The sequence below is a fragment of the Brassica napus genome, chromosome C2 (assembly GCF_020379485.1).
Source record: "Brassica napus cultivar Da-Ae chromosome C2, Da-Ae, whole genome shotgun sequence".
In the NCBI taxonomy this organism is placed as follows: Eukaryota; Viridiplantae; Streptophyta; class Magnoliopsida; order Brassicales; family Brassicaceae; genus Brassica; species Brassica napus.
The window spans coordinates 22,878,274-22,950,362 of NC_063445.1; the positions used below are offsets into that span (position 1 = coordinate 22,878,274).

At 30.8% G+C, this 72,089-nt stretch overlaps 5 protein-coding genes and 2 pseudogenes across 11 annotated transcripts; 5 read left to right on the forward strand and 2 right to left on the reverse strand.

Moving 5' to 3' along the window:
- Window positions 1-7,732: 7,732 nt before the first annotated feature.
- On the reverse strand, window positions 7,733-8,353 carry LOC106416906. The gene has a single exon (XM_013857785.1). It carries the CDS (start codon window positions 8,351-8,353, stop codon window positions 7,733-7,735), a length of 621 nt encoding a protein of 206 aa, XP_013713239.1.
- Window positions 8,354-10,195: 1,842 nt separating this feature from the next.
- Window positions 10,196-15,659, forward strand: LOC106418585 (kinesin-like protein KIN-14Q). 5 transcript variants are annotated; one of them, XM_048747385.1, is made up of 19 exons: window positions 10,196-10,467; window positions 10,558-10,620; window positions 10,691-10,825; window positions 10,910-11,457; window positions 11,557-11,728; window positions 11,802-11,869; window positions 11,955-12,165; window positions 12,247-12,323; window positions 12,401-12,500; window positions 12,605-12,703; window positions 12,795-12,971; window positions 13,052-13,337; window positions 13,508-13,669; window positions 13,749-13,964; window positions 14,070-14,107; window positions 14,222-14,385; window positions 14,472-14,597; window positions 14,677-15,448; window positions 15,494-15,659. In XM_048747385.1, exons 1-18 carry the CDS (start codon window positions 10,404-10,406, stop codon window positions 15,430-15,432), a joined length of 3,462 nt encoding a protein of 1,153 aa, XP_048603342.1. In that variant the 5' UTR covers window positions 10,196-10,403; the 3' UTR covers window positions 15,433-15,448; window positions 15,494-15,659. The 5 variants fall into 5 exon arrangements, with proteins under 5 accessions (XP_048603342.1, XP_013714772.2, XP_048603343.1 ...); XM_013859318.3 differs by having other exon boundaries at window positions 14,677-15,659; XM_048747386.1 differs by having other exon boundaries at window positions 11,811-11,869; window positions 14,677-15,659.
- A 2,860-nt stretch (window positions 15,660-18,519) lies between these two features.
- Window positions 18,520-21,669, forward strand: LOC106418589 (annotated as a pseudogene).
- Window positions 21,670-31,741: 10,072 nt separating this feature from the next.
- On the forward strand, window positions 31,742-32,562 carry LOC106418590 (kunitz trypsin inhibitor 2-like). Its single transcript, XM_013859324.3, has one exon. The coding sequence runs from the start codon at window positions 31,793-31,795 to the stop codon at window positions 32,444-32,446; it is 654 nt and encodes a 217-aa protein (XP_013714778.1). The 5' UTR covers window positions 31,742-31,792; the 3' UTR covers window positions 32,447-32,562.
- A 1,000-nt stretch (window positions 32,563-33,562) lies between these two features.
- Window positions 33,563-35,738, forward strand: LOC106418587 (kinesin-like protein KIN-14Q). Of its 2 annotated transcripts, XM_048747387.1 has the most exons (7): window positions 33,563-33,748; window positions 33,828-34,043; window positions 34,149-34,186; window positions 34,301-34,464; window positions 34,551-34,676; window positions 34,756-35,527; window positions 35,573-35,738. In XM_048747387.1, exons 2-6 carry the CDS (start codon window positions 33,841-33,843, stop codon window positions 35,509-35,511), a joined length of 1,287 nt encoding a protein of 428 aa, XP_048603344.1. In that variant the 5' UTR covers window positions 33,563-33,748; window positions 33,828-33,840; the 3' UTR covers window positions 35,512-35,527; window positions 35,573-35,738. The 2 variants fall into 2 exon arrangements, with proteins under 2 accessions (XP_048603344.1, XP_013714774.2); XM_013859320.3 differs by having other exon boundaries at window positions 34,756-35,738.
- Window positions 35,739-46,138: 10,400 nt separating this feature from the next.
- On the reverse strand, window positions 46,139-46,724 carry LOC125582257 (outer mitochondrial transmembrane helix translocase-like). Its single transcript, XM_048748850.1, has 2 exons — window positions 46,500-46,724; window positions 46,139-46,351 (listed from the first exon to the last, which is right to left on the reverse strand). Exons 1-2 carry the CDS (start codon window positions 46,722-46,724, stop codon window positions 46,139-46,141), a joined length of 438 nt encoding a protein of 145 aa, XP_048604807.1.
- Window positions 46,725-69,988: 23,264 nt separating this feature from the next.
- Window positions 69,989-70,792, forward strand: LOC106417689 (annotated as a pseudogene). The gene has a single exon (XR_001283388.3). The product of XR_001283388.3 is annotated as a kunitz trypsin inhibitor 2-like (transcript).
- Window positions 70,793-72,089: the final 1,297 nt, after the last annotated feature.

The following is a 72,089-nucleotide window of genomic DNA, read 5'->3' on the forward strand; positions in this document are numbered from 1 at the left end:
ATAGATGAGAAAGAGTATAGAAGAATAATTGGATGTCTACGTTACCTTCTTCACACCCGACCAGACATGTCTTACTCAGTTGGTGTGTTGAGTAGGTACATGCATGAACCGAAAGAGAGTCATCAAGCTGCGCTAAAGCAAGTACTCCAGTACTTGAAAGGAGCATTCAGCTATGGTCTTACATTCATGAAGACAAGACATTCCGAGTTAGTAGGGTACTCAGACAGCTCACATAACGTGGATATTGATGATGGGAGAAGTACAACTGGTCATCTCTTCTACTTAAACGAATGCTTGATCACATGGTGCTCAACCAAACAAGAGACTGTTGCTCTATCTTCCTGTGAAGCCGAGTTCATGGCAGCCACCGAAGCAGCAAAACAAGCCATATGGTTGCAAGAGCTTCTTGCAGAGATACTCGAGAAAGCAAGTGAAAAGGTGACAATAAGATTGGATAACAAGTCAGCAATCGCTCTCACAAAGAACCCTGTGTTTCATGGTCGAAGCAAACATATTCACAAGCGTTACCATTTTATCCGAGAGTGTGTAGACAATGGCCAAGTAGAGGTGGAGCACATCGCAGGTAGCCTGCAGAAAGCTGACATTTTGACAAAGGCTTTGGGAAGAATCAAATTCAAGGAGATGAGGGAGCTTATTGGAATTCAAGATCTGAAGAAAATGGAGTTCAAGATTAAGGGGGAGAATGTTGAAGTTAATCTTGAAGATAACTTGGTTCACAAGTTAAACTAAACTTATTCGAAATAGGAAAATTATCTTATCTAAGAGTTATATAGATAAGTTAAGTTTAAAGGAAAAAGAAATATCATATCTCTATATAAGAAGATGCAAACTTGTTGCATAACTTGTGAGATTAGAGATTGAGTTTGTGAGAGCTTAAGTTTTGAGTTATTTTCTTAAGCTAATAAGAAAGAGTTTTCTTATATACTTCGTTCTTTATATCTTGTGATTGAAACAATACCGACACAGATTTCATGTAATCCTTTAGTTTTGTTAAGACTAAAGGGTTCTTGGACCGGGGGCACGTCTGCATGGGTGTCACAAATCATCATAACAAAAGACTAAAGGCTTGGCCGTGGCTGAAAACTACTCCAAAACTTAGGCGGCGACTCTCATGCCAAGTATCAGTCCATTTACTGGAGGTCTGGAGCTTAAATTGCATTATCGAGGACTAAAAAAGACAAAACAAAGGCTTGTCAATTTCTAGAAATGGATCACCACTGATTTTTTAACACTTTTCATCTTTTAACGATACATTGAACCTTTTTAAGAGAAATAAAGAAACCACCCTCTCCAAGACAGTGTATCTCTTCTTCAACTAGTGTAACCTTATGCCGTGAGACTAGCAATTTTATTGAAGGCTCCTCTCGTTGTCCTTCGAGTTTGTACTCTCCTTGGTTTTGCGACTTTCAGTAATCGTTCTCAGATTCTTGATGTCTTTTGCTATTATGTCTTCTAAGATGTAGTTCTGCTATATAAACTTCCTTCTCGTTCAAAATTTTGTGAAAATACAAAAAAATCCATCTTATTAATTTTGCAAATTCCAGATTCAAAAAAAAAAAATCTGTGCATGTATGCATTAATTTGTGCTTAAAGCCGCATCATAAAAATATAATAGACTGAAACATTACTCATAATTAACCTTGAACTTAAACTATATCTTTATATATAAAAGAGGCTTTGTTTCTCTCCCAGGGTGTCCAGCTCGGATGCCACGTCATCAATTCAAGCCCTAAAGAACTGACACGTGTCACTCTGTAATGAAACTCACCGTTTCATTAAACAAAAAGGAGATTTGTGGGCTTTTGTTCAGTTATTGGCCCGTAAAGTGCCTCTTCTTTGTAGTTGTGAAGCCGACACTCATGTCTAGGGTTCATCGCCTACTGTGTTTTCCATCAACGGAGGTCCTGAGTCTTTAATGGAGGTTTATCACTTTCGTCAGTAATCGTTGCGTTTATGTTGGTTCGCGTCGTTTCGTTATCTATTCTTCTCCTCACATGAGTTACAAGTTGCATTGATTCAACTTCATTAACGAGATCTTAACTCTTACCACCATCTGCAACCAAGATCATTCATTCAATGATTCGTATCCCTCTTCCAATCGGTGGATCTCCACCTATAAAAAGGGAAGGCCTCATCCCTTGGGAATCATCCTCACAATTCCAATAGCATTCGATATTTTTTCAATATCATGGTTAACTCCTCTGTTCTATTTTCTAATTTGAAATCCGGCCATTAATTGTTTCTTCCAACGTGGGGGTGAGGTTGCTCAGATTCTGGGAAATTAGGAACTTCAAACGATGTGGCTCTTTTCAGCTAGCATTACTCGCCTCAACAGCTTAAACAAGAGAACCCGTGATGTGATCGCTTCAATTTTGTATGTTTACTATTCTTTGAGATATGAGATGACTGGTGATCTTGATGATATTCTCACTGGCGATTTGTTTTCAGTCTATTATATTTGACTCAACATCTAATTAACCGATGGCTTTTACTTCTACTTGCAGTGTTCAAGCTACCCTTGCAACACTTTGTCATGATGCGTTGGGTCAGGTTCGTTTTGTGAAAAATGTTATAAAACCTCGAAACTCTCTGTTCAGCTTTTGTTTTGGATATATATTCAATGTCTCATTTTGTGAATGCAGTAAACACTTCTGAATCTCTTGCTTCGCAAGACAGCCTTTATGACCAAGCAGAGAAGTTGAGATCAAAAGTACCAAGATTTGAAGCACGTTCTAACCAACATGTTTATCTTTTAGTAGTTATTCTTTCATACCAATTGGTTATTGTAGCTTTCTAGATTATAGTTTATATTATTTCTCTGATCTCTCACTTATGCTAGCCTTTCCACAGTAATTGGAAAGTAAATAATATTGGAAACACAACTCCGTTCCGTTAGTCTCTCGATCAAGGCCATGAAGTCTTTTAAAAAAAACGTTTTTAAAGCTTATAAGATGATATATTGCTCTGTACAAAGACTTTGATGGTGAAGCTTAAAGTGAAAAGAAAAGAAGGATCAGAAAAAAATGGTTGTTACAGAGAGAGAAATACATAATCTTCATTGTTTTTTAGTGAGAGATGTGGAAATGGGTGAATTTAAGATTTTAGTTCTACCATAAAAAAGGAAAGAGGAATTGGAATTTCTAAGAGATGCATAGATTACAGAAAATCGAGAGCTAGCAACAGAAGCCTACGAAGATGGAAAAGTATTTATTAAATGGAACAGAAATACAAGTCACAAGCTGGCACTGGCTTGCCATGTTTTAATATTCTTCTGATTTTTGTTGTTATTATCAAAAAATTTAACTTCAATTTCTATAAGAGATACAAACAAATACAAAGAGATAGAAATTAATAAAAATAATGACATCACAAAATTTTAAATCTGTAAACTTTTCTAATGGAATTTTAAAATAATAAGGTATTTGTCAAAACAGGAAAAATTTTGATACGTGAGATTAGGGATAGGGAATAATATGATCAAATCTTTCACAAGCTCATATTGCCCTTATTAATCCCATCATAAATTGATTTAAATGATTTTAACTATTATATTCAGTTACTTAGCTTGGTTCAAAGTTAAGAAAAAACAAGTCCAATCTAATTTTTGATTTGGTGTTGGTTTCAGGATTTCAATATAAAATTATAAATACCAATTTTCACTTAAAATAATTATTTTAGACAAAATATATAAGAACAAATTAAACATATTGAAATATTTTTAAATCCAAAATAAATCACATCATATAGACATTAATAATCTGATTTTAACTACCAAATAAACAAAAATGAGATTCACATGAGAATGAAATTGTATTTTATTAAATAAACAACCACAATAAAAATGATAATAATTAAAGTAAACAATAACCTAAAACATATTCCACAAAAAATTAAAAAAAAATCAAGACACATTAAAAATAAACATATCAGTTATTAATGTTTGAGAACAAGAATTTGAAAATGTATTACGTTCAAGTCTGTCAACTGTCGACCAACCCAAGATTAATACTTTAAATTTTTATGTAAATGCGTAAATGATTTTTAAAACTTGAATCTTCTTGAAAAAAATTATATATTATTACAATTTCTGAATTATTTTTGTTAATTTTGTATTTTCTAACATAAAAAATAACGAAGGCTACTGTTATTTTAATTCAAACAAAAAATATTTATTAAATATAACAATATGATCTCAATTTTTTGTCATTATTTATTTGTTTATAATATCGTTTCAATCTATAATGATTTAAATTATTTCATAAAATTAATAAAAATTCATATAAAATAGTTTTTACTATAACTTCCCGCCCGTATGATCCTAGTATATAATAGTGCACTAGTTTTTTTTTTTTTCCAAAAGATCGATCAATATCATTAAAGCAGGATCATCCTTATATTTACCCTCACAACTCCTTTGAATATATATTACTTGTGTGCCATTGAATCTACTTAAAATTTTTTTTTACTTATATTTCATAAAGTGTCTTTCTACGCTTACTACATATTTTTTTTTTGTAACCACCACTTTGATTTCAAAATAAACGGGACCCACTTTTCTGTATCTAAAAAGTAAAAACTGTCAACAAAGAACACCGGTTAACAGTTATTAAATAAAAAAATGTTGGTTGGTCCTACACCAACACGTACAAAGAGTTCACGGTTTGATTGTTATACGAATTGAGAGTTCATATGGAAGCAGTTGGAATCATATGTATACATTTTTGATTTCCACAAAATTAAAACTTAATAATTGCTATAGCTGGAATAAATTACGAGATCAGTATGACCTCATAAAATCTAAATATTCAGCCAGCTATACAAATATTTTTTTTTGGTTTTTCGGTTCCAGATTAATGTGTCTAGACCATATACCATTTTATATAAAAATTCATATAAAATAATTTATTTAATTCTAAAAGTAAACCCGCGCTTTGATTAAAAAGAGAACAATATCTTTCCTCCTACTGAAACCACTGGATTATTCAACTCCAACAACTATCTCTATGGACCTTTTCAATTGCTATTGATTTTCAAATTCATTTTGATTAATATTTATTGCCTAATTGACCTTTAATAAGATATAAGATCCATCTACATTTTTTTCAAACAAAAGAGTTTCTATAATTTTTTATTTATTTTAAAAAAAACCAAAGTAAGTTTACTAATATAAGGTGAGCAATTATAATTGATATAATTAGGTAACTATTAAAAATATATAATATGTTGTAAATTTTAGGAATAAAGTTTATAACTAATTTGTGAAATGCCTATGACACAAGTGTATAGTTATGCAACTTGACATATTCAATATAGTTAGCAAAAATTATATTAAATTCAATTAATATTAAAAAAATGTTTCTTGAAAAAAAATTAAGTTTGCAGGAGAATCCTATATATTTTAATTGAAGATCATTAAAAAATTGTAACCTTAAGTTTGTACAAATTAAAAAGAGACCATGTTTAGGTGTCACTTAATTATGATGCCAATTTAGCTTACAAGCAGCTTAAGAATCAATTGAAAAAAATGTTGGTATAATATCCAATTACTATGGAACATTATATTAACCCAAAATATAAGAAATGTGTTTTCTTATCTTAAATAAAAGCTACGAAATTACCTAATATAATTAACATATATATGACAATTAATGATTATAAATAATAAAAATTTGATAACAATTTTTGCATCATTTCTCTTTTTTTTTTAATTTTTATAGTATTAAAAGAAATTAAACAATCACATTAACCATATAATAAAAAATATATATTTTTCTTATATGTTATATTTTGAAATTTTTAAAACGACTTTAAATTACAAAAAATGTTAAAAATCCATTTGAAAATTTTGTGATCAATGACTTAATTGTTTTTGTTATAACAAGATACAAATGATCATACAATCGTATTATTATGAATTCTTCTTTAATATGTTAATTTTTAAACTTGCATTGAAAGAGTATTGGGACCTTAATATTTTAATTTTGAAATTAGCATCGAAAAATACCACATCAATTTTTTTTGAGATTAATGGTTTAATTTTTTTGTTACATCAAATATACAAATGTCAATAAAACCATATGATTAAGATGTCTCAATAATAAATATTATATTAGAATATGTTATATATTTATGTCAATATCTTTGAAATGAAATTATATACCATATAAAATAAATAAAATGATTATTTTGATTTATTTAGCATAAATATATTTTAAATAAACAAGAGATATTGTTTTGGTTTATGTAATTACTATAATCTCATATATTAATTGAGAAACAATTTTACTCTAGCAAGGATAAGATTTTATTAATTAATATTGTTCGAAAATCTCATAAGAGATCGATACAACTAAAATTTATTTAAAAGTTATTGAAATCACCTAGCGAGAATATGAATTGCACAAAAAAATTTCTTTCCTAACCCTAACCCCCTTTCTATTCGTCACAACACCGACAGAAAAAATTTGGAAGTGTCAATTGACAATCTGAAATCGTAACCTTTTTTTATGTTCAGCCCATTGTTTTCTGAAATGGGTCTAGAACAGTTTTTAATGATAACTAAATGAGCCACGTACATAGTAAAATTTGTTTTGGTTTAAAAAAATTTACATACCCAAAATCAATATAAATCATCATCATTTTCGTTTAAATTTTGTCACAATAAAAATATAGGGTTGGACAAAAAATCTGAATCCAAAAAACCGAACCAAGGCCGATCCAAAGAATAGTAATAAAATTTAACCAAAATTGGTTAGATATCCGAATGAGTTCAAAATTTTGGTATCTAGAGAACCGGAACCAAACCCGATCCAAACCGTAATATTTTAGGTATCCGAATAAATCCAACAAGATTTATATACTTAAATATATTAATTATTTTTAAACTTAATATCTAAAAGAATATACAAAATATATAAGATTTTTTTAAGTTGTCCAAAATACTTGAAAATATATACAAATAATGTATAAGTACATGTTTAAAATAGCTAAACGATACTTATAATACCTAAAATATTTAAATATCTATTGATTTCCTATCCAAATATTTAAGCTAATTCAATTTTTATATTTAGATTTTGAAAAATTTAAAGTATATATGAACTTTAATTTTTGAAAAAAAATTAAATAGGCTATCTGAACCCAAACCCGAACTAACCCTGCAAAGATCCGAACCGAACCAAACCCTCAAGAATCCGAATCAAACCAAATGATATTTGAATGTCTAACTCTAATCAAATGTAGAAAAAGTTACTGAAAACAAAATATATATTATTTATAATATTTAAGTATAGTATATATATTTTTTAAATCACCCTGCACGCAGATTATCATCTAGTGTTGTGGATGTTACAAAGCAATTTAATTGCTTAGTGGCCAAGTGGCCTTAGAACCAAAATTAAATAACCCAGTCTAATAGTTAACAGCCCATATAGTGCAATCTCAGAGTAAAAGTTCAGCTCTTGAATCTGAAGGTGGAAGAGACGGAGTTTTTTTTTTTTTTTGACGCTGGTTGTATTCAAATTATAAAGAGAAACCTCCAAAAATGTAACACACACCTCACATAAGAGGATTGAGAGGAAGAACAAAGAAACAATAGAGAGTAGAGACATAAAGTTAAAAAAAAATAACAGCAAAGGGAAAAGACACCAGTAGGTGCTTAAAAGGCGATTATTCGCACACCCGTAGAGATCACAGAGCCACCTGTTAGGGGCTATAGATCATGAGGCAGGGCCTCTCTTTGAATGGTGTGAGCCAACCAAGCAGGGCCTCCTTGAGCCACATACGATTGATATCGTTGATCCTTGGTGACACTCACTGCAATGAGTTTAGCCACTCTGTTCTTCTCCGGTTCAACATGATTCAAGGTATAGGTTGAGAAACGATGGAGAGATTGCAAAGTTTCTTGAATTAAGTACTGGACCTCAGGAAACTTAGTAGGGTTTAGCAGGGCTTCCCCCATCATAACACATGAGAACTCGATGATCACTTTCTCAAGGTGGAGATCAGAAAGCGCCATGATCGACCACGCAAGAGAGCGAAGCGAAGCTTCCAACTCAGAAAGAACACCAGAGAAAGCTCTTCTGCTATGTATCACAGGATTACCTATCTCATCTCTGACAATCCAAGACGCACCACTACCAAGATTGCTAGGTTGCCAAGAGGTTCCAACATTGCACTTAAGCAAACCTCGGGGAGGTTTGGACCAGGTTCTCTTAGGTGTCTCAATTGTAGGTGCCACAGCAGGGGTTGCAGTCGACTCAACACATGAGTTAACAGTAAGCCACATACCCGCTTCTTCCATAGCTCGAGATAGAACCAGGGAAGGCTCCATTCTCACATGCTCAAAAATAAAGCCATTTCTAGCTTTCCATATATGCCATAGGACCCATGGAAAAGCGAAATGTGCGGAATGAACATTTTATACACACATTATTTTTACATATTATTATTTATTTAACGTTTTTACATATTATGAAACAAATTAATAAATATATATTCTCGATAGCAAGAGTAGAAAATCAGAGTGTTCATTATTCTTTGGTCAAGTTGTTTTTATGATTTTTTAGGATACTCTACTCTTTTTTGTAAATGACCATTCATTCTTTGATTAATCAATATAAAATAATCAAAAAAAAAAAATTGAAAACTAATAACTGTTACATATATAATTAAATTGATACAAATACATAAATTAAAATAATTACTTTTGTTTAGTTACAATCATTTTGTGGTAAATAAATGTAAACAATTATTTTCTCTATTTTCTATTGTTTGTAATTACATTTAAATAATATTAACATAGATATATAATATATTTTTTAATATGATTATCTATTAAATGAAACTTCATAATCATATGGTTTTATGATCATTCCTATTTTTTAATAACTCATAATATTTTTTGAAAATTCATGCAAATTCGAAATCAAAATATCAAATTCTCAATACTTGTTCAATGCAAGTTTTTAAATTAGAATATTTATGTATTTTATGTGGTATGTAATTTAATATATATTAATCTGAATATCTATTAAATGTGATTTTTACTCACATGATTTTATGAACATTTGTATCTTATTATAATAAAAAACTTAAACCATCGGTCACAAAAATTTCATTGTGAGACCTAACATTTTTTGTAATTTATGGTCTTTTCCAAAAATGAAAATGTAACATATATTAAAATTTTATTTTTTTTATAATATGATTAATATAATTGTTAATTTATTTTAAACAATTTAACATTAAACAAAACTAATAGAAGATATGTAAATTGTTATCAAATATTTATTATTAAAATTATTAATTGTCAAATATATATTTTATTCACTTTTGGTAATTTTATATCATTTATTTAAAGAAAAAAAGAAAAATTTAATTGTAAATTGCTAATTAATTTTATGGTTAGTTTAATGAGAAATAGATAATATATGTTTAGTGGACTAACATATATTTTTATGGACTTTAAGAAGCATTGTATTGATGACACAGTTCATAGCTAAAATATTGTAATGCTTCTCTTTTAATGTATAGGGGATGATTAACATTGAATTCAAATTTGCATGGCATTTTAATTAGTAACAAAGTTCACAAAACTAATATATGTAGTCTTTCATTCTTACTTGTTGTTTTATATGTCATCCGAAAATTATATTTAAATATATGAACTGCAGTCATACACACATAAACATAACTAGTATGCAATGAACACATTATGTATCAGAATTCAGAACTTAGGAGGTGTATTAAATTGAGAGTTTTAGGTGATTTATGTTAAAATAACAAATTCACTGTTATTAAAATTAACATGAATTTTAAAAACTCATTTAAAATCCAATGTTATTGAACTTGACATTTTATAAAGTACTCTGAAATCCAATGTTATTGAAAATATTTTAAGTTGTGGAATTTTAAAGTTTCCAAGTGATTTTAGAGTGTTTGGATGAAGTTTCTTAGTTAAAAAAAATTAAAACTCAAATCCCATAGTTTTAGGTGATATTCTAGAGTGGTTTAACAAAAATAATTTTATTTTCTACAATTACTTAAAATTATCTAAAACTTTATTAAAAATCAAATCACCTCAAATTTTAGATTGAATACAGCCTAACTATAATATTCGTTGTCTTTGTGATAACTAAAAGCCACGTGTGAGTAAAATAGCCTGGCCGTAAAAAGAGGTCAATCACTGCCCGTCTGCCCGAGAAAACAATTTCAAAATTTCAAAGTAGTAACGAATCAAACGGTCGTCTAATAAAATAACGTTAAGATAACCGTAAAAGGACGGAAAAAGATTCTTACCTTAACCACAAAACATCCTCTCCTTCTTCTCCTCTTCTGAATATTTGGAAACTCTTCGTTATTCTTCACACTCGTTGATTTGGATGGAGGATTGTTACGATCCACTTCTAGCAACAACCAATGCTTCTCTCGAAAGCTTCTCTAGCTGTGAGTTTTCTTTTTCATTTTGATTCAATTTAATAGTTGCCCTCACTCTGCTTGATTCCTTTTCGTATTTTATTTCGTTCTTTCATGTAGATGAGGAAGCTACTACAGTATCGAACTCAATGACTATGACAATGGCGGATCTCGTTGAAAACGGTAAGTCAATCGAAAACCTTATTCAAATCTATGCGTAAGTTCTCTCAAACTTCACTAAATCTGGATTTAGGTTTAGATGTTGAACAAACAAGACCAGGATTGATGGAATCGGAACAATCTAGTGATCCCATAGCGTTAGATGTTGAACAATCAAGAGCAGGATTGATGGAATCGGATCAATCTAGTGATCTCATAGCATTAGATGGTACTGAAACCTTTTTACATTTTCCTTAATATTTTTTTCTCAAAATCATTCATCTCATGGAGTCTAACATTGATTGTGTTTCAGGAAAACTTGTGTTAGGGTTTCCTCTAGCATCTCCAGATCTAGTAAATTGCGGCGGTTCACCTGATACACCTAGCTATGGAGATTCGCCAGACATTGCTCAGAAACTCAGATTCTCCACTGAGCTTTCTCTAGAGAATGGAATCGACCGCCTTAAAACTCGGTTCTCAGCTATTAATCGAACATTTGGATTTGAGTTGTCTCCTGGATCTTCCTTTGAGTTATCTTCACCGCCTGGGAACTATAGGGAGAGCACAACACCTGTGATGAGTGTTAACTCGGGTTCTACAACAATGGATGCGACTGTGGATGATGTGACTTTCTTGAAGGATGAGTTTTTCAGTGGAGGTGAAACTTTCACCACTGATGCCGTTGTTGGCAGTGAAGATGAGATTCTCTTGTATCAAACAGCTCGGCTTGGTAATTTCGCTTACAAGTTTCAGTCGTTGGATCCTGGGGATTACTTCATCGACCTGCATTTTGCTGAAATCGAGTTCACTAAAGGTCCTGCGGGAGTTAGAGTTTTCGATATATTTATTCAAGAAGCGAAGGCAAGGCCATCATCGTTACATTGAGCTTTTCTTTGCGTTCTGATTCATCACATATTTATCAATAATGATTTGGTTATGTTTGACTGGTAAATATTGCAGGTTATATCCGGTCTTGATTTGTTTTCCCATGTAGGAGCAAATACACCTCTTGTGATAGCTGATATAAGGATGCTCGTTGGTCTGGAAGGAGAGCTATCTATACGGTTAGAAGGAGTCACAGGAACCGCAATTCTATCTGGCATTTCTATTAGGAAGGAGGCAACAGCTACTTGTATGTTGCTTTCTAACCTTTTTGTACTTCGAAATTAGAGTCCTATTTTCAAATGGTTAATCAAACTTTTCAGATGTTGAAGACACTGGAATGCTAGTAGTGAAAGGAAAAACTGACACTGTTCTGTCTCTGCCTCTTCAAGTGAGAGATCTTACACGAGCTTGATGTTTCTATTTTAGTAAGTGTACGTAATTTGCAGATTATTAAAGTGTCATACTGGTTTTAGGAAAATGTAGACTGCAGGACGGAAGAAGAGACCCACGAGATGAGTTATGACTGCGAGCATCAGAAGAAAGAGATGGCAGATATGAAGAGAATGGTTGACCAACTTAAACAAGAGAATGAAAGAAAGAGTAGAGAATGCGAAGAAGCATTGAATTCTCTCCGTGAGCTTCAAAATGAGCTAATGCGCAAGTCGATGCATGTTGGTTCTTTAGGTATGTACATCCTTCTCCTTTTGCTTACGTCTTTCATTGCAAGGGTGAAAGTTGACATTTCAGTACTTTTTTTATATCTAGCCTTTGCTGTGGAAGGACAAGTCAAAGAAAAGAGCAGATGGTTCTCTTCATTAAGGGATTTGACAAGAAAATTGAAGGTACATGGAAACAAATTTAAGATACTATCAGCAACTGCAAACTCTTATGCCTCATATAACCGAATTTGGATTCATAGATTATGAAAATGGAGCAAATTAAGCTGTTGGAGGAGGCATCCACATACAAATTGCTAGTCCAAGATATCAACGAGTTCAGTTCTCACATCCAGTCCAGAGGTGAGTCTTGGGCTTGCTGTCATTTGGACATACCAGTAGCACTACAAAGATTCTGTAATTTTGTGTTTCTGCGAATTTGATCCGTTGATATATGTTTTCAACAGTAATGCAGGACGCAGAATTGCATGAAAATCTCAAAGCAAAATTTGTAGCTGGAGAAAAAGAGAGGAAGGAATTATACAATAAGATACTGGAGCTAAAAGGTCTGTGTTTATATCCAATATAACTTCTAGAGGGACTTCATTGGCTAAATATGGCAGCATACCAACTTACAGTGATCATTTTTTTCTTCAGGAAACATCAGAGTCTTTTGCAGGTGTCGGCCCCTAAACTTTGAAGAAATTGAAGCAGGAGCATCAATGGGAATTGATGTTGAGTCAACCAAAAATGGAGAGGTCATAGTCATGTCAAATGGGTTGCCCAAAAAAAGCTTCAAGTTCGATTCTGTTTTTGCTCCTAGCGCTTCCCAAGGTGATCATTGTCATCCATCACACCCTTTCCTACTCCCCTTGCATCATCTCACAACATGTTATTTCTTGTTCTTTTTATAGCTGATGTCTTCGAAGATACTGCTCCTTTTGCTACGTCAGTCATTGATGGATACAATGTTTGCATATTCGCCTATGGCCAGACTGGTACCGGGAAAACCTTTACCATGGAAGGAACTCCAGAAAACCGTGGTGTAAATTATAGAACACTAAAAAATCTGTTTGAGATAACGAAAGAACGAGAAAACCGCTACAGTTATGAGATCTCGGTCAGTGTCTTGGAAGTTTACAACGAGCAAATAAGAGATTTGTTGGTCCCTGCTTCACAAAATGCATCTACAGCGAAAAGGTATATAAGATTTGTAGATAGTCGAGCATGCAAGCTCCGTGGTTCTTTAGACTCGTTGATTATAATTTGGTGTTTCAGTAAGGACAACAAGTAATTTTTGTTGCTGTGTTTGAACTAAAATTGTTTAGTTCGACATCTTTTAAATGAAATTCATATCATGTTCTTTGCAGATTTGAGATAAGGCAAGTAAATGAAGGGAACCACCACGTACCAGGATTGGTTGAAGCACGAGTGACAAGCATAGAGGAGGTTTGGGATGTGTTGAAAACAGGAAGTAATGCAAGGGCTGTAGGGAAAACGACGGCTAATGAGCACAGCAGCCGATCTCACTGGTTTGTAGCTCAAGTCTCCTTTTTCAGAAAATGTTTCTGGTGATCAGCTACCTAAACGTAGTTTCTTTTCTCTGCACAGCATACACTGCGTCATGGTAAAAGGGGAGAATTTGTTGACTGGAGAATGCACAAAAAGCAAACTATGGTTAGTTGATTTAGCAGGAAGCGAACGGGTTGCAAAGACAGAAGTGCAAGGAGAACGGCTCAAGGAGACTCAAAGCATCAACAAATCATTATCTGCTCTTGGTGATGTCATATATGCTCTTGCCAATAAAAGCTCTCACATTCCTTTCAGGTCAATATGATTCATCCTTTTCCTCGAGTTACTGAACAAGGTTACAACAGACTACAGTCACCATTTTTCATCCAATTTGACGTTTCGTTTGCATTACCTTTGCAGAAATTCAAAGCTCACCCACTTACTTCAGGATTCTCTAGGTACTTTTAACTTTTTTTTTAAAATCTGCAGCCATTTTCTTTGCTTACATATGTTTCACTTTAACTATCCTGTTATGGTGCTTGTGATAAAAAAAATTGTCTGGAATGTAACAGGAGGAGATTCGAAGACCCTCATGTTTGTACAAATCAGTCCTAACGAGAAAGACAACAGCGAAACGCTATGCTCACTGAATTTTGCTAGTAGAGTTAGAGGGATAGAGCTGGGGCCTGCAAAGAAGCAGCTAGACAATACTGAACTCTTGAAATACAAGCAAATGGTAAGCTAGACTCTCAAGATGACATCTCCACATATGTGTATATCCAATCATTCAAGTGTTTAATCAGGGTTGTGTTTATTTTTTAGGTTGAGAAATGGAAGCAAGATATGAAAGTAAAAGACGAACAGATGAGGAAAATGGAGGAAACGATGTTCGGTTTAGAAGCGAAGGTCAAGGAACGAGACATTAAGAACAAAACTCTTCAAGAAAAGGTAAAACAATACTCCCCATAACCACACGAAGAACATTTTGATCTTTGCTGAAACCACCACATATCACTTTCTTTGCTAGGTTAAAGAACTTGAATTGCAACTGCTAGTAGAGAGGAAGCTGGCTCGTCAACATGTAGACACCAAGATTGCTGAGTATCAGACGAAACAACAGAACGGAGATGAAAACATCCCATCAAAGAGGCCACCACTTGCAACCATACCGTTGGGAAGCAACAAGAGCTCAAATGAAACCTCAACTTCGAAAGAAATGGTGAATCTAAACCGACCGCCACTCTCAGAGAGCACCACCACCAGCAATGATCTACCGCCTTTACCTAACGGTTGCGTCAAGTACAACGACCTCATGGAGAAGGAGAACAACAATCCAGAAATGGCTGAGCGGTTGCAAATATCCAAGAGTACAGGGAGATTCTCCGTTTGTCCAAAGCGTATTCTACCACCTCCAGCTCCAAGAAGGAGCACTCTTGCCCCTATGCCATACTTTCCAATCACATCAACTTCGCCATCAAGGCCTCATGAAAAGAGCGGCACTAGCCAGGTGCTACGCATCAGCCCCAAGTTGCGTAAAAGCAACGGGAAGATGCTGAGCAGCATACTGAGACGGAGCATGCAAAAGAGAATGCATATGAAACCTTACCAGAGACAGCAGCCGTTGAGAAGAGTTGGCATTAATGTAGGAATGGAGAAAGTTAGGTTGTCTATAGGAAGCAGAGGAAGGTTAGCTCACAGAGTTTTGCTAACCAATGCTCGCAAGGCAGGTCTAAAGGAAACACCACTGAAACAGATACAGAAGGAGAAAGAGAGATGGATCTGACCCTAGGACATAACTTCTCATCCAGTTAGAATTATTCGAGGATGATTGACACTTTATCATCCTCATGTGTTGTTTGTGGATTTGATTTGATCCTACTGTATAGATGTATTTGATTGGCCCTTGTGAGTACATTGGAAATGATTTTATTGGGAGTCTAGTTGGTTTTCATTAAGACATAGACTCTATTTTGTTAAACATTTCATATAAGAAACAAAACTTCTCAGACAGACACTGACATCTTTTGTTAAACTAAATACCACTATCTGTGTCATCGTTATGCGTCCATGGATTATTAGTCTCAACCCAACCTCTAAACGCTATGTTATCTATAGTACGGTCAACAGCAACTTGTGGTTTTCCTTCTTGACAAATCGGATTATGTGAAGGAAGACCGGCCCTTTTAAAGGGTTCAGGGAACTCAGTCTCTGGACATTCGCGCACACTACAATCACGTAAATGACACATTCCACCGTCTCGCCAGAATGGGCAGTCACACCACAGCTTAACTGATCGCCGAAGAAGAAACTGACATTAGAAACTGTCCTAGAGCTAACAGCAACAGAAAATAGCACAACAACCAAAGTAGCCAAAGGCCATCGCCATGTTCTTCTCTTCCCTTCGCCATCTTCTGCATTGATTGCACCACCTTTTCCCATTACTATGACGAAATTAAAAAAAAAAACAGAAAAATGTCTGATCTTTTCACGATAAACACGTTTTTTCGTCTTTGGACAATTATAAAAACACCAATGTTGTTGTTGTGTCTGAAGATCGGCTCATATTAAGCAAGCAAATAAGAGTCATGAAAAATGAATGAGTTTGTTTGGTTTTGACATTTCAGCAGCGCTAAGCAGGGTCTGAGTAACACGAGCTACATTTAGTCAGCGCGTGTTAGAGACATGTATTTCGTTTGTCTGGTGACGTGCTTTAGCCAAATAGGATCCATTTAATCCTAACATAAACATCTTGCTGTTTCAACACGTCTCAGTCAATGCATAGTCGTTGATTTTTTTTTAATTATGCTATTACAAACTATCATAAACATTACATAGACGATACTACAGCCGACAAGTCTTATGAAGATTCCCGTCTGACTGCATCACCCTGAACCGTCCTATGAGATTCATTCTTAACAGTACGCCTTGCGCCATACCGAAGATCTCTTGTAAGCACTTTTTTCAATATTTTGCATAATTCATTTTTTCCGGAAATTGAAATTCAGACCTCCTGGTGTAGAATCATTAATGAACCCTTGGTCAAATCACTGGACCAAGGCGCTTCCACAACATAGTCGTTGACTATTATTAGCTTTTATCTATATCCTTTGAGATGTCTATATACTCAAATCGACGAAATATTCGTAAATTTTGATTTGATATGATATATTTTTCGATTCAAACCAAAAAATCTAGATATCCGTAATTCTACGAAGCAAAAAAAAAATATTAATATGCATTATTTGTAAAAAACGAAACAAATCACAAATATTAATATTGTTATGAATGCATATCCAATCCATTATATACATATATACACATATATTTAGAGAATTTTTTATATGACTTACATAAATATTATATTTATACAAATTTTACAACCGCAATTCGAACAAAATCCATTGACCTTGGACTTGTTAATGCAAGATATATGAGCTACACGACTAGAACACACAGTAACACAGAGATAATTATTTCCAAAAAATACAACTAGATTAATCCTTTTAAAAGCAAATACAAGTTCTTTTTAAAAGCAATCTTTCAATCAACCTCATGACAAACTTTGATTTGTTGATTAGTCTCACTCGTTCACAGACTTGTAACAGTCTATGAACCACTCAAGCTCCTAACCCCTAGATGCTTTGCTTCTTCTTATTCGGACTTACAAAACTCTCTCTTGCTAAAAACGCTCTCTGTGTGTTAATAACCGGCCACCCAGTGCCAAAAGTCCTCTTTATACTTTAGAGGAAAATCCTAGACTAAAAGATCTACCCAATGGAAACTTTTCATATTTGGTTCTTCAGTGAATAAACCAATCTTCCTTATCTCATAAGATCGATTGCTTCTTCTCCAATATCTTCCTTTATACTGACTCTTTAGTAAATTTTCCTATAATGCTCTTTACTCAACTCGTCTTCCACTTGTCTCCTTGTAACGTAATTCATGTCATACTTCATGAATTACTAGAGCTCCGCCTTGATGGTGAAATTTATTTACTCTTATAAAGATGGACAAAGATGAAAATGATTAAACTTTTAACGAATTCAGTTTTGAACTTTGGTGACCCCAGTTAAAAAATCCAGGGATCCAAAAATCCAGGAAATTGGATCGTATTCTTATTTAGAGTTTTTTTAAATAATTTAATTAGATTATTAATGCACTTTATTGAACTTCTTCTAGTTAATAAAAAGATTAATTAATGTTATATATATGAGCCATTATTCAATTAAATTATTTAAACATTTTATATGAGTGTAGTTTTTTTGCATTGCAAACGTTATATTTTGGAAGACATTGCCATTTTGATATTTCAAAAGGAATAATTTAAAATAAAAGTTACTAGTAATATTAAAATTTACTGACCATTTTTGTTACTTTTTCATTTAATTGAATAAAATGTATACTTTTGCATCTATAATATTAAAACAGAAGTCATAAATTAATTCATATGTGATTTTTTTATTTGAATCACCCTTAGAAAGTTGTTTGAATTACTTTTTGTATAAAGATTTGAATTATTATAAAATAAACTAATGAAATAGATATTCCTATATTTTCTCTGAAATTATATCTGAATAAAATATTTTCATATCTTTTATTTTAAAATATAAATATATATTTCATTTTTTCATTAAAATAAACCTTTTAAATATTTAATTAATTTCTTATTTATTTAAAATAAATGTATATTTCATTTTTCACTTAAACAAAACTTTTAAATATTTAGTCAATTTCTTGTTTATTTAAAAATTAAATGTATATTTCATTTTAACTAAAACAAACTTTTTAAATATCTAATTAGTTTTGTTATTATAACTAAACTCATGTACAATTTTGTATTAATTTTTTGAGAAATTGTTTAAAATACCATAAGTTAAGTACCAATTTTCAAAAATACTTTCAATCAAAAATATAATATCATTTGGGGTTAGGCTTTAGTGATTATTTTTAGAGTTTAGTACCAAGGGGTTGGGTTTAGAAATGTTTTATAAATATTTAGAAAAATTAGCTTAGTGTTATTTTATCACAAATTTAGGCTATTTATGAAAATATTTATTCATTAATGGTGAATTTGAAAAGTAGTAACAAACCGGTGGTAGAATTGAAATTTTCCTATATTTTGATATTAATTTAATATACTACTTTTCAATTAAATTTTTTACCTTTAACCAATAAGGTTTTTCAATTTAGAATTTTGTATCACATGATTTAAAATATGCTATCATTGAACTATAAAATTATTGTGTTTTAAAATGCTATATTAAACAATTAGTAATATGGTAAATATTACAATAAAAATCATGAATTATTTTACATTAAAATTTTAGGTTATATTTGGTAAATCTCCATTTTTATTTTATCAATAAAACCTTAATTCAATAGTAAAGTCTGTTAAAAATATTAATTTTATGTGGTGAGGAATTTCATTTAAAATACAATGGAGGTGCTCTTATGTCTTTTTTTTTTTTTTTTGCAAGTGCTCTTATGTCCTAGAAATTGTTTTCTCGTTGAAATATTGTTACTATGTTGTATTAAATTGACAGAAAAGTTGTTGGCAGAAAGAAAAGCAGATTTAGAGAATCATTCATCATTGGTTTTATGATTTTATCATTCGTAGCTTTCTGTTTGAAATGTTGTCTTAGTTCCCATTCATTTGATCATCCTTTATTACAGTGGACCGTTTTGTTAGTTACAGTGGACCATTTTGCCTGTTCCTCGTGCTGAAAATCAAAGTTTGAGTCGGTTACTGATGTATCAGAACTGACGTGGTAATGTATTTATTATAGAAACGAGAGACTAGTCTTTTCTTTTTACTGTCACACGCGGTTATAAATTTTAACTGCGGAAATGTCCTATAAATATAGGTGGCAATGTGCCTGATCTCTACAACACAACTCAAAAGCAAACAAATTAAAAAAACTCATCAAACCCTAAACACAAATATTGATCACAATGATGTCATCATTCCCAATGGTCTCCTTTCTCATCACCCTCATGTTGGCTGCAGCTGTATGCACGATGCACCCAGGGACACGAACCTGCGCTGGACACGGCTGAAAATCCAGTTCTAACGACTGCGCTGGTCTCCTCCCAGTCCCCGTTAAACTACTTCCCCTTTGTTCACTTGGCATCAGCCAATCCTCGGTTACAGCCTTACCAGGCCTACCGGTTAGCTTCTCATATCCATACCCGCTCATGGACACCTATGTTAACGAAGGGCAAGCTGTAAATATCGAGTTTAGGTCGGAAGCATGGCCGGGCTGCGAAGAGTTTTCCAAGTACTGGGAAGTGGATGAATCCTCATCGGCTTCCGAGGAGCCTGCGATTCTCGTCGGTGGTAAGAAGCGGGAACGAAACAGCTGGTTTAGAATTGAGAGAAAAGAAAATTTTGTAGGAGGAAATGCTTACAAATTGACCACTTTAGCTGGAACCATTGGAACCATCCCAGGGCCTTGGGAAAATGCACCACAACTAGTTCTCACCAATGATACTGCTAAGACCTCCCTCGTCAAATTCCACAAAGTTCATGGTGATACTACGGCTACTACATCTACTTCACGTCTGGAGAAGTTAGGTCTAGGGATGTTCCCATTCTACTAGTCAACAAGCTAAGAATCATGTAATGTAAAGCCTGGCCTACCTGAATTTCCATAAATAAAACAAAACTATGTTTGCCAAAAAGAGACACAACTTTTCATCAAAGCAATGGATTAAAAAAAGACACAAATTCTTTCCATATCCTTTTTCCTTATACATAACTAATCAAAGTTTAATTGAACATCCCAGTAGTCTCCTTCAAAATATACTGCTTCTCAATACATGTACGTAGAAGTAACTCTAAAATAAATAAGAAGTCAGTTGTATATTTGAATTTGGCTTTTGAAACATAATTTATAAAGGACCTTGAGATATTTTCTCAGGTTTGGGCTTAACTCGAGTTTCCATTCGATTGAGATCGTAATTCACTATATATAACAGTTTGAGATTCTATCAGCTTTATGTTAGTTGGGGTCCTGGGGACGTTTATAGTTCCAATAAACAAGAAAAGCTTCCAACTTCGAATCCAAAACCTGTTAGTGAAATTGTAAACTAATGCTTTTCGCATGAGTGAATAAAACCCACTGAGAATACAAAACTGAAAATTCGTCCTGTTGTATGGGAAAGGTCTAACTTTTTGGTAAAGTCATTGGAAGGAGATCATAAGGAGCGAAAACAAACACAAAAAACAAATTTCTCTAGCATCAAATAAATAATACATATATGCATGATAATTTGTCACCGAATGTTGCCTGGTCTTTTTTTTTTACCTAGATGAGTTCGTTGTTGATATAATACTGAATGAGATAGAATCTTGAGGTTTAGAGCGATCATGAGAATAAACATATTGTGTTCAGTATAACCGATGGAGAAAGTGCTGACTATTTCGTGACAAGTTGTTTTAGACTTGTAGTTGACTTTATTCTTTTACCAAATGCATTTGATGAACATCTAACTATCAAAGAGCATTTCATGATATATGCAATTTTTGCAGTTAACTTCTTTGAAGAATACTCTGTTTTATGGATAACTAGTGGTCATTCCGCGCGTAATATTACCTACTTATTAAACTATTTGTTGTAAGCCATTGTTGTTTGTTTTCTTGGCTATCATTTGGACATAATGAGTGGGTGAATGCTTTTGGTTGTAATTTGTTTGCCAAAAGGTTAATGCTGAAAGACTATTGTAGTAGAAATTTGATGTGTTGTCTGTGAAATTGTATGATTGGAAAAGTGCTTTATTTTCTGCATATTGAGGAAAATCATTTTTGTTGAGGTCACTGTTCTAAAAAACGGCTTGTACGGCCGTACATACGCCGTCTAAATGCTGTGCGTATGCTCTCCGTATCGAATTCTTCAATTCGGTTATATTATACGGCCAAACCAAAATTCTAAACATTTGGTAAGTCTTAATGGGCCAGATCATTTTAAAGCACAAACTAGGTGAGTCAAATAATAAATACTAGATTAATACCTGCACCTTGCGCGGAATAAAAATTATATATATAAATTATTTTATGTATTATATGTTCTTACATATTATGAAATAATAAATATATATTAAATAATTAAAAGTCAGTAACTATTACATATATAATAAAATTGGTGCGAACGTATAAATCAATTTTATTAATACAAACAATTTTTAAAAAAAATTTGATAGGATATGTAATTAAATTTAAATGATATTAACATACATAATATATTTTTAATATTAATGTCTATTTTTTTTAATGGTGTTTTCTACTCATATGTTTTTTTTGATCATGTGTATCTTTAATAGCAAAAACATTAAATTACTGATAACAAAATTTTCATTGTGGGACTAATAATTTTAGTAATTGATAATTTAAAAAAATTTATCAATGTTAGTTCAAAACTTTTATCAAAAAAATTATTCAAAGTAAATTTTGAAACTAAAATATTTATTTATTCAATATGGTTTATAGTTTAATTTAGAATGATATATATATACATATATATTTTAAATCTTAATGATTAATTAAATTAGACTTTTACTTATATGATTTTGTAATCATTTGTATTTTGTCATAACAAAAATTTTAAACCATGGATCGCAAAATTTGAATGTGAGACTTTTAACAATTTTAGTAATTTATAGTCATTTTTTAAAATTCAAAATATAAAATATACATAAAAATCTAAATTTTTATAATATGGTTATTTTGTTTTTTTTAAAGTTATTTTAATAGTTTTAAATTAAACAAATTTGATAGAAGATACATTTTTTTTATCAGATCTTTTTTATTCAAAATCATTAATTGTCATATATACTTTACCCACATTAGGCAATTCCGTAATCTTTATTTAAAGAAATAATAATTGACATTAATAATGAATTTATGGTTAGTTTAATAAAAAGTTTATTATATAATTAGATGGACCAACCTATTTCTCTAGTAATTCTAAGAATCATCCTAGTGATGACATGTGGCTACAAAAAGAAGTTGTAATGGACCAACCTATTTCTCTAGTAATTCTAAGAATCATCCTAATGATGACATGTGGCTACAAAAAGAAGTTGTAATGTTTCACAAATAATATATAGGGGATATAAATTAGTTTATAGGATCACTTGTAAACTTGATTTTTTTTTTCTTTTTTGGCGATGTGGGATTTGCATAACCACGTCACTCTTATATTATTACTTTTCATGAAAACATTCAGTTATAGAGTCCCACAACATATTAAACTGATGAACACTTTAGGAATATATATTTAAATTAGTTTTCAGTTATCTATACACGAGAAAGGAATAAAATGTTAACTCATAAATTATAAAAATTAGTTTACAAAAAAATTATAAAAATTAAAATTTATTTTTTTATATGTAAATATTGTAATATAAATACATTTAAACAGAAAATATATTTACCGTATATACTTCATATATACATCCATATAGATAACTAGGCGCTATACGGTAATTTGCCGCTCGGATAGCGTATAGCGTATTTTAGAACACTAGTTGAGATAATAACTCTGGGGAGAGAGATGCACTGGTTAGATTTTTTTTTTTTAAACATTATGGGCTTTTAAGAGTGTTTTTGTTCTTCGCGCCCGAAAGATTATATTTGTTTTGTTTATCATTTTGCACATTTTATATCTTTTACGTATTTGAGATTTTATTTGTGGTCAATATCCTTTAGACATTATTTTGAAATGATTTGCATATGCTTCATCACGACATTCAATTTTAACAATAAAAGATGACATGAATTTGAAAAAAATATATGAAATGGCACTAATATAATTGTGACATATACAATCTTCCTTATAAAACTTTAAATATTTTGGGTAAAATTTTTTAAATATGGCAATTACTATTAACTTCTATATTATTATTAATGTAAATTTTCTATATATATATTCATTTTTTTGGTAATAATATTATAATGTATTAATAACTAATAACTAATAACTCATAACTCACATTAATAAAAAATAAGATAAATAGTGAATATAGTTACAAATATATTTTTTTATGTGAACTTATAAACTTTATTTTGTATAAATATATATGTTTTACCAAACATAATTGTAAGTGTGCATCAACAGATAAAAAATTAAAACAACACTAAGCAAATATTTTTTTGATAGATAAATGAGTAAAATTTTATTTAACTTTATATATTCATTAGATTAATTAAAAATTTTATTTTTCTCAATGTAACATATTTTAACTAAATAAAAAAATAGCCAAAATTTATTAGAATATATTTTAACAATAAGAGATATATTAAAATAAATAATCATAAAATATAATAGAATACAATTAAAATATATTTTATAAGAGAAGTACCCTAGGATAACACTAAAAACGTTTTTGTCACAAATATAGACTCTAAGGATCAAAATGACCAAAATATTTCATTAAAAAGTTAAATATACATTTATACCCCTAGGGTTAACTAATCCAAACCTTAAGGTTTAGAGTTAATGGGTGGAGATTTGAAATTAAGGTTTAAAATTTTATAAAATAAAAAATAAATATTAAAAATAAAAATTTGAAAAATAGTTTAAAAAAGTATTTCGAATTATAAAAAGAAAATTTGAAAAAAATTCAAAATTTTTTTTCAAGAAAACATTTATAAAAAACTTCGAATTTAAAAACATATAATCTAAAACTATAAAAAAACATTTTTTATTTTTTTATTTGTATTTATATATCCAGGGTATTATAGTCTTTTTACCTATTAAATAAAACATTTTGGTCATTTTTCTCCTTAGGGTCTATTTTTGTGACAAAAACTTGAAAATTGTCTATTTAAGAGAATTGCCCATTTTATAATCTAATTTTAAATTTATTAAAGCATAAATAAATTCAAACTGAAATAGTTAAACCAAATCAAAAGAAATAAGATTACAAAAAATACATTTAAGGCTTTTTAAAATCATTGAAATTAAAATATAAAAATAATGATGTTCAAATGTAAATTAAATTTTTCTTATAAAATAAAAAGAGTATTATACAGAAAAACTCCTAGTGTATCATGAAATTATATATGAAAATATATTCTCATTTTTTTATTTTTAAAAATTATATTTGATTTTTAGCATTCATCTTGGTTGTATTCTTCTAATGAAAATATATATTTTTTTGAGACTATTTGTGTATTATTATAATTATTAACCGCAGAAAAATTATATTTGTCTTTTAACATTTGAAATTATACTATTTTAAAATTATATTTGTCTTTTAAAATATATTTATGAAATTATACTATTTTAAATTTTACCATCTATTTCGATTGTATTTTTTTTTTGTAGGGGAGTTACATTCTTATTTTTCGTATTTTCTGAGATTATATGTGTATTGTTTTATATATTTTATTTAATTTTATGTTAAAATTGTCAGATTGATGGTGGTTTATGTGTGTGTATTCTATCTGTGATTATGAATGTCTCTAACAATCTTTTTATTCAAATATCATACCAAATATTGAAAACCACATTGTCTTTGGCTAATCTAGCATGTTTAACTTCTAGAGGGTTTTTTTTCTTCTTAACCGTAAAAGGCTACGAGCATATTTTAGTTAATAATTTTTAATAGTTTTGATTTATATTTAAATATTAATTAGGACGGTAGTCCAAACCAAAGCCCACTTAACCCTAAAACCCACCAGAACCAATCTATATAAACAAAAATAGCATATGACTTTTGAGGTTAATAATTTTAATATTATAAAAAAATTCAGCTTAACTCGGTACAAATCCAAACCGTTCTAAAATTAATCATTCATATCTTTTATTATTTCAAATATATATATATACTTTCTTTGACATTTTATGCAATTTATACATAACAAAATGTATTGAAGTTTGATGTAGCTTTTCAATATATATAGTTGTTAATAGTGATGAAGGCTTAAATTTTTATAAGATATTCTAAAAAACACTTCACTACATAGATTTAAAGTTTTCTTTAATATTTGATCTATATTTTTGGATATTTGTCAACAATCTTGGTTGTAAATTAATTTTGATTGATTAAAACATATTAAAATTTTACATTTTGGTTTATTTTGGGTTCTGGAGTTTTTGGTTACCCGAGTTCTTCTGTATGTAGTATGAGCTCAGATTTCTGAGAAGCTTGCTTACCAATTATTGAAAGTCGCACTGTCTTTAGCTATTATGTTTTAACTTCCAGAGAGCTTGTGTTAAAAAAAAAACTTCTAAAGAGTTGATTTTAGTCTTAACAAAAAAAACTATAAGCATATTCTAGTAGATAACTTTTTAATAGCTTTAATTTACATTTAGATGTTAATTAGGATCGTAGTCCAAACCAAAATCTATTTAACCTAAAACACATGGGAACAAATCTATATAAACAAAAAATAGCATATGCCTTTTGAAATAATAATTTTTATATTATAAGTTTTTTCAGCTTAATTCGGTACAAAATTTTGTATTATTTCAAAATCATTATTTATTTAGATTTTACACAATTTATACATAAGAAAATGTATTGAAGTTTGACGTAGCTTTTCTATATATATATAGTTGTTAATGGTGATGAAAGCTTAAAAGCTTTATAAGATATTCTAAAATACACTTTACTACATAGAATTAAAGTTTCTTTAATATTTGATATATATTTTTTGGATTTTGTTTTTCAAAAATCTTGGTTGTGAATTCATTTTGATTGATTAAAACTTAAAAAAAAAAAATTAACTTTGGTTTATTTTGACTTTTTGATTCCCAGAGTTCTTGTGCCAAGTTCAAATTTTTGAGAAGCTAGTTTTAATTTATTTTGAGCTTAAACATGTTAGATGTTTCAGAAGATCTTGTGTAGATCCTGCTATTGTGTTGTTCTTGGGTCTATCGTGTTGGTTGTTAACGGCTTGCCTTAGTAACTCGAGACTTAACACCGTTAGTTTAAGGATATATGCATCATTGCAGTGCTTTTAAGTTTTATATATTAGGTTTTATATGAGACTGAAGAAATGCTTGCTATCGTGTGTCCTACTGTGTCAAAATAGCTATTTCGTTATGGAGGAGGTACCATAAATATATTTACATGACTAAGCCTTAAAATTCCCGAATATCTTTTTCACATCATGATCTCATTTGTAATAATCACCAACCTTTTTTCGACGCTAATTAGCTTTGCATTCGAAAGTAGAAGCACTACGATGGACGATGAAAAATATGCTTCAACATTCGACATGCCAGAGCTTCACGCCTGGCCAAGCTTTGCAACATAATTGGAGAGGATAAATATTATGCAGATATGCTTTCCAGATTTCAAGATCACTTATATTCCGTGTGCTCAAAACAAGATTTTTGATTTTTTAGCTAGGACTGCTAGATCCTTCCATTGGGAGTTATATTTCATTGATTGTTCTATTCCGGTCTGGTTACCCAGACCACCTCAAGTTTGAGTAATATGATAGCCGCTCGTTGTCAAAAAATAAAAATAAAATAATCTCCCAACCCAGAATAGTTGGATCCCGTTAACAATCACTAATCTTCATACCAAAGCACAATCCAAGATGATACAATATTTCATCACCAAAATGGAAAGTTTCATCCAGTACTTGTGCCAAAGCTATTGCTCTAATTCGTAGAAATCAGATTCATCACCTCCCTCACAGCTTTAACCACTAAGAGATCTCCTTGCAATGGTTAAACAACATCTTAGTCCTAGTGTGGTGCAGTAGCAACCAAAAAAACTAAACTTTAATTTGTAAGCATAATGGATAGATTCTGCTCCATTAGATGAGCAAAGTTGGCCAGGAAAATTTTACATGCAGTCTCTAATTGTTTTTGGAGCTCTTGGCCTCCACCCGAAGAAAAATAGCAGAGAAGGGAACACATGCAATGATTTATCGAGCTCTAATTATCAGTGAGTAAAGTTCTTTGTTAATCATTAAACTTTATGCAATGAATCATTAGGAGTAAAGTTCTTTGCAAAACACATCAGTTATCAAGCGTAGACACTCAGGAAAAGGTATACAGACCTCCCAAACTTTTGCGGCAAAGACCAATGATTAGATTGAGTAGGATGAGCAGTTAAAACCAAGTTAACAGTCAGGTTCTTGAGAGCATCAAATGCTCTCTTCAAGAAGCTTTGTAAGCAGCAAGAGCCTCTTAAGAGTCTCTTCAATGTCGAATTCTGTTGCTGCAGGACCTCATCTGCAAAAATATCAATCAAACATTAAAGAGACATAGATAACAAAGGAAGTCAAGATTTTGCAAGTTACTTTACCAAAATAACTGGAGACAATTTTTGACTTTGTGGGATGAAATTTAGAAATATTCTTAAACAGTTGAAAACAATTAAACAAATAAGAGCATCATTATCCCTGAAACCCCAAATTCTTAGTTTTTTTTTTTTTTTTTTTCGAATTAAAAAAAAAAACGAACCAATCGTGAGCCGCCACGTGTTAGTGGGGCCCGCGAACAGTGTAAGAAACCCTTAATACCGACTACTATTTAATAGTTTTTGTAACCGGTTTCTAAAAAAATAAGTGGGTTCTACGCGGGACCCACACGATAAGAAACCATCTAGAATCCCCGGATAAAAATAGAAATCTAACCCATAAAGTTTTTTGTTTAACTGGATTTTTTTTGTTTAGTTGTCAGATTGGGCCTCATCATGTTAATAAAAATTAAATAAAAACAAAACACAAAGGAAAAGGTCCAGCCCACCGAAAATAACCAAATCATTCGAAAACTAAAAATTCCTTGCCTGCCACGTGACATTTTTCCCCTATGGAGAAAAAACCAACTTTATTGTATTAGATTGTGTGTTTTTTGCACATTTTGTTTCTAATTCTAACGAATTGGATCATATTTTAATTTGAGTTTTCTATTAATTGGAAATTTCAGTTAGGTTTTTGTATTAGATGTTATAGCCAATGTTCAATTAAATGTTACATTTTCAAGTATAGGTGTAGCTTTGCAAAGTGGTATGACATTGCAAAAGCTATATTTTGACAAGTTCTCAAAATACTTTGAACATATTTTTCATTTTATTATTTTAAAAATATATTTTTAAAAAAATTATATACTCATTCAAAAATAAAATAATAATAGTTAATGGTGATAATTAATTACAATAATTTTAATTTATTAAAAGTAATAATAATATTACTTTTAGGGGATACGTTAATTGAAATAGTAAGTCGTAACTTTAGAGCATGATTAACCCGAACTCTTAATTTGAAGTTCTTAACTCATGAATTGACATTTTTTTTTACATTTTTCGGTTAAGAGTCAGTTTTTATATCTCTTATTTAAGAGACAGTTCTTAGTTTTTCTTAGTTAAAAGCTAAGAACCCCACTCTAAGAGCACGGATCAATCAAGACCTTACATTAATTGCATTAAATTGATAAAACTAATTTGGTGAACTTAGTTCATAATCAATCGAAAAATAATACTATAGGATATCGAAAAACAGTTTTTATAGTAAAAATATCATACACTTTAAAAATGAATGGAATCATAGGAAAAAAAATCTAAAGGAATGATATGGAATTAATTAGAAGGAAAAATTGTAGAGAGGGAATGTAACAAATTGTCAGTGAATGGTAACCAAAACAAGGAACAAAATTTCAAACAATAAATAATTAGATAATTAACTCTAAAAAATAATAAATAATGTAAACAAGATTTTTGGTCTACGCTTCATGTTGCCACGTCCATTTCAATTGCCACAATGCATGTAGCTCATAACTACAAAACAAAAACTTGTGTTAGTGAAAGTATATATATTTGTGCTTTTGAAGAGATGATATATCCAAGAATTTGTATATAAAATAAAGAGAAAAACACACACTGACCTATACTCGACGGGAGCCAAGTCTTTTATCTGACCTATACTCTGACGGGAGCCAAGTCTTTTATCCTTTGTTTCCATATTCCTACAGAGATAACCATAAAAATGTAGGTTACTAGATTTTTAATAAGAACATAGTTAATTGTATATGCATAAAGACTTACTGCAATTCGATCAGCCCACCAAGTTTGCATCATATCTATCTGTCCAGTAGATTGATCAACTGCAACTCCAGTGCGTTTTATCAGTTGACCATTAATACTCCATAGTTTACGCAGGTAACCAATTTTGTTAGTTATTTCTGGATCCCAACAAATCTTTTCTCCCACCAACTCAAAGTATTTGTTCTCAATTCTTTTCTTAGCAGCAGCATCGGGCATTCTACTATGGTAGTCTCCTGCTCTTAACTCCGCAATGACAAGTTCAAGCATAACTTGACAGTTTCTGTCTTTCCACAGATACTAAAGTACATATTTCTAGTTGTTAACTTAAAATATCTCATTTATACAGCTGATTACTGCAGAAAAAATTATATAACATAATTACCTGGCCTTCACGACTGGTTTCACCATCGATTGTGGTTCTTGCCTCATTGTTTGACTTACGTCCACGACGTGCTCCATTTTGATTTCTTGAAATTGACATGATAGCTATAATATAAACACATGAAACAAGTTTTATTATTAACCAACACTGATCAGTGCGTGTGTTTTTTCTTATACACATAATAAATAATCTTAAAAGTATAGTTTACCTGCTTCTCTTGTTTCTAGATGTATTAGGGTTATATGAAGAAAAAGCTTGATGAACTAATGTTATATAGAAAAAGACAAACCTACGTACATTGATAAGTTGGTTTAAAATGTCAGTTTTCTATAAATTTATTTGGTACATTAACATATTAATATATATATTTTTACCATTTTTTATAGTTTTCCTTTTGATTCCTTATCTAATTTGACATGGAAAATATTTACACTATATTCCTCATAAGAAAAGGAACGTGGGGGAATTTCTAATTCCTACAAGTAATAAAATTTCCCTTTAACTGGTAACAAAAGACGGGAACTGAGAGGAACATAGTATTCCCTGCAATTTTTTTCCTCAATTGGTGTCACCAGTTGGACCCAAAGAGAAACATGAGTGGAATAATATTCATTATATGATAAAGCATATATAATTAGGGTTTAAAAGTTAGAATTTATGGTAATAATATCTTTAAATAAATCTTTTTTGTTAATATTTCAAGAATATTTTTTATATTAAATGAATTATATTAAATGAATTATTCATTAAAGATAACTTAGTTTTTCCAGATTACTATTTATTTAGATGTTATTTTTATAGTAAGAAAATATTTTTTCTGCTTTTTTGGAGAATTGCTTATTTTTTTCATGTCTGTGTATTTTGCAAAGTGGTCCAGTAGCGCAAACTCTATTTTGAGAAACTCTAAAAAATTCAAAGATATTTTCCAATTTTAAAAATTATTAAATAATTACTGAAATAATAATTATAATAATAATTGATTATATAATTTAAATTCACTAAGAGTATCTATATATTTTCTGATGAAAATTTTATGTGTATGATAAAATTCATTTTCAAATAATATTATAGAGTACGGAGTTTCTTAGTTTTGCTTATACAAAATATCTTTGGGCATTGTACGGAGTTTCTTAGTTTTGATTTACCAGACTTATCACTTATTATTTTTTTTTTGATAAATCCTATCGACTGATCCGGTCGGCCCTGGGAGAAACGTACTTAGTGCTACATAAAAAATCGTGGTAGACGTCATTTTTATTTTGTCTGGTATGGTGCTTTAAATTGACAAAAAAAGTTTTTTAAAAACAAATTGACAGAAAAAGTTGGAAGTAGAAATAAGATATTTAGAGAATCATTTTTTTGCTTCCAAAATTTTTAGTTGCCAATATATTATGGGTGCACGTGCCCCCATTGTTATTGTCCTGGCTTGGCCACTGTCTATACATTCATTGGTTGTTCAGTATAGTCTCTTTCTGTTTGAAATCTTGCCTGGTTCTCAGGAATTACTTGATCACCCTTTATAAGTTAGTTACAATGGACCATTTTGCATGTTCCTCGTGCTGAAAATCAAAGTTTGATTCGGTTAACCTATGTAGTAAATTTTCAATAAATATCTATATAGAAATGAGAGACAATCTTTTCTTTTTTACCGTCACACACGGGCATATAATTTAACCGCAGAAGTTTCATATAAATATTGGTGCAACGTTTCTGCTCTCTACAGCTCAACTCAAAAGGAAACACACACATATTCAAAATGATGTCATCATTCCCATTGGTCTCCTTTCTCATCACTCTCATGTTGGCTGCAGCTGTATGCACCCACGGGGAAAATCGCGTGAATGACACCGACGGAAATCCACTTCGAACGACTGCACAATACTTGATCCTACCACTCTCCCCGAGGAGTAACGGAGGTGGTCTTCTCCCAGTCCCCGTTAAACTACAGCCCCTTTGTCCACTTGGCATCAGCCAATCCTCGGTTAAGGCCTTACCAGGCCTACCGGTTAGCTTCTCATATCCATACGCGATCATGGACACATATGTTAACGAAATGGAAGCTATAAACATCGAGTTCAAGTCAGACGCATGGCCGGGCTGCGAGGAGTTTTCCAAGTACTGGGAAGTCGATGAATCCTCATCGGCTTCAGAGGAGCCTGCGATTCTCGTCGGTGGTAAGAAGCACGAACGAAAAGAACCTTTTTACGGAGGAATTGCTTACAAGTTGACCACCTTAACCGGAACCATTGGAACCGTCCCCGGGCCTTGGGAAAATGCACCACAACTAGTTCTCACCAATGATACTGCGAAGACCTTCCTCGTCAAATTCCACAAGGTTCATGGTGATACCACGGCTACTACTTCTACTTCACGTCAGGAGAAGTTAGGTCTAAGGATGTTCCCATTCTAATCAACAAGCAAAAGATCATGCAATGTACCTGGACTAAAATAATGGGTTGAGATAATACCCTCATGCATGTACCTGGATTTCCATAAATAAAATAGAACTATGTTTGCCAAAAAAAAGACACAACTTTTCATCAAAGCAATGGATGAAAAAAGGACACAACTTTTCATATCCTTTTTCGTTATACATAACTAATCAAAGTTTAATTGAACATCCAAGTCGTCTACTTCAAAATATACTGCTTCTCAATACATTTTTTTTTTTGCTTCTCAATACATATGTACTGCTATTTGACAATACATATATATATATATATATATATACTAGTTGATTTTCCCGTGCTCATGCACATGTATAAATATTTATGAAATAAGTATAGCATAAAATTTTTAGAAATGTTTAGTTGTGTTTTAAATCACTTTATAATTTAAATTAATGTATGATTTATTTTAAATAATATTTTGTTATTTTATTTAGACATGTAATTTTGGATGTATAATATATAGTCTATTTGATTTTTACTTGGGTATTTTGGATTGCATTAACTTCTCCAAATTAAACCATAGTATTTTTTTTTGTTTTGAATAAATTAAAATTTTGATTAATTTGGTTATTAGCATTTAGAATTTATTTTTAGGTATAAATTTTGGATTGTTTACGTAAATCATTTTTCTGGGTTATATTGAGTTATATATATTTTTCTAATCAAAGTACAACTATTTTTTTTTTATTGTAGTTAAACAAAATTGATTAGTTTTATTTATTGCATTAGTAAGTCTTTTTATCTGATTATATTTCCATAATTTTTTTATAATTTGATATTTATTTTTTTATAAAAAATAGAAAAACTAAAGTGAAGATAAGTTACAAAGTTTCATAGATGGACGTTCCCTATAAAGAAAATTAAAATTCATTAACGGATATCAATATTTACAAAATAGTAAATATTTTGTAGATTCTAAGTAACTTTATACTTTTAGATGTATAAAACATAAATTAAAAATATCCTAAATAATTTTAACCATTTAAAATACATAATTTGGTGTTTCAGTAAGGACAACAAGTAATTTTTGTTGCTGTGTTTGAACTAAAATTGTTTAGTTCGACATCTTTTAAATGAAGTTCATATCATGTTCTTTGCAGATTTGAGATAAGGCAAGTAAATGAAGGGAACCACCACGTACCAGGATTGGTTGAAGCACGAGTGACAAGCATAGAGGAGGTTTGGGATGTGTTGAAAACAGGAAGTAATGCAAGGGCTGTAGGGAAAACGACGGCTAATGAGCACAGCAGCCGATCTCACTGGTTTGTAGCTCAAGTCTCCTTTTTCAGAAAATGTTTCTGGTGATCAGCTACCTAAACGTAGTTTCTTTTCTCTGCACAGCATACACTGCGTCATGGTAAAAGGGGAGAATTTGTTGACTGGAGAATGCACAAAAAGCAAACTATGGTTAGTTGATTTAGCAGGAAGCGAACGGGTTGCAAAGACAGAAGTGCAAGGAGAACGGCTCAAGGAGACTCAAAGCATCAACAAATCATTATCTGCTCTTGGTGATGTCATATATGCTCTTGCCAATAAAAGCTCTCACATTCCTTTCAGGTCAATATGATTCATCCTTTTCCTCGAGTTACTGAACAAGGTTACAACAGACTACAGTCACCATTTTTCATCCAATTTGACGTTTCGTTTGCATTACCTTTGCAGAAATTCAAAGCTCACCCACTTACTTCAGGATTCTCTAGGTACTTTTAACTTTTTTTTTAAAATCTGCAGCCATTTTCTTTGCTTACATATGTTTCACTTTAACTATCCTGTTATGGTGCTTGTGATAAAAAAAATTGTCTGGAATGTAACAGGAGGAGATTCGAAGACCCTCATGTTTGTACAAATCAGTCCTAACGAGAAAGACAACAGCGAAACGCTATGCTCACTGAATTTTGCTAGTAGAGTTAGAGGGATAGAGCTGGGGCCTGCAAAGAAGCAGCTAGACAATACTGAACTCTTGAAATACAAGCAAATGGTAAGCTAGACTCTCAAGATGACATCTCCACATATGTGTATATCCAATCATTCAAGTGTTTAATCAGGGTTGTGTTTATTTTTTAGGTTGAGAAATGGAAGCAAGATATGAAAGTAAAAGACGAACAGATGAGGAAAATGGAGGAAACGATGTTCGGTTTAGAAGCGAAGGTCAAGGAACGAGACATTAAGAACAAAACTCTTCAAGAAAAGGTAAAACAATACTCCCCATAACCACACGAAGAACATTTTGATCTTTGCTGAAACCACCACATATCACTTTCTTTGCTAGGTTAAAGAACTTGAATTGCAACTGCTAGTAGAGAGGAAGCTGGCTCGTCAACATGTAGACACCAAGATTGCTGAGTATCAGACGAAACAACAGAACGGAGATGAAAACATCCCATCAAAGAGGCCACCACTTGCAACCATACCGTTGGGAAGCAACAAGAGCTCAAATGAAACCTCAACTTCGAAAGAAATGGTGAATCTAAACCGACCGCCACTCTCAGAGAGCACCACCACCAGCAATGATCTACCGCCTTTACCTAACGGTTGCGTCAAGTACAACGACCTCATGGAGAAGGAGAACAACAATCCAGAAATGGCTGAGCGGTTGCAAATATCCAAGAGTACAGGGAGATTCTCCGTTTGTCCAAAGCGTATTCTACCACCTCCAGCTCCAAGAAGGAGCACTCTTGCCCCTATGCCATACTTTCCAATCACATCAACTTCGCCATCAAGGCCTCATGAAAAGAGCGGCACTAGCCAGGTGCTACGCATCAGCCCCAAGTTGCGTAAAAGCAACGGGAAGATGCTGAGCAGCATACTGAGACGGAGCATGCAAAAGAGAATGCATATGAAACCTTACCAGAGACAGCAGCCGTTGAGAAGAGTTGGCATTAATGTAGGAATGGAGAAAGTTAGGTTGTCTATAGGAAGCAGAGGAAGGTTAGCTCACAGAGTTTTGCTAACCAATGCTCGCAAGGCAGGTCTAAAGGAAACACCACTGAAACAGATACAGAAGGAGAAAGAGAGATGGATCTGACCCTAGGACATAACTTCTCATCCAGTTAGAATTATTCGAGGATGATTGACACTTTATCATCCTCATGTGTTGTTTGTGGATTTGATTTGATCCTACTGTATAGATGTATTTGATTGGCCCTTGTGAGTACATTGGAAATGATTTTATTGGGAGTCTAGTTGGTTTTCATTAAGACATAGACTCTATTTTGTTAAACATTTCATATAAGAAACAAAACTTCTCAGACAGACACTGACATCTTTTGTTAAACTAAATACCACTATCTGTGTCATCGTTATGCGTCCATGGATTATTAGTCTCAACCCAACCTCTAAACGCTATGTTATCTATAGTACGGTCAACAGCAACTTGTGGTTTTCCTTCTTGACAAATCGGATTATGTGAAGGAAGACCGGCCCTTTTAAAGGGTTCAGGGAACTCAGTCTCTGGACATTCGCGCACACTACAATCACGTAAATGACACATTCCACCGTCTCGCCAGAATGGGCAGTCACACCACAGCTTAACTGATCGCCGAAGAAGAAACTGACATTAGAAACTGTCCTAGAGCTAACAGCAACAGAAAATAGCACAACAACCAAAGTAGCCAAAGGCCATCGCCATGTTCTTCTCTTCCCTTCGCCATCTTCTGCATTGATTGCACCACCTTTTCCCATTACTATGACGAAATTAAAAAAAAAAAACAGAAAAATGTCTGATCTTTTCACGATAAACACGTTTTTTCGTCTTTGGACAATTATAAAAACACCAATGTTGTTGTTGTGTCTGAAGATCGGCTCATATTAAGCAAGCAAATAAGAGTCATGAAAAATGAATGAGTTTGTTTGGTTTTGACATTTCAGCAGCGCTAAGCAGGGTCTGAGTAACACGAGCTACATTTAGTCAGCGCGTGTTAGAGACATGTATTTCGTTTGTCTGGTGACGTGCTTTAGCCAAATAGGATCCATTTAATCCTAACATAAACATCTTGCTGTTTCAACACGTCTCAGTCAATGCATAGTCGTTGATTTTTTTTTAATTATGCTATTACAAACTATCATAAACATTACATAGACGATACTACAGCCGACAAGTCTTATGAAGATTCCCGTCTGACTGCATCACCCTGAACCGTCCTATGAGATTCATTCTTAACAGTACGCCTTGCGCCATACCGAAGATCTCTTGTAAGCACTTTTTTCAATATTTTGCATAATTCATTTTTTCCGGAAATTGAAATTCAGACCTCCTGGTGTAGAATCATTAATGAACCCTTGGTCAAATCACTGGACCAAGGCGCTTCCACAACATAGTCGTTGACTATTATTAGCTTTTATCTATATCCTTTGAGATGTCTATATACTCAAATCGACGAAATATTCGTAAATTTTGATTTGATATGATATATTTTTCGATTCAAACCAAAAAATCTAGATATCCGTAATTCTACGAAGCAAAAAAAAATATTAATATGCATTATTTGTAAAAAACGAAACAAATCACAAATATTAATATTGTTATGAATGCATATCCAATCCATTATATACATATATACACATATATTTAGAGAATTTTTTATATGACTTACATAAATATTATATTTATACAAATTTTACAACCGCAATTCGAACAAAATCCATTGACCTTGGACTTGTTAATGCAAGATATATGAGCTACACGACTAGAACACACAGTAACACAGAGATAATTATTTCCAAAAAATACAACTAGATTAATCCTTTTAAAAGCAAATACAAGTTCTTTTTAAAAGCAATCTTTCAATCAACCTCATGACAAACTTTGATTTGTTGATTAGTCTCACTCGTTCACAGACTTGTAACAGTCTATGAACCACTCAAGCTCCTAACCCCTAGATGCTTTGCTTCTTCTTATTCGGACTTACAAAACTCTCTCTTGCTAAAAACGCTCTCTGTGTGTTAATAACCGGCCACCCAGTGCCAAAAGTCCTCTTTATACTTTAGAGGAAAATCCTAGACTAAAAGATCTACCCAATGGAAACTTTTCATATTTGGTTCTTCAGTGAATAAACCAATCTTCCTTATCTCATAAGATCGATTGCTTCTTCTCCAATATCTTCCTTTATACTGACTCTTTAGTAAATTTTCCTATAATGCTCTTTACTCAACTCGTCTTCCACTTGTCTCCTTGTAACGTAATTCATGTCATACTTCATGAATTACTAGAGCTCCGCCTTGATGGTGAAATTTATTTACTCTTATAAAGATGGACAAAGATGAAAATGATTAAACTTTTAACGAATTCAGTTTTGAACTTTGGTGACCCCAGTTAAAAAATCCAGGGATCCAAAAATCCAGGAAATTGGATCGTATTCTTATTTAGAGTTTTTTTAAATAATTTAATTAGATTATTAATGCACTTTATTGAACTTCTTCTAGTTAATAAAAAGATTAATTAATGTTATATATATGAGCCATTATTCAATTAAATTATTTAAACATTTTATATGAGTGTAGTTTTTTTGCATTGCAAACGTTATATTTTGGAAGACATTGCCATTTTGATATTTCAAAAGGAATAATTTAAAATAAAAGTTACTAGTAATATTAAAATTTACTGACCATTTTTGTTACTTTTTCATTTAATTGAATAAAATGTATACTTTTGCATCTATAATATTAAAACAGAAGTCATAAATTAATTCATATGTGATTTTTTTATTTGAATCACCCTTAGAAAGTTGTTTGAATTACTTTTTGTATAAAGATTTGAATTATTATAAAATAAACTAATGAAATAGATATTCCTATATTTTCTCTGAAATTATATCTGAATAAAATATTTTCATATCTTTTATTTTAAAATATAAATATATATTTCATTTTTTCATTAAAATAAACCTTTTAAATATTTAATTAATTTCTTATTTATTTAAAATAAATGTATATTTCATTTTTCACTTAAACAAAACTTTTAAATATTTAGTCAATTTCTTGTTTATTTAAAAATTAAATGTATATTTCATTTTAACTAAAACAAACTTTTTAAATATCTAATTAGTTTTGTTATTATAACTAAACTCATGTACAATTTTGTATTAATTTTTTGAGAAATTGTTTAAAATACCATAAGTTAAGTACCAATTTTCAAAAATACTTTCAATCAAAAATATAATATCATTTGGGGTTAGGCTTTAGTGATTATTTTTAGAGTTTAGTACCAAGGGGTTGGGTTTAGAAATGTTTTATAAATATTTAGAAAAATTAGCTTAGTGTTATTTTATCACAAATTTAGGCTATTTATGAAAATATTTATTCATTAATGGTGAATTTGAAAAGTAGTAACAAACCGGTGGTAGAATTGAAATTTTCCTATATTTTGATATTAATTTAATATACTACTTTTCAATTAAATTTTTTACCTTTAACCAATAAGGTTTTTCAATTTAGAATTTTGTATCACATGATTTAAAATATGCTATCATTGAACTATAAAATTATTGTGTTTTAAAATGCTATATTAAACAATTAGTAATATGGTAAATATTACAATAAAAATCATGAATTATTTTACATTAAAATTTTAGGTTATATTTGGTAAATCTCCATTTTTATTTTATCAATAAAACCTTAATTCAATAGTAAAGTCTGTTAAAAATATTAATTTTATGTGGTGAGGAATTTCATTTAAAATACAATGGAGGTGCTCTTATGTCTTTTTTTTTTTTTTTTGCAAGTGCTCTTATGTCCTAGAAATTGTTTTCTCGTTGAAATATTGTTACTATGTTGTATTAAATTGACAGAAAAGTTGTTGGCAGAAAGAAAAGCAGATTTAGAGAATCATTCATCATTGGTTTTATGATTTTATCATTCGTAGCTTTCTGTTTGAAATGTTGTCTTAGTTCCCATTCATTTGATCATCCTTTATTACAGTGGACCGTTTTGTTAGTTACAGTGGACCATTTTGCCTGTTCCTCGTGCTGAAAATCAAAGTTTGAGTCGGTTACTGATGTATCAGAACTGACGTGGTAATGTATTTATTATAGAAACGAGAGACTAGTCTTTTCTTTTTACTGTCACACGCGGTTATAAATTTTAACTGCGGAAATGTCCTATAAATATAGGTGGCAATGTGCCTGATCTCTACAACACAACTCAAAAGCAAACAAATTAAAAAAACTCATCAAACCCTAAACACAAATATTGATCACAATGATGTCATCATTCCCAATGGTCTCCTTTCTCATCACCCTCATGTTGGCTGCAGCTGTATGCACGATGCACCCAGGGACACGAACCTGCGCTGGACACGGCTGAAAATCCAGTTCTAACGACTGCGCTGGTCTCCTCCCAGTCCCCGTTAAACTACTTCCCCTTTGTTCACTTGGCATCAGCCAATCCTCGGTTACAGCCTTACCAGGCCTACCGGAGACAGCAGCCGTTGAGAAGAGTTGGCATTAATGTAGGAATGGAGAAAGTTAGGTTGTCTATAGGAAGCAGAGGAAGGTTAGCTCACAGAGTTTTGCTAACCAATGCTCGCAAGGCAGGTCTAAAGGAAACACCACTGAAACAGATACAGAAGGAGAAAGAGAGATGGATCTGACCCTAGGACATAACTTCTCATCCAGTTAGAATTATTCGAGGATGATTGACACTTTATCATCCTCATGTTTTGTTTGTGGATTTGATTTGATCCTACTGTATAGATGTATTTGATTGGCCCTTGTGAGTTTAACATTGTAAATGATTTTATTGGGAGTCTAGTTGGTTTTCATTAAGACACAGACTCTATTTTGGTCAGTTCTGTTGGAAATCTTTTCAGGAACAGAGACTATGTTATTGCATGCCAGATTAGGCGAGAAGAAACGGAGCATTGAAGTCTAATATGTACGACGACTACAAGCTTTGTTTTGGGGGCAAGCAAGCAAGTATTAAAACTATAAACTACTTTTGACATGCTTCTGCTTATGTATAGATTTATAACTTCTTTTCTATGTAAACTATAAACTACTATAATGATCTTTAGTTATCGTTACAGTGATGATTCATCATGAATGAATAACTATTTCGTGACAAGTTCGTTTAGACTTGTAGTTGACTTTATTCTTTTACTAAATGCATTTGATGAACATCTAACTATCAAAGAGCATTTCATGATATATGCAATTTTTGTAGTTAACTTATGTGAAGAATATTTGTAAATTTTGATTCGATTTGTTTTTTGCTTCGGTTCGAGCCGAAAAATCTAGATATCCGAAACTCTACGAAGTGAAACAAAAATTTAATATGCATTATTTGTAAAAACGAAATAAATCACAAATATTAATATTTTTATGAACGAAAATCAAACCCATTATATACATATATATTCTACTATATATTAATTGAGAAGTCACTTATAACTTTTGTTTAGGTGTCATTCATATGTGAAATTTAGAATTAATTCTTTTAATTTGATTGGTTGTTGGTATTTGAATTTTCATTTAATTAAATTTTTTAAAATGAGATTAATCCTAGAACTACCTAATCTAATCTATATCTCCAATATATTAATCATCGAGCATTACAACATGTTTTTCGTATCCACGTGTCATCACAATGATGATTCTTAGAATCTAATAAGTTGGTTCAAATATATATATATATTATACTTTTTATTAAGGGGATTTGCCAAAAGTATTATTTTCCTTGTACCCTATTTCATTTCTACCTTAACCAACTTTACCATTAAAATTTTAATAGGCAAAAAAATATCATTATACTCCTAACTAATTAAACCTAAAAAAATTCTTTTCTTCCCCAAGATTTCTTCAAATCTCAGATCCAAAATGAACGATACCAGTGATCAAATCCGACGAATTAGACGATGTTGACGAGTTCTCCGACAAAATTTCTGACTAGTTGTACGGCGAGATCCGACGACGCTGATGAGCTCAAACGAACAAGACGAGTTCCCGGCGAGATTTACGAACGCTGAAGAGTTTCCGACGAGATCTAACGACGAGTTTTCCGGCGAGATCTAACGATGACGAGTTTTCCGACGAAGCTGACAGACTCTACAAGCTCAGACAAACGAGAAAATCTCTTTCCCTACGCCTAAGAAACGCTAACACAGGTAAGAGGATAATAGATGGTGATTTTCGTCTCTTTCTGTAATTGTAGCTTGGTTTATCAAAATCGATCTGTTTCTGGAAAGGAAGACGAAATTTTTCTCATGAAGTTTTCAAATCTCAAATTTATAAGACCTTATAAATTGGGTCCTTTCGAATCTTACTGTTGATTTGTTAGCAATCAAAAGACATAGATCTTAACATATATTTAATTACTAACCTAAGAGTAAGATTATTCCATGATTACTTCTTCTCTTGGTTGATCTGGTAATGTTGCAGGGAATTACAAAGGTGTGCTGTGAGCTTTTGGATTTAAAGGATGCTGTGGAGAATATGTGTGGTGATATGCATATCAAGTACCTCACTTTCTTGAGGTAATACAATGCTACTATTTGTAGTTTGACTAGCAAGGTTTAGTATGTGCAATATATGAGGTGGAAGGTTGGTGTTTTGGTAATGTAACGTTCTGTTTGGTACTTTATGAGATTCATTTTTTTATGTCTTGTTTTGTGTATAATATCTAAAGAAGCAGTGGAGATGGAACATGAGTTTGTTGAGTTACGAAAGCATATTATTTTTGAATCTTGTTTTTGGAAGTGAGTGCTGATGCGTAGGAATAATATGTGATTGGCTTGCGTTCAGATTTTGAAGATCGACGAGGTTGGTGAGCTGTTTGAAGAAGCAAGAGGGACTCTGACAAGAACGTGGTTTGTGCGATCAAAGAATTACATTTTTGTAACGCTTTATAAAAGTTGCAGAGTTGGCTTCTTAATACATTCTTCTCTCTCATCTTCTTCAGACATCTCTTAATTAGGATGCTGTCGCGTCCAAGGGCTCAGACCATACTTGTAGATGGAGCTCTTAGGGAGGGTGAGCCGCTGATTCCACTTCCTTCATTTGAGATCTTGGTGCTTCTCACATTCTCTTCTCCATCCACATGAGTTAAGGTAAGTAGTAGTATTTATAAAACTAAGCCTTGAAATGAGCTTGTTTGATTCTGATCACAAGCATGGTCTCTGTACAGTCTACAAAGAGGGTTGAGGCAATATATCCCTTGCTGAAGGATGTGGCTCTTTCTCCAGATATGCCTTTTTGTGTTGATTGTATTTTTGAGGGACTTTAGAAAAATTAACTTGTAAGCCATTATAAATCATTTTATAAATCATTTTTGAGTTCCTTATACTTATTCTGCCTAGCATTCCTCACAAGACTTCTCAAGTTCACACATTTATATGTTTTTAATAGACATATGTGATCAACTATTGTTTAAGAACTTCTTTATAAAGACTTATAAATTGTCGAGTCGTACTTTTAACAATATCCTGAAATCCAGATTTATAAGGAATTATAATTCTGTAAAAATGTAGTGTTCACTATCCGAAAATCTTAATCTTAACCAGAATTATTCAAATAAAAAGTCCAACTAAGCCTTATTTGCTTTTTGGATAACAGAAGGACACAAATCCTAAAATTAACTCTTGTTCAAAATTTTTTTTATAAAGGCTTATAAGTCGTCGAGTTGTACTTTTGACAATATCCTGAAATCCAGATTTATACTTTATAAAGGTCTAAAAAAATTGGAACAACTTTAACTTTTAGTAACTAACTGCATGATTAATGTTGTAGAGAGAAACTCACACACATTCTAAGACTGAATTGAACAACATTAAAGAGTTGATGAAGTCGGTTGTTTAGAACATATTCATATAAATTGTTTTTATAAATATTTTATAAACTCTTATAAATTACTTACATACCTTTATAAACCCCTAGAAAATTATTTTATTAAATCTTATAACTTGTTTAATAAGCTTTTCTAAATGGTTATAGACTCTTATAATTGATTTAAGATCTCCAATTGATTTAAGAACCTGTATATACCTCTATAAACCTTATAAATTATATACATACCCCTTATAAAAGGTTTATAAAATTTATAAATTGTTTTTAATAAAATTTTATAAATGATTTATAAACTCTTATTAACTATTTATATATCCTTATAAAGATTATTTTACAAACTCTTACAAATTGTTTTTATAAGTCTTTATAAATTGTTATAGCCTCTTATAAATGAATTAAGAGACTTTCTAAGTGATTCATAAACCAATAAACCTTATAAATTGTATGCATATCCCTTATAAATTGTTTATAAACTTTCATAACATTTTTATAAACAGTTATAAATGGTTTATAGACTTTATTAATTGTTTTATAAACCTTTATAAATGGATTAGAGACTTTTACAAATAATTTATAAACCTTTATAAATAGATTATAAACTTTACAAATTGTTTTATAAACTTTTATAAATAATTTATAAACTCTTATTCGCTCTTCATCTTTCCTTTGCTCTTCATTTTTATCTTCTTTCATGTGTTATTGCCTTATATCATATGTTGCAAAATATAAATTCAAATCCTTGTTCCCATTAGCTTTTCTTCATTTTATATCCTTGTTGAACTGTCAAGATCCATGTTATCAAGATCAGAAAGTGTTGGGTTCACGAAATGTTTGTATTCTTTAGGGAATCCAAACACTGTATTAACCACAAGATGTAACAAAGAATAAACAACGTTTTAGAAGTCTCTACAAATATCTAATTTATAATTTTATAACCCCCTATAAAACTACATTTATAATCTGTTATAAAACACTTCGCATTATTGACAAAGACACCGATTGGATAATCACTTTTGGATTATCTACCGGTTCTGTTCCAGCTTCATAAATCCTCAGAGGCAATCTCAAAGATGTGCAAAATTCATTGCTATCTAACTGCAAGATGAAATAAAAAGATGATGTTAACTTTTAATCATGGTCTAAAGATACCTTATCTAATCATAATGTTCATGTATTTCGATAACAGCCTTACAAAGAATATATGATAATAAAAGACGAGACTTCTCAAATTCACACATTTATATGTTTTTTATAGACATATATGATCAACTCTTGTTTACAACCTTTATTTATAAAACCTTGTATTGCATTGAGTTGTACTATCGACAATATCCTAAAACCCAGATTTATAAGAGGTTATAATTCTTTAAAATGCAATGTTCACTATCCGAAAATCTTTCTCCTAACCAGAACTATTCAAATGACAAGTCTAAATCAACCTTATTTGCTTTTTGGATAACAGAGGCACAAAAATCCTAAAATTACTTGAACCCAAATTCATAAAGGTTTATCATTTTTTGAAAATTCAATGTTTACTATCGAAACTCTTTCCCTTAGATCGACATGTTCTAAACCTACCTTCGTTGATTTTCTTCGATAACAGAAAGAACAAATCCAAAAAATTACTTGAATCAAACAAAAAAAATACACAAAATAGAAGCATGCTAGTATTAATCGTGGAGAGGAGTCAACATCTTTGAGGTTTTAATCGTTATTCTCGTAATCTCTTGTCGCCGGCTGCGTGAGAGAGAGTGATGATGGATCTCGGCGGAGACGATGACGGATCTCGACGGGGACGACAAGGACGACGGAGACGAGGATCACGACGGGAAATCATTTATTTTTAACCAATTTATAAAGACTTATAAATAATTATAAACTCTTATTGATGGGTATATTTTTATAAGATTTTATAAATGATACACAATACCTTTTAAATTCTTACAAAGGAAATACGAGTTTATATACACATAACATTTTATAAATTGATTTATAAGAGTTTATAAACTGATTTATTATTGATAAAGGTTTATAAATGATTTCTAAATCTTCATAAATGATGTATAAACATTTATAAATTATTTATAATCCTTATAAAGCCTTATAGACTGATTTTATAAACTCTTATAAATGAATTATACTTTAATAATATATTTCTAAATATGTGTGTTTTCTGATAACATTGTTGCTATTTCGGTTGTGGTTAACTCCACTACTCTCAACACCAAGGCCCCTGAGAAAGTCGTCTTTCATCTTTTCACTAATGCGATGAAGTCATGGTTTGCTATGAACATGGACAACCTCAGAAGAGTCACTGTTGAGGTTCAGAAGTTTGAGGATTTCAAATGGCTTAATGCTTCTTATGTCCCCGTCTTCAAGCAGCTCCAAGACTCTGATATGCAAAGCTACTATTTCTCTGGACACAACAAAGATGGACGCACACTGATCAAGTTCAGAAACCCCAAGTATCTCTCAATGCTCAATCATCTCAATGCTCAATTATACCTTTTTACAAGCCTTATAAAAGAAACTGTAAAAGAATGATGTTCTTTAATAAGCAAAGAAATGGTGGAAAGTTAGTTAATTTGGTGAATATCTTGTGGTTTCAGAGAAAAATGCAAGTTGATATGTTTATCTTTGCTTTGGCAGTTACATTTAACATGATCTAAATATAGACCCTTTTAAATAGTTTTATAAACCTTTATAAATAGTTATATAAATATTTATATGTGTTTTATAAACTTTGTGATGGTTGATACAAGGTTTTATAAGCTCTTATAAAATTTATAAATGGTTCATAAATGGTTTTATAAACTCTTATAAATGATTTATATACAAAACTATTTCATATATCCATATGATTGGTTTTATAAACCTTTATAAACATACATGAATAGTTTTATCCTGAGAACCAGACTGAAGGTTGATGAACTGAGAGACCAGTAGCTTCGAGATTCCACTTATAGCTGCTTCCACCTCATCTGGTTCCCTTGACCATCTCAATCCACAATACTCGCCTGCTGCAGCTTGCGTCTTCTTCGACGTAGCAAGAACTTTCTCCAAATCCAACTGTGACAATGGCCTAGGTACCTGACAAACAAAATGATAGCAACTCACAACATCAACACTCTTGCAAATTTGGTGAATGCAACAGCACTGAACATTTTCATATGAAACTTAGAGGACATGGTCTCCATTTTCTCTCTTCCTCTAGGATTTCTCTGATAGGGAAGTAAGCTTCTTTCTTGCAGAGCTCAAAGATGTCCGATCCGGTGTAGCCTTCGCATAGACGAGCTAAGTGATCGTAGTCAATATCGGGCTCCACCCTCTCTCCTTTCAGCGTCACTTTCAATATCTCAGCTCTCTCCTTACGTTCAGGCATACCAATCTCAAAGGCTTGAGGAAGACGCCTCATTATTGCTTCATCAAGCTCTGATGGTCTGTTTGTTGCAGCAAGTACCATCACCCTCGCATTCGCTACAAAGAAACCATTATACTCATTAAAAAACTACTGTATCGAAGTAGAGCATGCTCTAGACTACACTAGAGTGGGCTGAAAGGTGAAGGATTTAACTTATGATCAGTAGAAAATCTATCCCATAAAGCCATAAACTCAGTCTTCATGTTTGCCATTGCTTCATGATCTATTGAATGGGGCTGGTGATATAGGATAATATAAGCAACAGTTTAATGTTCATGATTTCAACAACAATCTTACAGAGAATATAGGATAATACAAGCAACACTTCTCGAGTTCACACATCTTAAAATTACTTAAACCCAGATTAATAAAGGGTTATAATTTTTCGAAAACTCAATATTCGCTATTGATACTCTTTCTCTTAAATCTAACTAGGGAAATGAAAATTTCTGAACCAACCATCTTTCATTTTTTGATAATAAAAAGAAGAAAATAAAAAATAACTTGGAACAAACAAAAAATACCCAAATTGGAAACATAGTTGTTGAGAATTTGGAAGAGGAGCCGACATTTTGAAACGTGTAGTGTGATTGCTCTTGTCGCCTGAGATAGATGATCTCGAACTCGTCATCACCGGATGATCTTTCCAGAGAGACATTGTGACACATGAGAGAGAAGAACTCATCTCGTTGCCGTCGCGAGCACCGCCATCGCGAGAATTTTGGAGCTTTTGAATATCGGTTCTCTGAAATCCTTCTGTCGCCGGCTGCTTGAGAGAGACGACGGATCTTGTTGGAGAGAGGCGATGGATTTCGACGGATGAGAGAGATGTGGATCTCGACGGGGAGAGAGAGAAGAAGTTGTGTTGAAATTAGGTGAGGGTAGTATAGTCTTTTACACATTAATGAATGTGGTATTTGTGAAAATGTCATTTGACTGGTGGTATACTTGATTAGTGGTACCCAAAAAAGTGTATAAGTAAAATTTCCCCTTTTATTAAACTAAATATCAAATTGATTTGTAGTGTACAAAAAAATATTCTTAATTCTTTCCTTAAATAAAAGCTACAGAATTACCTAATATGATTAACATATATATGACAATTAATGATTATGAATAACATATTTGATAACAATTTTTGTATCCTCTTTCTTTTTGTCTAATTTTATATTATTAAATTAAACTAAACAATCATATTAAGCATATAATAAAAAAAATTAGAATTTTTCTTATATGTTGTCTTTTGAATTTTTAAAACGACTATAAATTACTTAAAATGGTAAAAGTCTCCCATTGAAAATTTTGTGGTCAATGGTTTGGTTTTTTTTTTTGTTTAAACAGGATACAAACGATCATAAATAGTATGAATATGAAGTCTCACTAATAGATATTCATAATATATATATATATATATATATATATATATATATATTAATCATTTAAATTAAATTATATACTATCTAAAAATATATAAATATGTTAATTTCAAATTTGCATTGAAAAATTATTGAGATCTTAATATTTTAATTTTGAAATTTGTATTGATAAATCTCACATTAACATTTTTGTGATTAACGGTTTAAATTTTTATTACAGAAAATATTCAAATGTTAATAAAATTATATGAGTAGAAAGTGTCAATGATAAAATTTTACATTCGAATATACTATATATCTATGCCAATATCACTAATATTTAATTATATATCATATAAAGTGAATAAAATGATTGTTTTGATTTATTTACCATAAACATGATTGTAAATAAACAGAATGAATTGGTTTTGATTTATGTGCTTACTCTAATGTATATATTTTTTTGTATAAAAGTTATTTTTAAATAGGTGATTTTTAATATGTAGATCCTGGCAATCCTAGAAATACACTTCTTCAAATCAAAGTGATTTTCAATATTGAAAGCACTATATATATGTTATTTCATTCATATATATATATATATATATATATATATATATATATATATATTATTTCATTCATAGATATATTATTTCATTCAGATTAAATGTTTTAGTCTTTATTTTTATTCCTAAAAACTTTTAATGAAATATCATGACAAGATTCCAATCATCTCCTTTTGAGTTTATTCGAAGAATGAGATATTTGATCGTTCGTGTAATATTTGTTTCTCCCTAATACACTATCTAGCTATTATAATTGTAAGAATGAGAGTTTTGAAAGTTCTTACTTTATACATAGTTTACATATACTAGAATGGTAAAATATTATATATATTTTTTATCAGTATACTCTTAAGTAACTAAACCTCAAAAGTGTAGGTTAATAAAATAAATAATTTGTTTTGTTGTTCTAGAATTAGATGATTTTTAGACCGAACTGGTGAATATATACTAGACAGACATTTATAATTCGAGTCTGCACTTATATACTATAACAGCTTGATATATTAGATCTGAACACTAAGTTGTGAATAGAGTTTGCAGGTGATTTTCTTCAAAACTTTGATTCTTAGATATGTATCTAAAGTAGAACTAATTTTTACAGATGTACATCTTTTTAAATTGACACTTATGTATTTCACCAAATTCACAGAAGAAGATAAAAAATAGACAAAATTCATATCGGTGAAACAAAAAAGAGAACGAAAGCACAATTTTATAGAGGTAAAAAATGAAATCACTTATGTAGATTCAATAGTAAACAAATCAAGAGCAGAAAACCTAATCCCTTCTTGCATTTTACGATCGATTTTGCCTATCTGTTTTTATTTTTTTTGTGTCAGCCGCAAAACTTAATTTCTTTTTATGAATCTGAAGTCTTAAAATAATTAAAATGAGTTGTAATACGTTAACTCTTCAAAAACGATGATACATTTAAGAGACCAACATTTGTATTCGTCATTTTACAATCGATAAAGATTGTAGTGTTGCAAAATGTTAAACCATTTAATGAACAAACATTAGTATAAGAAACTCGTTCTCACTACAAGAAAACATAATCTTAACGAGGACAGTTTTCCTCGTGAGTTCGTCGTAAAAAAAGCTTTACGACGAATTAGCGAGGAAACACGTTTGCTCGTTACTTATCCGTCGTAACACATATTTTTTCGCCAATTCGTCGTAACTTAGCGAGGAAAATATTTCATCGTAAAGACGAAGTACATCATTTCGTCGTAAAGACCACATAAATATTCCACGTAAGGAGGTCGCTATATTTTCTCGTAAATACCTCGAAACGAGTTCCTCGTAAACTACACGTAAAAACCTTGAAAGTGTTTCCTCGCAAAATATACGTAACTACCACGAAAGTATTTCCTCGTAAAATACTTGTTTATCTTTCATCGTCATTTCCCCGTAAATGTTTTCTCGTAAAGTTCTCGTTTATTTTTTCTCGTCATTTCCTCGTAAGGTTTCCACGTAAATAGGTCGTACAATAGCTACGAATTTACTTCGTTTTTATTATTTTACTGAATTTAAAAATACAATTAAAAAAATAATTAAAATTATTGAATTATTAATAAAATTATAATTTAAAATAAAAATAAATCACTACGAAAATATTTTATATATAAATAAGTTTTGAATTTATAATACAACAACCGGAAAAAAAAAGAACTAAGGGTCGTTCATCGCCTGGTAGAATTCATCACTCCTCTTCGCAACATCCGCCTCGTTATGTATGTCTGATGACTCGCCTCGAATGGGATGTTGTTGTCGCATGTTTCTCAACATGGACTCCCATTACGGATTTGTGGCCGCTATAACGTCCAAGAAGCCCTCGACTCCACCCATACGAGATTTTGTAGCGGCCAACTCGTTACGCAGCTCAGTGACTTCATCATCTCGTCGCTGACCATAAGACGATGTCGCTCTCGGAACATCGTTGACGGAACCAATCCCCAACGTCGGTCCCTTTTTTTTAGGGACAACCTTAAAAACAAAAAATAAATATTGTTAGTAAAAATTTAAAGTTAAATTAAATGAATAATAAAAAATTAAAATTTTAGAAAATTTACCTCCTCGTAAATCTTATCCACTTCAAGTGTGGATAAGGTGACGGGTAATCCGTCGGTAGACTGCTGGGTCAGCTGGGTCTGGCGGTCTTCAACCCGAGCAACCACGTCGTTGTAGATTTGCTCGGACTTGCCATCTACAAATACGCCCGCCTTGTTCTTGTGGGTCCTCTCGTAAAGTTCCATAAGAGACGCGAGATGTCCCGTCTCTTTGGCCTAAAAAACATTTAAGAAAGTTAGAATAAAAATATATATATTAAAAAATTTATCTAATAAAATATTTAATTACCATTTCCAAACGGACACCGGCGTGGGGTTTTTGGCCCGTAGTGTGAAGCATCGGCCCGTTTCCGTGCTCATCGACCGTGTTACGGGAGTTAGAACAAGACTGGACGATTCTAATGGAATCAGGAAGACGCCAATAATGGATGAGGCCATCCTAGACATCCGTGGTGAGCTCAGCGGGTTTGCCATGCTCATACCCCTTCACGATCCAGTCACCATTCCAGTTGGAGACCGTGTCTAACAAGCGAACTTTCGCCTTCGCGTTAAACTTCTTCCTCACCCTCTCAGTGATCCCCAAGGCCCAATTATATTTTTGCTCTTGGAAAAGTAAATTAACAATTAGTTTTTTAGAAAGTATATATATAAATCATGAAAAAATTAAAGTATATATAATTAATTAATTGAAACTTACAGCGTAAATTTTGAACCACGTCTTTCTGACGTAGTGAGGTGTCTTACTCCAGTTCGGATGTGCCATGGAGAAGTAACTTTTGATCATGTCGGTTACGTCCGATGCAAGACATCCGTCAACCCCCCACCTGGAAAATTAAAATTTAAAATTTAAATTATTTTTTAATGTTATAAAAGAATTTTAAACGAATTAAAAAAAAATTAATGCAACATACCACAAAGTTCCGTCCGGTCGGTCGGGGTCGATGAATGGTAAACCTTCTCTGCCTGGCAGACGGAGAATGTCCTCTACAGTGTACTGCGAGTAAAGAGCACTAGGAGGCAGCATCAAATCAGGATGAATATCGGCGGCCATCGGAGGTGCCATCGGAGGAGGCACAGGAGGAGGCATCGTCGGATGAGCCATCAGAGAAGGCACATGAGGAGCCGATGGTGCACTAGAAGAAGTAGACCCAGAGACTCTCTGAGTGTACTGAGTCTCGGGGACAATCTACTGACCCGAAGAACCGGGAGCTGAAGAAGAGGCCGGGTCTAAACGACTACCCGGCTCACCGAACATCTCTCTGTAATGGGCAGTAAGTCTTCTTTTTCGAACCTGGAAACAAAATTTAATTTTTAAAATTAACATCAACAGTATATTTCCAAGCATTATCCACCTAATCAACACTAAATAACATAAAATCCGTAAACCTATCTAAATTCCCTATACTAACCACCTAATCTATCCTAAACTAACCAAATTAGAGAGGAATTAGAGAGGCTTACCATTGCTACGAAATGGAGAGGAAGTGGAGAGGAAGTAGAGAGAAAAGAAAGAGTGAGCGCTCGGGGGTATATATAAGATTACATATCGTCGCAAATTCCTCGTAAGGTTACGACGAAATAGCGAGCAGTTACAAAGGCCCGTGTTTTTTTGTACGAGGAAACAGCGAAGAATTACAAAGGCCCGTGTTTTTATATACGAGGTATTAACGACGATTTTGCTTACGTGGAATTAACGAGCCACGCTTTCCTATAAATATACCCACAACTCTCATTCTCAAACCACACATAAACTCCCAAATCACACTCTATCTCAAATCACATTCCTCAGCAAAATCCTATTCAAATTATAAATATTTGAAAAAAAAGGAAAAGGAGAAGATATTAGAATTCATGTGGGCGAGACTTACGTATTATAATTGCTGGAAGTCTTGCCACATGTTTATCTGGTATTTTTCTCCTTTTTCTTTTTTTTCTAGTTTTTACACTACGAGGTATTTACGACGATTTTTGCTTACGTGGTGTTTACGACGATTTCTGTTTACGTAGAATTAACGAGTGTTATGTTTAAATTATTTTACGTGGTGTTTACGACGATTCCTTTTACGTGGTGTTTACGACGATTTCTTCATACGTGGAATTAACAAGTGTTATGTTTAAATCCCTAAAATCCGAAACCCCAAACCCCATATTTCTTATTTTCTACTTCATATATTCCAAACCCCATCTTTATTTTTAAATTTCGTCGTTATTTCCTCGTTGGCCTACGTGGTCTTTACGACGATTTCACATACGTGGTATTTACGACGATTTCATCCTGCGTGGTGTTTACGACGATTTGCGCTTACGTGGAATTAACGAGCCCCGCGTTCTTTATTTTTATATTTCGTCGTTATTTCCTCGTTGGCTTACGAGTCCTTTACGACGATTTTTGCTTACGTGGAATTAACGAATGTTATGTTTAAATCTCTAAGATCCGAAACCCCAAACCCCATATTCCTTATTTTCTACTTCATATATTCCAAACTCCCTCTTTATTTCCATTCCAAACCACAATTCCCACATTTGCTTATTCATAAAACAAACTCCCACATTACCTTATTCATAAAACAAACCCCACATTACCTTATTGATAAAACAAACTCCCACATCTTATTCATAAAACACACTACACAAAATCAAATACATCAATCGGATACATCGACATTCTCGTCATCACTAGAAACATCATCATTTTCATTAAACTCGTCTTCAACAGCTTCGTCTGTGGCATCATCGGTAAGATCTTCGTACTCGTGATTATGCGGATCAATGAGAAAGATGTCATTAATTTCTTGTTCAGGTTCCTCGACTTCATTTATCTGTTCTTCGACTTGAGAAACAAATAGGCTGTAAAATCACATTTTATAGGAATGAATCTCTCGCAATTATATAATTAATTATACTTATATGTGTTTCGAAGTGTCCATATATGTTACCTTTCAAAATAACGCATCAATAGATCCTCGCAATTGAGTAGAATATAGGTGTGTGCACTATGAGCGTCTTGTTCACTCGACCACCAAACCTCTTTAGACTTCCCACCGAGTCTCCCAATCTGGCTAAAGATGTCTGGAATACCAGCAACTGCATATGTTGGCGCAACACCACCATCATCATATCTTCTTGGAGCTCTTCTCCGGGTACGTACTTTTGACGCAAAGTAGTACGATCTGAAGTGAGAAACTTCTTCCGTCAAACTTCCAGCAATTATAGAACCTTCAACTTTGGCGAGGTTCTTTGCTTTTCCCTTCAAATATTTCATGGCTCGCTCATACTGATACATCCATCCGTAATGTACAGATCCACGAAGCAATGCCTCATATGGGAGGTGGACAACTAGATGCTCCATGACGTCAAAAAATTCGGGAGGAAATATCTTCTCCAAGTTGCACAATAAGAGGGGAATGTTCTCCTTAAGCTGTTCCACAACTTCTTCTTTAAGAGTGCGTGTGCTCAGATCCCTGAAAAATGCTCCAATGCCTTTTATATTCCAAAAAAATTAAACACATTGTTAGTCATATATTATTTTGCAAATTAGACCGTTATAAAATTATTGTGATATAATACACTACGTACCTGCAAGTGCTTCATGTACGTTTGTTGGAAGTAGCTCCGCAAATGCAAAGGGCAGTAGTCGTTGCATAAAGACATGACAATCATGACTCTTCATCCCGAAGAAATTTTGACCCTTTTCAACATATCTAGAGAGATTCGAAACATAGCCATCGGGGAACTTCACTTCTGATGCCACCCAGTTGAACAACACCGATTTTTTTTCTGAAGATAATTTGAATATCAGAACGGGAACTTTTCCATTGCTTTTAATATGTAACTCTCTTCTTGAGAAAATATCCGGCAAGTCCAACCTCGATTTTATGTTGTCTTTTGTCTTCCCTGGGACATTCAATATTGTATTCATGATGTTCTCAAAGAAATTCTTTTCTATATGCATCACATCGAGGTTGTGACGCAGAAGAAGATCCTTCCAATATGGCAACTCCCAAAATATACTCTTTTTGTGCCAGTTGTGATGAACACCGTAAGAATCAGGCATATTACGAGGGACATGCCAATTACCACCCCAACGAACTGTTTCGTTAGCTCCGTAGTAGTCGATTTGCGCTTCAATTTGTTCTCCAGTTAGATATGGAGGAGGAGTGTCTCTCACAACCCTTTTGTGCCTAAACAAATTCTTGTTTCTTCGGTAAGGATGGCCAATGGGAAGAAATCGACGGTGACAATCAAACCAACTTGTCTTCCTACCATTCTTCAATTGAAACGCATATGTCGTTCCATTACAATATGGACAAGCTAATTTCACATGTGTAGTCCTTCCAGACAACATCTCATAGGCAGGAAAATCACTTATGGTCCACAAAAGCATCGCTCGCATCGTAAAATTCGTCTTCGTTGAACAGTCATACGTCCTCACCCCTGTTGACCACAAATCCTTCAACTCTTTTATCAGTGGTTCTAGGAAAACATCCAGGGACCTTTTTGGATGGTTCGGACCAGGTATTAATATGGTCAAGAATAGCAACTCCCGTTGCATGCACATCTCCGGTGGCAGGTTGTATGGTGTAAGAAAGACTGGCCACAATGAATATTGTCTCCCTGACATTCCGAATGGACTAAATCCATCTGTGCATAGTCCGAGATACACATTCCGGCTATTGTTAGTGAAATCCGGATGTACTTTGTTGAAATGTTTCCAGGCTCTTGCATCTGATGGATGAGTCATCTCACCATCCGTCTGAGTATGCTCGGCATTCCATCTCATCTTTCCAGCAGTCTTCTCTGATTGATACAATCTTTTCAATCTGTCTGTAATTGGTAGGTACCACATCCTTTGGTACGGTACCCTATTATGTCCCCGTCCTTGCGGCTTGAATCGTGGCTTCTTGCAGAATCGACATTCTTCTAGCTTCTCATCATCTCCCCAATAGATCATGCAGTTGTCGATGCAAACATCTATCATCTCCGAAGGAAACCCAAGACTATCAACCAGTTTCTGAATCTCATAATAAGAATCAGCAGACACATTGTCTTCCGGCAAATAATCTTTAAACAAGTCCGCTCATTCGTTCATGCAACTTTCAGGTAGATTGTGATCAGTTTTAATATTCATCATTCTAGCAGCTAACGACAATTTAGAGATACCTTCTCTACAACCACTGTAAAGTGGTTGATTCGCCGCGTTTAACATTTCGTAAAACTTTTTTGCATCTATATTAGGTTCTTCATCTTCATCATGAGCTACGAATGCATCAGCTACCATATCATGAACCCTATCATAATCTACCATCTCCTCCTGATGGTAACTATGTTCATTATGCAAATGATGATCAACCGGTTCTTTTTCCTGAAAATTGCTATTACTACTACTAGCTTCATTCTGATCATAATTAAAACCTTCTCCATGTTGAAACCAGATATAGTAATTTGGCGTGAAACCTCTATTTATTAAATGCTTCCAAACATTTTCACGGTTTGTCAGTTTCGAATTGTTGCATTTCCGACAAGGACAAAACATCTTACCACTTTCTTGGGCGAGCGGTGTTGAATCTGCTTGATGCATAAATGTCTCCAGGCCCGCAAGGTATTCTTTCGTCACTCTCCCGTTAGCATCTCTATGCATATACATCCACTTCCGCAACTCGTAAATAGTCCCGGAGCCAGCCATTTTTTTTCTTTCACGTTTTTTGTTGTTGGTGTGTTTAAAATGATGTTCAAACATCCATATTTATAGGAAATTTCGAATCTGGTAGTTGTAATTTTCCTATGAATTTACGACGAAAATTAATTAGGGGGCAAAAAAAACGTGTAACACCTACAAAGTTGGTGGATTCAAAATTTCCTCGCTAAATACACATAAATTATTTCCTCGTAAATAATAAGAAAAGTTTACGTCGTATTTACGAGGAAATAGTATTTCTTCGTAAAATACTCGTCAAATTACATCCACTTTAGGACGAAACGCTTTTGTCGTTACTTTACGAGGAAATAACGATGACATTAGTTTTCCACGTAAGTTTCTCGTAAAATCGACGTAAATTTACGAGGATTGTTTTTCCTCGTCAAATTTCCTCGTTAAGCATGTGTTTTCTTGTAGTGTCTGCGCATGCGCACGGATTATCATCTAGTTATCATATAAACAATTAAACATTTTAAAGATATAATAATTAACATAATCTGTTTATTGGAACAATTAAATATCATAGATTACATTATAGAAATTTAGAATATACTTATAAATACATATGATATGATTGAAATAATTATGTAAATGATTTTAAACATATTTTTGTCAATAGTGGATACAATAAATCATAGATTACAGAAAATTAATTAACCTAAGGGGAAATTTTTTGTTTACCACTTTCATCGTACCACTTTTCATCTTTACCACCACTAAAAAGACATTTTCAAAAATACATTATTCATTAAGTGGTAAAAGACTCTTATACCCTTGTTATCTATATATATATATAATAACTCATAATTTAAATAAAAAAAATAAAATATAAAAATAAAAAATAAAAAATAATTTTTTTTTATGTTTTTAAATTATACATTTTCAAATTCAAACATTTTTATAAAATTTTTTAATTTTTTTTCACAATTTCTTTTTGAAAATCGAAAATTATGTTTGAAACTATTTTAAAATTTTTTTTATATATTTTAAGTATTTATTTATATATTTATTAGATTCCTAAATTTCACCTTCCAAAAATCATACCCCACCCCTTACTCTAAACCTAAGTCTGGATTAGTTAACTCTTAGGGTATAAGTGTCTTTTACCCTTCATTAAAAATAAGGATAAAAGTGGTTAATGTAAACGTGAAAAGTGGTACTATGAATGTGGTATTTGTTGCAATTTTCCTTAACCTAAACCTAATAATATTTTGTTATACTCACTATATATATATATTCTAAAAACTTTATATATTAATATATTTAACACAAAATTGAAATATTTGTATATTTAAAAACAGAAAAAGTAAGTCTTTTAAAATAATACTAATAAATGAAATATTTATCATAATATAAAATTGAAAAATTATTTGGGACATTGCCACAAATACCACATTCATAGTACCACTTTTCATGTTTACACTCATCACTTTTACTCTCGCTTTTAATGAAGGGTAAAAGACACTTATACTTTTTTTTTGAACTAGATACTTATACCCATAGGGTTTATTAATCTAGACTTACGGTTTAGAGTTGAGGGGTGAGATAAGGTTATTGGAATGTGAAATTTAGGATTCTAATAAATATATAAATAAATACTTTAAAAATATAATTTTTTTTAACAAAAATAGTTTCAAACATAATTTTCGATTTTTCAAAAAGAAATTTTGAAAAATAAAATAAAAAAAATTAGAAAAAAAAGTTCAAAATTTTTTTTTTATAAAAAAGTTCAAATTTGAAAAAGTATAATTCGAAAACATAAAAAAATATTATTTTTTTTTATTTTTTATTTATTTTTAAAACATTTATTTAAATAATGATAGGTATTTTTGAAAATGTCTCTTTAGTGGTGGTAAAGATGAAAAGTGGTACCATGAAAGTGATAAACATAAAATTTCCCCAAATGATATTAATAGGAGACTAGAGTTAATATACTCTATTAGTATAATTATTATAGTTTTCATTATAATAAAACTATATGTTAAATCATTTAAAATAATATTAATCAATGAATTTTTGTATTATAATATAAATTGAAGAAACTTAAACAGTATATTAATAGGAGACTAGAGTTAAGACTATATATTGATACAGTTTTGGTTATAATAAAATTGACATGCTTATTTTTGTAATATAAAAAAGAAAGGATAGATATATATATATAACATGAGTGAAGAATAATAAAACTTGTTTGTTGTATTCTTGATTATTTTATTCTGTTACGTACTTAATTTTTTATTTATTTTCCGAAAACATGTGTCTTAAGTATTACTATAACTTTTAATTAATTAATTTCATCTGTCTTTATAACATGAAGACAAATTAAGTAAGGAAGATCAATATAGATGATAAGTTCTAAAATTTATACGGTCGAAGATGAAAAATATAAAGTAAATTGAATTTTTAAAAACTTTATTTACAAAATAATTATATGTATTTTTTGCGGTAAAATAATCTGTTACAAGGTATGATAAAAAATTTCTAAGAAAGTTTATACAAATAGAATCATGTTGTTTTGATGTAATAAAATTACTGAATATCATATTATATTAAGTATATATGTCTAAAATTCTAACTTCATGTTATTTAAAATTTTAAAAATTATTTTCTGATATATAATTATTTAATAATATTTAATTAAAAGATGTATGTATTAAAGTAACTTTTTTTAAAATGAAAGGAATACTTTTAAATGAATGAAAGTTTGATACGATAGTGTGATGGTTGGAGAGAATTTAAGGATGCATTTTTTTGGTTAACCAATTGTGAGTGTTATATTAAACACTAAATCAAAAATGTATAAGAAAGTGTGATTTGTGATTTGACAAAATTACGGAAATTTTGTAACTATTTTACTTCTAAATAATAAAATGGTAGACAAAATAATTTTGTAACTTGTTTGTTCGAATTACGGTTGTATTCCCTCGTTCATTAATCTTTGATTTTTTATTAATCACAAATTATGTCATAAAAAACTTTTGAAAACTTATATTTAAATTTATAGAATTATCATTTTATCTCAATAATCATCTTAGATTATACAATACCAGGATTTTGATTTTCAAACTATTTGAAATGAAAATGTCATTTTTAATAGTTATGATTATTATTCAAATAATATATAATTATAAACATAATATATAATTTTCATACAATGTTTATATCCGCAAAATCTCGGGCAACCACCTAGCATACATATATTTAGAGAATTTTTTAATGACTTATATAAATATTATATTTATACAAATTTTACAATATTTTATTTATCAAATTTATTATATTAGTAAATAAATTTTTATTTTTGTAATAAAATATTGTTATTTTGGATTTTCATATAGATTTTTAAAATTTTACTAAGTACGCACTGGATTCTATGACTCTCATCACCCTGTTACGATTAGGCTTTGTAATTCCTTTTTGGGCTTTTTAAAAACTTTATACTTCGGCCGCACTATTTTTTCCAAAATTTTAAAACATTTCATTAATTATTTCGAATAACAAGGGAATACAACCGTAATTCGAACAAACAAGTTACTTTACAAACTCCGGACCCAACACTAACAAAAGGCACACAGATGAGTCGTTTTAAAATTCAGGACCCGACATTCTGGTTTTCGGTTAGTCGAGGTGGTAGAACAATGCCTCCGCTTTCTCCTACCGTTAATTCCATTGTCCTCCACTGGTCGAACCTACGTAACAGAAACTGTTCTTTTGATAAAATCTATTATATATTAAAAGAGAAGCAATGTAATAAATGCGTTCACACTAAATTAGACACATGTCACGTGTAAAATAATTGTAATAAATGCGTTCACACTAAAATGGACACATGTCACATGTAGATAGTTTCTCAGTCAAACTCTATATAAATATGTCTACACTATGTATTTTACGTTTTATTAATATAAAACTCACATGCATGGTTCTTCTTTACGTTATTTTGATTTGATTCATTATCCGTTTTGATTCGAACCGAAAAATCCGGATATCCGTTACTCTACGAAGCAAATCAAATACTAAAATGCAATATCCGTAAAAAAAAGCAAATCATAAATATCAATATTTATAGGAACGGATATCCAATTTGATCCGTTATATGCATATATATATACTTATATTTAAAGAATTATATATAAGTTATATATTATAGTTTATATAAATTTTACAATATTTTTTTTTTTAAATAATTTCATCTTAAGAATTTTGTTTTTATGTATTATTTTGAAAAAAACGTCATTTAATATTAATTAACAATATCTTTATATATTTATCAACCAACTTTATATATTTTTGCATATACATACACATACCTGTGCACATTGACGTGAACATCTTATAACTAAGTATTTACCACAACTGAAATATCTATTTTTTTTGGAAGTTAAAATATTTTTTTTTCTTAATGCTTCTTTCACTATCGACCAAACTATAATATGAAACCATTGGTTCAACATCACGACTATCTAAGATTCATAACATGAAAAAAAATAAATAATAGTAATTTTTGATTATCAGAGGAAAAAATACCAAAAACATCAAACATTTTAACCGAAAAAAAACAAATAAATATTGATTTAAAATGATAGTTATATTTAAAGAGATTAAAAACCAAAACACAACTTAAAACCGAACCGATATCCAGATTAAACAGATTAATGTTTCCTTATTAAAAAATAACGAAACTAATAATCACACTCCGCGCAAGGTGCGGATTATTACCTAGTTAACATGTTATAAAAATAGGACTTCTACATATAGTGTGAAATACTGACCTAACTTGTCCACGTGGTTTGATCGGTTTTGATTCAAGAACTCGAAGCTTGTCTTTAACGCGCGTAAGTCTCTTCATTAGATTCACTCAACAAGCAGAGTGACAATCAGTTGCCATAGACTGGATCGTATTCTTATTTAATACCGTTATTGAACTTCTTCTAGTTAATGAAATGTGAAATTTTCATGTTTATCATTTTTTTAATACCGTTATTCATGTTTACCGATATGAAAGAGACATTTTCAAAAATACATTTTTATTAATTGGCAAAAGACTCTTATACTCTTGTTTTCTATACATATAATAAATAATTATTTAAAAAATAAAACAAAAATAATTTTTTTCTTATGTTTTCGAATTATACATCTCAAATTCAACCATTTTAATAAATTTTTTTCTTCTGAATTTTTTTTTCGAAATTTGTTTTTTCAAAAAAAAAATTTCAAATTAAAATTTTTTTTGAAATTTTTTTTTTAATTTTGTTAATTATTTATTTATATATTTATTAGAATCTTAAATTTCAAATTCCAAAAACTCTACCATATTCCTCAACTCTAAATCTTAAGTCTAGATTAGCTAACCCTAAGATTATAAATGTCTTTTACCTTTTATTAAAAGTGAGAGTAAAAGTGGTTAGTGTAAACATGAAAATTGGTATTATGAATATGGTATTTTGGCAATTTCCCATGAAATTTCTATTGTTGTTCCAAAAAAAATATTAACTAATGTTATATATATGAGCCATTAGTTATAAAGATGGACAAAGATGAAATTTATTTACTCTTATAAAGATGGACAAAGATGAAAGTGATTAAACTTTTAATGAATTCAGTTTGAACTTTGGTGACCCCAGTTAAAAAATCCAGGAGACTGGATCGTATTCTTATTTAATACCGTTATTGAACTTCTTCTAGTTAATGAAATGTGAAATTTTCATGTTTACCATTTTTTTAATACCGTTATTCATGTTTACCAATATGAAAGAGACATTTTCAAAAATACATTTTTATTAATTGGCAAAAGACTCTTATACTCTTGTTTTCTATACATATAATAAATAATTATTTAAAAAATAAAACAAAAATAATTTTTTTCTTATGTTTTCGAATTATACATCTCAAATTCAACCTTTTTTATAATTTTTTTTCTTCTGAATTTTTTTTCGAAATTTTTTTTTTCAAAATAAAAAAATTTCAAATCAAAATTTTTTTTGAAACTGTTTTTTTAATTTTTTATTTATATATTTATTAGAATCTTAAATTTCAAATTCCAAAAACTCTACCATATTCCTCATCTCTAAATCTTAAGTCTAGATTAGCTAACCCTAAGATTATAAATGTCTTTTACCTTTTATTAAAAGTGAGAGTAAAAGTGGTTAGTGTAAACATGAAAAGTGGTATTATGAATATGGTATTTTGGCAATCTCCCATGAAATTTCTATTGCTGCTCAAAAAAAAATATTAACTAATGTTATATATATGAGCCATTATTCAATTAAAAATCGTTTTAAACATTTTATATGAGTGTAGTTTTTTTCCATCGCAAACATTATATTTTGGAAGACATTTGCAATTTTGATATTACAAAAGGAATAATTTAAAATAAAAGTTACTAGTAATATTTAAATTTACTAACCATTTTTGGTACTTTTTCATTTAATTGAATAAGAGGTATACTTTTGCATATATACTACTAAAAGATTTAATTAATGTATGATTTTTTTATTTGAAACACTTTTAGAAAGTTGTTTGAATTAGTTTTTGACATCCCCTTAGTTTTGACAAGTATTTACAATAGTGCAATTCCTGAATTAATGGTAAACATATTGTTATTTATCACCTAATTAAAATCGGGATCATTGAATTATTTTAGAGATTTTGTTTCTAATTATTAGGTAACTATATTGCTCTGTAAATGCTTCAGTTATTAAAAGAAAAATGGTAACCAAGATAATGAAGAGGAACACTACATTAATTAACGTTCCTTAAAAAAATTACCATTCATGAGGAATATTTTTTCCTTTTCGTTCCTTTTCATTCTTTTTTATAGAGAATTATAATACAAATTTGTTCCTTGTTAATTTTGATAAAGAACCCTAATTCCTCATCTTTATCAAAATTTTATTCATATTCATTTTTTTTCTATTTATTCCTAATGTTCATTGGATGGTTACCGGTGTTCCTATATATTGCAACACACTACAAAAGGCTCTGACTAAAAATCAACTGAGTACATTCTTCTCTTCTCTAGTTCGTAGACATATATTTTTAAATGAAAAAGAGTCTAGAGAAGTAGTTCAAAAATTCATGGAGATTACCAAAACACCATATTCGTAGACAATCTAATTTGTTTACATTGTATGGTCTTCTTCTTTCTTTTCTTCTTCCACCGTAAAACTTCATGATATCTCATTCATTTATTTGTTTTCTCTTATTTCACAATTATTATGATAAGCCAATCATAACAACCGTAAATCCAATACCACTATACCACTGCAACAAATAATATTATTTTAAATGATAACATGTACGCAAATGATATATGCAATTTTAGGTATTTTAATATTGGGGTTTGTAGATGCACAATCGAGTAATCTAAACTAAATCGACAGTAACTATTTAAGTTTAAACTAAACCATCAAGAGTTTACGATAATTATCTCAAATAACTTATACATTGCCGATTTCTTTTTGAAAAATAAAAATATTTAAATTGATAAAATGTATTAATATATTTTACCTTCTAAATATAAAATACTCAACAAATTAATATTTCTATTATTTTATTTCTATGATGGAAAGAGTTATGCTTGATGTTTTTACAATTTTTTTATTTTTTGGGTTATTAAATTAAACATGAAAATATTTGTGAAATACGAGACATATTGAACAAATAGATTAGCCAATTTCTATTATAAAAATATTAAAGAATTTAAATAATACGAGACAATTAAAAAATATATTAACTTATTTCAAACTTTAAAGATTAAAAATTTAAAACAAGGGGTTTTATAATAAATTTATAATGATTATTTTAAAATATTAATTATTATAGTTCCTATTTAAATAAATGGGATCAAATCTAAACTGAAATCTGTAATATTAGAACTCAAATATTGTTTAGCAAAAGATTACGGAAACTTAACAAATACGTAGAAAATTTAAATATATCCCTCCAAATTTTCATTATTTAGTAAATATTTTCACTATATAAAATTATTTTTCACATAGTAATTTATTTATTTGGTATATTCTCAAAACAAAATCTAATAAAAATGCATAGTTATAAACTTCGAAACACTCAAAATATTTTATAATTATTAAGTGGATATTTAAAACGAGTTTAAGATTATAACAATCTTAATATTTTATTTATAAATCTAGCATTACAAATAAGTTTTAATCAGTTAGTTATCAAATACAAGCCATATTGTACAAACAGATTTAAGCTTCGACATATCGAGAACCGAAACCGAACTGAAGCGGAACAAAAGAAAAATGAAACAAAAAAAACGAAATAAAAAATGAATCAATTTTCAAAAATATTTGAATAGTTCATATATCTCTGAAACAGAACCTGAAACCAAATGGGAGCCAAATCGAAAACCAAATGGATATTCAAAGATCCAAAATACAGCTGATCTACTTTCAAATAATAATTATATTTAGATTTAAATTTATCAAATATTCTAAAAAATCCTAGTTATAGAATTATCCAAAAACAGGATTACCCTATTACTTTTATCTGAAATATTTAAAATTTATCCTAGTTTTCCAACAAAACCGAATCACCCGAACTTTTTTTCACATATTAAAATTTATCTGAGTTATCTGATATTTTATCCAAAAATGAGATTTTACCCAAATTATTTTAGATTATCAAAAAAAGGGAAACCGAACCAGAACATAACTGAACTCAAATTTTTATCGGATTCTTAACATTGTTACCCGAACCAAAACGAAAAACAAAAAAAAATCAAATTCAATTCAAAAATAACGGAACGGTTTTCTTCTCATGACCCAAAAATAAACAGAAAAATCCACAACATAACTGAATCGAAAACCAAAAAAAAAAAATTGAAAATGAACCTGAAACTGAACACAAGCTTAAACATATTAGTAAACAAACAAATGGGTTAATAAAATTGTAAGAAAAAACATATTTCGCGATTTTAAAGCGCGGGTCAAAATCTAGTTTGAATGATTATAAAACAAACAAATCAAATATATGTTCTGTATTTTCTCTGAAATTATATCTGAATAAAAAAAAATTCATATATTTTCTTTTGCAATATAAATATATATTTCATTTTTCAACAAAATAAAGCTTTTAAATATTTAATTATTTTTTTATATATTTAAATAAATGTATATTTCATTTTTCACTTAAGCAAAGCTTTTAAATATTTAGTTAATTTTGTGTCTATTTAAAAATTAAATGTATATTTCATTTTAACTAAAAAAAGTTTTAAATATTTAGTTAATTTCGTGTCTATTTAAAAATTAAATGTATATTTCATTTTAACTAAATTTTTTTAAAAATACCTAATTAATTTTGTTATTATAACTAAACTCATGTATTTTTGAGAAACTTTTAAAATACCATAAGTTAAGTACAAATTTTCAAAAATATCCTCGATCAAAAATATACTAACATTTGGGTTTAGGCTTTAGTGATTATCGTTTAGGATTTAATATTAAGGGTTTGAGGTTGGGTTTAGAAATGTTTTATAAATATTTAGAAAAATAGTTCAATGTTATTTTATCACAAATTTAGGGTATTATGAATATAGACGTTCAGTAATGGTAAATTTGAAAAGTGATATCAAAGTGGTGGTAAAATTGAATTTTTCCAAATTTTGATATTAATTTAATATAATAATTTTCAATTAAATTTTTGACCTTTAACCAATAAGATTTTTCAATTTAGAATTTTGTATCACATGATTTAAAATATGCTATCACTGAACTATAAAATTATTGTGTGTTTAAAATGTAATATTAAACAATTAGTAATATGGTAAATATTACAATAAACCATGCAAAACAAATAATTACGTATGTAAAAATAACAATAATCACCAGCATGGTTATTGTGCAGGTCAAGTTCTTAGTTTATATTAAAATTTTAGGTTATATTTGGCAAATCTCAAATTTTATTTTATCAATAAAACCTTAATTCAAGGGGAAATTACATGTTTATCACTTTCATGCTACCACTTTTCATTTGTACCACCACTAAAAGAACATTTTCAAAAATACATAGTTCATTAAGTGCCAAAAGACTCTCATGCCATTGTCCTTTTTATATATAATAAATAAATATTTAAATAAATAAAAATCTAAAATTATTTTTTTTCGAATTATACTATTTCGAAATTCAAACCCTAAACACTAAACCCTAAAACTCAACTCTAAACCTAAACCATCAATCCTAAACCCTTATTTTATGAAATACAAACCCTAAACCCTAAACCATCAATTCTAAACCCTATTTTTTGAAATACGAACTCTAAACCCTAAACCCTAAACCTTCAGCTCTAAACCCTAAAACATCAACCCTAAACCCTAAACCCTAAACTTTAACTCTAAAACCTAAACTCTAAACCCTAAAAAGTAAACTCTAAATCCTAAACCCTAAAAAATTAACCTAAACCCTAAAATATCAACTCTAAACCCTAAACCCTAAACCTTCAACTCTAAACCCTAAAACCCTAAGCCTTCAAATGTAAACCCTAAACCCTAAACCCTAAAACTCTAGAGTTGATGTTTTAGGGTTTAGATTTGAGAATTTAGGGTTTTAGGGTTTAGGGTTTAGATTTGAAGGTTTAGGGTTCAAATTTCAGAAAATATAGGGTTTAGGGTTTAGGGTTTACGTTTAGGGTTTAGAGTTGATGTTTCATGGTTTAGGGTTTAGAGTTGATGATTTATGGTTTAAAGTTGATGTTTTAAGTTTAGATTTACGGTTTAGGGTTTACGTTTAGGGTTTAGAGTATGTTTTAGGGTTTAGATTTGAAGGTTTAGGGTTTAGGGTTTAGAGTTGATGTTTCGGGGTTTAGGGTTTAGAGTTGATGTTTCATGGTTTAGGGTTTAGAGTTGATGATTTAGGGTTTAGAGTTGATGTTTTAAGTTTATATTAGTTAACCATATGTTTTTTTTTTGTCAAAGTTAATCAAAAGGTTATAAATGTCTTTTACCCTTCATTTAAGATGAGAGTAAAAGTGGTTAGTGTAAACATGAAAAGTGGTACTTTGAAAATGATATTTTTCGCAATTTCCCTTAATTCAATAGTAAAGGTTGTTAAAATATTAATTTTATTTAGTGAGGAATCTCATTTAAAATACAATGGAGGTGCTCTTATGTCCTAGAAATTGTTTTTTTTTTGTTGAAATATTATGGTAGACTTGATTAAGTTTGATTTATGATCGTAACTCAAAAATGTTACCAATCATGCATTAACTTTACTTTTTTGATTTTAAATTTGATTTAACATGTATTGTAGTTGAGGTACCATTTTGACTTAGGGGAGTGTATTCAACTGAGAGTTTTAGGTGATTTGTATCAAAATGACAAATCCACTGTTATTCAAACATGAATTTTAAAAACTAATTTAAAATCCACTGTTATTGAATTTAGCATTTCGTAGAGTACTCTAAAATCTACTGTTATTGAAAATATTTTAAGTTGTGAAGTTTTAAAGCTTTCAGGTGATTTTACGGAGTTTGGGTAGAGTTTCTTAGTTAAAAATATTAAAACCCAAATCCCGTAGTTTTAGGTTATATTCTAGAGTGATTTAACATAAATCGTCTAAATCTCTGCAACTTATTGAAATCATCTAAAACTCTATTAAAAGTCAAATCACTTCAAATGTTATGTTGAATATACACCCCCATTAGATCCTTTGTAAAATTAGTAAATCAAAATTTAAACCAACATCAACCAAATTTCTATGTATTAGAAGTTGATTTACAAATTTAATTGATTTTTCTGTCTAAAAAATAAAAAAAAGAAAATAGTGATTTTTGAAAACTTGCGTGTGCCAAGTTTTGTCCACCTAATTTTGTGCTAGTCAAAGATTTTATAATCTTTCTTGTTTCTATTTTTTTGAATTATTCAAAGTCAAAATTTAACTAATTATTACACAAAATCTTAAGCTTTAATTTTATTTAATAATTCAAAAACTCCAATTACAAAATTATATATATATATATATATATATATATATATATATATATATAAAAGACCCTAAGTTATGGTGGATCACATCACTTTCAAAACCTAAAAGCTTAAGGTATGTTTTCTTCTGTCTTCTTCTTTTGCTTGCAAAAGTTATTTTCATTTTTTACTTGCAAAAACTAATATGCTTAACGTTTGTTTTCTATTTTTTTCTTCGTTTTTACTTCCACAAAATAGTTTTTTTCTTGAAGAAACCAATAAGCTTATGTTCAGTTTTTCTGTCTTCTTCTTTATGTGAAAATTATATTTTCATTTTTTACTTGCATTAGCTTTATCGATTGTTTAAAATAAAAGAGTACCTTTTTATGTTTACTAATTTTTGTTTATTTTTTTTGGATGAAGATGTCTAATAATAAAAATGTTGATGATGCTGGTGCTGGTGCTGATGACGGCTGTGGAACTTATAATTAATATGTTAAAATTTTAACTTATATGAAATAGTATTTTAATAATTTTAACATGACTATAGAAACAAAACAAATTATATGGGAAGATGAGCATGTTGGGATATTCTTGGAGCTTCTCGATATCGAGTTGGCTAAAATTAGATACACAAAAAGTTACCGAAAGAAGTAGGGAGAGAACGTATTTGTAAAGAGTTTTTGGAGAAAACTGATATACATCTTTCTTGGGAGCCTTTCAAAAGCAAATACAATATATTGAGAAATATGTATGGATTGTATAAATGGCTCAAGTATTTTACTGGAGTTTCAGCAGATAACAATACCGGTTTGATTGAGATGGATTCAGAATGGTGAGACGATCGCGAAAAGGTACATTATTGTATATAATTGATATTTAAAAAATCAAGTAACAAATCTTGTTACTGATATTTACGTTATATTCGTTGCCTTTGTGTTGTGCAGGAAATTCAATATGCAAAAAAGATCCATGAAACATTTTTAAATATTTTAATTGTTTTATTTGTTTTTAATAAATATATCACTATTTATATGTATATATATTCATTTATTCTATTAAGAAATTCATATTGCAACTTATATATCAAAAAAGTTACCAGCCAGTATTTTTTAAAAGGAATAACTCTTATTTTTATTGCAAACTTATTACATAAACATACAGTATATATCACATAATTTTTATTGTAAGTTACATCAAATTACAAATCATACTGTAACTCAGCTTTAATATTACATGTCACTGGTCGGAGCCTTATGTTATACTATGTTGTATTAAATTGACAGAAAAGTTGTTGGCAGAAAGAAAAGGAGATTTAGAGAATCATTCTTCTATTATACACTGATTGGTTTTATCATTTTATCATTCGTAGCTTTCTGTTTGAAATGTTGTCTTAGTTCCCATTCATTTGATGATCCTTTATTACAGTGGACCATTTTGTTAGTTACAGTGGACCATTTTGCATGTTCCTCGTGCTGAAAATCAAAGTTTGAGTCGGTTACTGATGTATCAGAACTGACGTGGTAATGTATTTATTATAGAAATGAGAGAATAGTCTTTTCTTTTTACTGTCACACGCGGCTATAAATTTTAACTGCAGAAATGTCCTATAAATTAGGTGGCAATTTGCCTGATCTCTACAACTCAACTCAAAAGCAAACAAATTAAAAAACTCAAAAGCAAACAAACCCGAAACACAAATATTAATCACAATGATGTCATCATTCCCATTGGTCTCCTTTCTCACACTCTCATGTTGGCTGCAGCTGTATGCACCCAGGGACACGAACATGTGCTGGACATGGCCGAAAATCTAGTTCTAACGACTGCACAATACCTGATCCTACCGTACTCCCCGAGGAGTAACGGAGGTGGTCTCCTTCCAGTCCCCGTTAAACTACTTCCCCTTTGTCCACTTGGCATCAGCCAATCCTCGGTTACAGCCTTACCAGGCCTACCGGTTGGCTTCTCATATCCATACCCGCTCATGGACACCTATGTTAACGAAGGGCAAGCTGTAAATATCGAGTTTAGGTCGGAAGCATGGCCGGGCTGCGAAGAGTTTTCCAAGTACTGGGAAGTAGATGAATCCTCATCGGCTTTAGAGGAGCCTGCTATTCTGACTGGTGGTAAGAAGCGGGAACGAAACAGCTGGTTTAGAATTGAGAGAGAAGAAAAATTTGTAGGAGGAAATGCTTACAAATTGACCACCTTAGCCGGGACCATTGGAACCGTCCCAGGGCCTTGGGAAAATGCACCACAACTAGTTCTCACCAATGATACTGCTAAGACCTTCCTCGTCAAATTCCACAAAGTACATGGTGATACTACATCTACTTCACGTCTGGAGAAGTTAGGTCTAAGGATGTTCCCATTCTACTAGTCAACAAGCTAAGAATCATGTAATGTAAAGCCTGGCCTAAAGTAATGGGTTGAGATAATACCCTCATGCGCATGTACCTGAATTCCATAAATAAAACAAAACTATGTTTGTCAAAAAAGACGCAACTTTTCATCAAAGCAATGGATTAAAAAGCTTAATTTTACATTTTTACTAAAAGACTCAGTTTTGTAGTTTTGGCTTGAAACGACGATTTAGTGGATTTTGGCGAAAAAAAAAACTCTTTTTCGCTACAGCCAACCAACTAGCTGACAAAATCTTCTGGAATTCCGCTTTGCTCACGATTTTAATACAAAGATAAAGAAGAAATCTAGTGACCTTGAAATCACAATGATGGAGTGAAGGAAATAATTAAGAGAGAGTTTCCCAGTTTCGAGCTCGAGGATAAGCTCGCCACTACAAGAAAACAGCGGCATACTGAGGAAAAAAATCGTCGGTATATCGTCGGAATAACGCTATTCCGACGGCATACCGACGAAAAAAGTCCTCGGAAATAACTCCTCGGAAATTCATCTATCCTCGGAAATCCCTCGGAAATTTCCGACGGAATTCCGAGGAAACCCTATTTCCTCGGAATTTCCGAGGACCACAAGTTCGTCGGAAATTCCTCGGAATATTCCGAGAAAGATGTCGTCGGAATATTCCGAGGGATAAACTTCCTCGGAATATTTCCAAAATTAAAAAAAAAATTATAAATTTATTTTTTTTAAATTGAAATTCGAAAATATAAAATTAAAATTGAAATAGAAAACATATTTAAAATAAAAAATAATAATAAAATAGTTTTTATAAATAAAAAAATGTTTTATAAATACAAAATTAGTTTTAATAAATATGAAATCATCTTTTTATAAATACAAAATAGTTTTTATAAATACAAAAAATAATAAAATAGTGTTTATAAATCAAAAAATGTTTTATAAATAAAAAATTTGTTTTATAAATATAAATATTTCTATAGATATGAAATCATCTTTTTATAAATACAAAATAGTTTTTATAAATACAAAATTAATTTCAAAATATGAAATCATTTTTTTATAAATCCAAAAAACGAATTTATATACAAAGAACGGTTTGTATATTTAAAAATAGTTTTTATAAATACAAAAATAAAAAAAATAGTGTTTATAAATCAAAATTTTTTTTTATAAATACAAAATTAGTTTTAATAAATATAAATATTTTTATAAATATGAAATCATCTTTTATAAATCCAAAAATCGAATTTATATACAAAAAACTTTTTGTAAAATCGAATTTATATAGAAAAAACGTTTTGTAAATAAAAAAATAATGAACAATTTATAAAAAAAGTTCTAAATCAATTCAACACAACCAAATCACAATTCTAAACCTATTACACAACAAATCACAATCCTACCCAATCACCCTAA

Excerpts from the sequence above, each read along its gene's own strand:
- LOC106416906 (XM_013857785.1), bottom strand. The coding sequence starts at position 8,353 with ATGGAGCCTTCCCTGGTTCTATCTCGAGCTATGGAAGAAGCGGGTATG.
- LOC106418585 (XM_013859318.3), top strand. The coding sequence starts at position 10,404 with ATGGAGGATTGTTACGATCCACTTCTAGCAACAACCAATGCTTCTCTC. Across the intron at positions 12,704-12,794 it reads TAAGATACTGGAGCTAAAAG|GAAACATCAGAGTCTTTTGC; the intron begins GTCTGTGTTTAT and ends TTTTTTCTTCAG. Across the intron at positions 12,972-13,051 it reads TGCTCCTAGCGCTTCCCAAG|CTGATGTCTTCGAAGATACT; the intron begins GTGATCATTGTC and ends TTCTTTTTATAG.
- LOC106418590 (XM_013859324.3), top strand. The coding sequence starts at position 31,793 with ATGATGTCATCATTCCCATTGGTCTCCTTTCTCATCACTCTCATGTTG.
- LOC106418587 (XM_013859320.3), top strand. The coding sequence starts at position 33,841 with ATGGTAAAAGGGGAGAATTTGTTGACTGGAGAATGCACAAAAAGCAAA. Across the intron at positions 34,465-34,550 it reads TCTTGAAATACAAGCAAATG|GTTGAGAAATGGAAGCAAGA; the intron begins GTAAGCTAGACT and ends TTTATTTTTTAG. Across the intron at positions 34,677-34,755 it reads ACAAAACTCTTCAAGAAAAG|GTTAAAGAACTTGAATTGCA; the intron begins GTAAAACAATAC and ends TTTCTTTGCTAG.
- LOC125582257 (XM_048748850.1), bottom strand. The coding sequence starts at position 46,724 with ATGGTACTTGCTGCAACAAACAGACCATCAGAGCTTGATGAAGCAATA. Across the intron at positions 46,352-46,499 it reads TTGAGCTCTGCAAGAAAGAA|GTACCTAGGCCATTGTCACA; the intron begins GCTTACTTCCCT and ends TTTGTTTGTCAG.